General features: G+C 33.8%; 2 protein-coding genes across 2 annotated transcripts; one reads left to right on the top strand and one right to left on the bottom strand.

Moving 5' to 3' along the window:
* Nucleotides 1-4,681: 4,681 nt before the first annotated feature.
* LOC129216731 (cilia- and flagella-associated protein 43-like) lies at nt 4,682-6,460 on the bottom strand. The gene has a single exon (XM_054850948.1). It carries the CDS (start codon nt 6,458-6,460, stop codon nt 4,682-4,684), a length of 1,779 nt encoding a protein of 592 aa, XP_054706923.1.
* Nucleotides 6,461-26,926: 20,466 nt separating this feature from the next.
* On the top strand, nt 26,927-50,503 carry LOC129216730 (uncharacterized). Its single transcript, XM_054850946.1, has 12 exons — nt 26,927-27,054; nt 28,311-28,562; nt 29,611-32,406; nt 34,347-34,436; nt 34,516-34,693; nt 35,999-36,190; nt 37,782-37,964; nt 39,393-39,548; nt 40,307-40,436; nt 46,251-46,318; nt 47,978-48,551; nt 49,623-50,503. The coding sequence occupies exons 1-12, from the start codon at nt 26,927-26,929 to the stop codon at nt 50,501-50,503; spliced, it is 5,628 nt and encodes a 1,875-aa protein (XP_054706921.1).
* The last annotated feature ends 21,586 nt before the right edge of the window (nt 50,504-72,089 follow it).

Here is a 72,089-nt window from a genome sequence, read left to right as displayed (position 1 = left end):
TTTTTTCTTTTAAGCATTTTATCAAGCACTTTACTATAGAATGAAATAAATTAACTAATTTAGAGACATTTCAAACCAATTTACCTTCACTGTGAGGAAAAAATTCAAATTTCGAATGGTGTTTGTGGTTTTTTACGAATACCAGCCATTTTAAACTAATAAGCACAATATTAAGGAATAAATAAACAAAAAATTAAAGAAAAATGACTCTTAAGGGTCAACACAATTAAAAATACTTAAAAAAAAAACGACACATGATAATTTTAATCATGAATTTATTCGAAAATATTTGAGTGTACGATGACTTTTGTGGCGTATTATTTCTCTGTCTCTTCGTTTTTTGACCCATTTCAAAAAGAAGATCCGTCAATATTTTGAAAAGAACTACAGGGTTTTACTTAGAATGACATAGGAATGATGTGAAAAAATATTGGACTTCATATTCGAATTCAGTTTTGCGTTATTTTGGTTTTACTAAAAAATTTTAAAGTGTACGAACAGTTTTGAGAGCCACTGTAAGTAAAATTTATACCTTCGTCAGACCAAAATTAGTATAACGTAGTGAAAATTAGTTCTTAAAACTTGCGTGTTTTAAAAACGTTTGTTTTGTGTTTAAATAATTAAAATTCATTAGAATAGCTCGTTTATAAGGAAATGTAAATTTGATACTAATAATATTCTAGTAATAAATCAAATACGAAACCGCAAATTGCATTAACTTCTAAATGAATGAAATGAAAATAATTTGAAAAGTCAAATAATTTTCAATTTTAGGTATAATTTAACTATATTTCATTAACAATATAAAGAAAGACAGAAAAAAAAACACCCAAAATTTTGTTATTCACAAAAACCAACAAAGGCCTTGAAAAAGTTTTTAAAGGGTTTTGCAATTGTCTTTTCCAGCCAAAAAAGCTAAATGATACATCTTTCTGAAATTTAACATTTGTCGCAAAAATCATTTGTCGGAAAAAATGTCGCAAACTTGAATAATTCCACTAAAACTAAGAAAATAAAGACAGACAACTTTTATATTACCATTGAATACAGGTATGCCATTGAATAATAGTTCGATTTAATTTGTTTATCGCTTTAAAAAAAAGTACTTTTTTAAAATGTTTAAAAATTTAAAAAAGAAAAAAAAAACTCTAATTTGAATTCCGAAACTCTGAATTCAAATTATGTTTTTCGCAATCACGAGTTGCGACAAGACTCTACTGGTTAGAGTTTGTTGCAACTCGTTTTGGGTTGTTTGGGGAGCCATTTCTAGAAACAATGGTGTTTCTAGAAATGGCTCCCCCGCCCAAGCATGTCCCTCCTCCTGGGTGCTTACGTGTATATAGTTGTGTGCGTGTGTGTAGGCTTACGTGTGTGCACGTAGGGTGTGTATGTGTGGAAAGGCGCGCGCGCGTAGGCGACTTTATATGCGCATGCGTGTGTGGGACATGGACGCCACCGCCCAGCAAAAGTGGATTCCGGGGGACAGTGCTCAGGACCAGCCGCGCCGCCGCCGGTGGACGGTGGTGCTGCAGGCCTGGTCCAAGCTGAAAAAGGAACCGGAACATCAAGGACTGTCAAGTGAGAACAATAAGCAATCGTGATTGCTCAAAAAAACAGAAATATTGGGGCAAAATACATAACAAGGGCAAAAAAGATCTGTGATCCACTTCCCCCAAGCAACTGTTATTTGAATTCTGAAACTTTGAATTCAAATTATGTTTTTCGCAATCACGAGTTGCAAGTTGCAACAAGACCCTACTCATTGGAGCTATTGTTTCTAGAAACGCCTCCCCCCTCCAAGCATATCCCTCCTCCTGTGTGGTTACGTGTGTATAGTTAAGTGTGTGTGTTTGTAGGCTTACGTGTGTGCACGTAGGCGTGTGTATGTGTGTAAAGGCGTATCTTATATCTTTAAACGAGCAATTCTTGTGGGTATGTATATATTTCGTATCTCGAAAACGGCTCTAACGATTTGGATGAAATTTTGGATTTAATTGTAGTTTTGCATTCTAAGTTCATCTGCATCAGTGTTTTTTCTGTAAAAACAAGGGCAATTAAGTTAAGCCTTGAAGTAAACTGTGAATTGACGCATCAGGCAGACGATTTGCAACCATAACACTGAAAGTTTGTCTCTTCTCGTTATAAAATTTTAAACTTGCTTAGGGTTGCCAGGCTTGGCTGATATTGGCCACTTTGGCTAATTTTAAACACACTTGGTTGAAAACAAATTCAAAAGCATTATGTAAGTCGATGTACGGCTTGTTTCTTTTTTAACTATTGCTTGACTGTCCTATTTTATTTTACAGTGAAATTCCGTTACAACGAACTTTAAGGGACCGCAAATTCTGTTCGTTGTAACGAAAATTTCGTTGTAATGGAATTCACATAATGTAATGTCAGTTAAATCAGGACTGAAAATGTATTTCGTTGAAACGGAAATTTCATTGTATTGATATTCGTTGTAATGGAATTTCACTGTATTTATTTATTTATTTTCTTTTTACACTTCAAATAGTTAACATGTTTTTTAAATCACGCATCTAAATTTTATTTCGAAGAAACGTATGTCTTGAGACTGTTTATGTTTTGTTGTTGGAATGATTTGTGGATCATCAGTTTTGATGGATATCATGCTGTATGTAGCATTTTCTGGCGTAAAGTGACCAACTACACTAAAAGTACTTATTCAAAAAGAAAATCTCGATTGGAATGAAATAGTGAAACGCATCACAGTATGAAAGGAAGTATTCGGTTAAAAACCGATTTCACCATAGCAAAACTGGCTCCAAGGTCAAAATATTTTAATTACTGACAAGAAAGTTGTATAGTGGAAACAAATGTAACAGATAGTTTAAAGCAAAATGTTGATTTAATTACATTCAGAATCTTCTTTGTTTGGTACTTTAGTGTTATACGAAGGTCGAGTGCTTAATATTTCGTTAAAGTGAGGCTTTTAAGTATATTTGGAAAAGTATTAAACCTTAAAAAAACACGAATTGACAAAAAATAATTCTTTTAAAGCCGAGCGAGGCTCGGTCGTCCAGGTACTGTGTGTAAAGTGTGATATCGTGATGGAAGATTATTTTAGCGGTGATATCCTGGTGAAGGACGTAGGTCTTCCACCTCTGTGGCCGAACAAAAAACACACCAAAATCACAGACAAAACTACCTTTTACTGCACACTTTATACATTTTTTTTTACACTACAAAGTATGGATTTTTTCTGTGAGCTCGCGAGTAGCACAGCTTGCTACCCTACCGTCCCCCCCCCCCACTCACAGTTCTCCTCTCTCTCTCCCAAAAAAGACAAGAAAACTCTTCCTTCCACCAAAGACAAAGATCTCATGAATCTCTGTCTTGGCGCCTCAATATATGACTTGAGACGAACCTCAGATCATCATTAATTTACAAAGTACTGACAGTTAATCTGCCATAAACTAAATCAGTTTCTGTTTTCTATACTGAAGAGTCAAGGTCAAGTGGAGGAAAATAGGATACATTACAAGTGTGTGAGTGTGTATGTGTATGAGCATGCGTGTGTAGAACATGGACGCCACCGCCCAGCAGAAATGGATTCAGGGGGACAGTGCTCAGGACCAGAGGAGCTGTGCCGGGGGGGGGGGGCTTTGGTGCTGCAGAGGTCCCTGGTACAAGTTGAAAAAGGAACCACAACATCAAGGACGGTCAAGTGAGAACAATAAGCAATCGTGATTGCTCAAAAAAAAAAGAAAAAAGAAAAGAAACGTTAATTTTAGTTGCAGAAATGAATTAAATTCATCTTTTAAGTTTTGATTTTATTCTCGATTTCAATCATTTAGAATCTCTTGGCTTGCTTAAGGTGAGCATCGGTTTCGGATTTTCTGAAAGCAATTCTTCTCAACATTCGTAAAAACTTCGAACAAATTACTTTGAGGACAGAAATTTCCAAGCTTTCTAATGACTTAAAATTTACATTTGTGCATGAAATATTTTCCCTCATCATCAAATTTATGGGGAAATGAGGTTAAACTTAGAATAGAAATGGAACAAAATCGAATTTTTGAAAAAACGCTTCAAGGTGCTAACCCTCATGCTACAAACGAATTTTGTGAAAAATTTCCCGGAAATCGACCGAACAGTCTTGGTCCTACGCGCTTGACAAACAGACAAACTTTCGGCTTAGTAAGTAAAGTTTTAACGGTATAATTTAATTAATAGGCTTCTCAATTCATCATAAGCTTGTTGTTAGTCATAAACTTTCAAAGATAATTACATTTAAATTAACTAATACCAAGTGAGATTTAATAATTCAATGTTTTGAATCAAATATAACCGAAAGTCTTTAGCGAGAAGCTAAGGATCTTGGGATACATCGGTGCAACTTCCGGGTTCGATTTCTTGGAATAGAATGTCCTCATCTTATGGTTTTTATTAATTTTCCTATTTAATTGGAAAGTGCCCAAATATTTCACGTTATGATAGTCCCTCAGCTCTGCTACCAAAGACGAATCAATGGCTACATAAGGTATGGTATAATTGCACATTATTTGTTTACCGGCAGAGTTGTTTCGTGCATACTAGCATACGATCGCGGGTAAATTTTTCGTTTTGTTTTTTAAGTCGCACAACAACTTATGAATCGAACGTTTCGAAATTCTTTATTTAATATCAACTGGTAATCAAACATGATTTACACTCAAGTTTAATTGGTCAGATTTTTCAAGCCTCGCAGCTCAGCGATGTTCCCTCTCAGTACCTCAATTTCTTTCTTCTTCTCATTCAAAGCTTTGCTCAATATTTCCATCTTATTGCTAACACTTGCTGTTCTTTCTTTAGACAACTGTATCTGCTTCTGCAGATCATTCCGTTCCAAATCAGTGACTTTTTCCAAAGCTCGTATCTTCTGTTTCATGTCGAAGCTTCTGGGATCTTCGACGAATTTCTGAACATCTTTCGTGATGGGGACATTCCTGATGACTTGAATATCTTTGGTCACAGCTTTCAATTCGGAATCCATTACGAAAAGTCTGAACTGGCTCTTTTCAATCTGATTGGTCATCTTTTCTGATTTTTGTAGCGCTTCTAATTTTTCTTTACCAGCACTGGTTATCATGTTATTTAGCGATTCCAGGTGAAATTTTTTGATTAGAAAAGCATCCTGAAAATTAAGCTCATCTGGATAGGGTATCTCCAACTGTGGGTCTGCAATGGATGCCACCATGGGTGTTTCATAAATGCTCCGGATTCGTTTCGAATGTAGTTTCTTCAAGTAATCAGTTCTTTTCGAAATGTTTGCTGTTAACTGTTCTTGAGCGTTCTTCAGTCTTAGACGCTCAGTCCATAGTTCTTCAAGTTTATCCGTATTCGATTTTATTCTGTTTTCTAACCCAATCTTTTTGCGACGTAATTCGCACATTTCATGCCAAACTTCATTTGATACATTGGCAGGTTTGTACTTTCCAGAATCCAATTCTGAAAGGTCAATAGAACAAGAACCGAGTTCTACGGAACTATACGGGTCTAATGAATCTTTGGCTTTCTTTTCGGCTCGAGGTCTCATGTCGAAGGCTTCAAGAAAGCCACTTTTATGTTTTCCAAGACGATGAACTTCGCCGTTTAGGAGAAAGAGTTCTCTTTCTAATTCTTCGGTACCATATTTTAAATTTGAAATCCCCGAATCTATCTTTGAAATCTGTTCTTCGTAGCGTTTTTCGATATGTTCTATAAAATTAATTTCGTCCTTACAAAATGCTTCCCACATTTTAATACCTAATGTGTTTGATGCTGAAAAAAGTAGTAATACCAACTGCAGTTCTTCCTTATTCAATTCTATATCCAGTGCTAGTTTTTGTTCTACCAATTTCTTATATGATGTGTCATACTCTTGTGCAATTTCGTTTATAAGGGTGTACGTTTTATTTGCTTCCTTTTTCAATGCCACTAGTTGGTCTTCATCCACCTTAGGCGTTTTTACTTCGGTTGCCACATTATGTTTTTCAGTTAGCCAATCGTTGTCGAAGAAGTATTCTGCTACTCCTTTCAGAGGACTTGATTTGTTCTCTTGCGGTAACTTGCAGTCCAGTTTAATTTCAGGCGGCTCCGACAGGGCCAACTTGCTGAGTTCCTCTGTGTCAGTTTCCCGAATACAGAAATTTATTTTTTCATGAAGCGCTAGTAATGTCTCCAAATTTTTGGCAATATGATTCATAATTTTTTCATGTTCCTTTTCTCTTAATTTTGCAGCTTCGTCAAATAAAACATTAAAACATAGTCTTTTGCGATAAATTATGTATTTTAAAATCCACGTGTAATCAATGCGCTCTTCGGAGCTTTGCAAAAACAACGGTTCTTGCCGTAATTCTTGACCAATGACATTGATGTCTTCAGTTTCTTGTGGAACATCGAAGTTTAAATGTTTCTCTTCATAAGACTTCTCACGTGGTTTGTGATTTACTTTTTTCAAATACTCATTTAATTGCATTTTTTTATAAACGTATTTCATTCTGTTTCTTTCATAATCGGAAAGTTTGGCGACCGAGTAATTATGCAAAGCACCAGGTTCCTTTAAGGGTATCAAAGACTTACCTTGAATGAGCATATTGTCTATGCATTGTCTTTTTATTTCTAGCATAGAAGTTACATCTTCACTTCTTTTTTCTTTCAGCATAGTGACGTACGTTTTAAGAATTTCTTTATTTGATTCCAACATTTTTTCTTTCATTCCTTCATCGAGAAAAAAATCTTGAAAGCCTATTTGAAATTTTCGTGGTTGTAATGAATTTCTTTCCATCAAGGTAAGTAGCCGCTGCTGCAAATTTTCATATTCAGTTTCAAGTGCTCGTTTCTGTGCTCTGAGGGTGGCAATGACCCCTTTATTCAGCTCGTTATTTTTCTCTGTTATCCAAGGAGTTAGCTCAAGATTTGGTTCCTTCATTGCAGAAAGTATTGCATTTTGTTCTGATATTTTCTCTTGGCAGTAGACTGTCCAATGTTTCGGTTTCGCCTCTGACTTTCGTTTCAAACTGAAACAAATGATGGTGCCACCATATCCAATTACCACTGAATCTTCTTGTTTAGTGAACGAAAGGTGAGGCAATGTATCAATATCTGAAGCATGAAGCGATTCCACACCATAAAACTTGTTGTAATCGTTTGTTTCCCAAATGCAAATTATTCCTTTCTCATCAACGAATGATAATAAGTTGTGAGATTGCGATAATTGCAGACGACATTCATGGCTGTTGTACCTTATGGAAAAACTAGTGTTGAAATTCTCAGGATTTATATTACCGCCAGCTTCAAATGGTATTGTATGAATTTCTTTTTTGTTGGGTTCGAAAGCTATTATACCCGACTCGCAGTGAGCTGTAATGTTGGAATATGTTTCTGAAGTTTGAACGGTCTTCAGTTTCAGCAGCTCTTTTTCCACACGTCCTGAACCGTCTATCCAAAAACTTTTGTTCTTCGCATAAAAATCACTTGACGATTCCCGTAATACAATAAAGTTCTTATCATCTTCATCAGACGAATCTTTCGCTAGAAGAATTATGAAAGCTGCTTTCCCTTCATTTGTGTTAAGAATAGCAACATCAATTATTTCGCAAAATGCTCTAACATATCCCATAATGGTAAAGCCATTTGATGGTAATATATCAATCAGAAAAATGTCGTCACAACTGCTCAAGGCAACCGCAAAATTACCATAGTTGTCAATATGTAGCGTGCTAAGAGCTTCTTCACATGGGCGCAAAACATGTACGATTTTCAATTTTGTTTCGTCGCAAACATCTACCATAAACATGTATCCATCATTAGTGATTGCTAAAGCAAGAAAGCATGCCGGACTTCCTTTCATAGAATTTAAGGTATGATCAATAATTATACCATCCAAAGGAGCCCCCGTTTTCAAGTTCCAAGATTCAATCACACCACTGGTTCTGGCCGTAATGCAACAATTGCTATCGGGCGGCATGTAAACTCCTATGACTTTCGAATCATCAATGCTTGACACTACGTAACATCTTGAGTCTTGTATTATTGCTTTTGGGTCTTGAAAAAATATGGACCCGTTTTCATCCAGTATGAACAACTGATCGTAAAGTGGTGAAAATTGCATTTGAATCGGAGATGCTGTAATTGAGAATTGCTTTATCAAGCACCAGTCATAAACATTTTCTGTAAAAAAAATATCACCATTGCCTTTCGCCAAGTATAAACCACTTTTGGTAAAAGCCATGCATTTAACAAAATGCTCAGAATTGCTTCCATGTTCGGGATTTTCAGAAAAATATGTGATTCTCATATGTAAATTCTCATTTCGTATCAATATAACTGCTCCATTAGTGCAGGCAACTAAAACGTCTCTACCTGGCAACCAACAGTAACAAGATGCAATAAGTCTTTTTTGTTTCTGCAGAACGTCATAAAACTCTACCACTTCCGAATCTGACATTTGTGAACAGAACATCCTTAGAGGCATCATATTTAGCAGTTCTGAATGAACACCCCAAGATTCCGACTGCAGTTTTTCTAACCAAGGTAATTTTTTGACATCTTCATCAGTTAATGCACTAGTTCCGGATTTGTCGCCAAGTACTGGAAGATACACGGATCGACGATGCAAGGAAACTTCTTCAGCAGCTTCCAGGACTTCGTACAAATGGATTCTGTCGTGTTGCTGTAGACATATGCAATTCTTGTACGCTGGATGAACTGATAGGTAGCTTCTTGCATTGACTGATATGCTATGGTCCAGACTCGTATGTTTTAACTTCCTCCTCCAATCCCAAATCGATAAAGTAAATCTTGGAGATCCCTCCAAAGTTAAAAGATAATGAACTCCAGCGAAGCATAGCAATGTGTGACTTGAAGAAGAGTCGCTTTCGAACGCTGATACAACGTTGAATTCAGGAAGTTGAATGATGTAAATCTTTGGAATTGCAGTTGCCTCGGATACAGCAATAAGCCTCAGTGTACAGTCTGCAGCTATACAGTTTATGCCATTTTTTGGGCCAGCAATGCAAGTTTCCTGGTATCTGCTTGTTCTACAAATTTTAAGAAAAGATCCACATACAAAACATATTTCTTCTTCTGACGCAAAATGGAAATTTCCGTGGCATTTTCCTTGAGTCCACAAAACATCCATATCAATAATTTTTAACTAAATCATATGAGAATTGTTCATTTCCTTTTACTCTATATACGAGAAAAAGGACATGGATATTTCTTTTTGAATTAATGTTGCCAATCAAATGTTTATCAATTTGTCGAATAATGGTTTTATTTCAGATAAAGGCTTCCTTATAGTCAGCGTTTCTTAATTTCTTCGATAAATGGAACCCCTTTTATTCCCCCTTTTTTTCATGGAACCCCTGTTTTATCTTAAATACCATAGTTGGATTTTACATTTACAAATGGCTTACTTGCAATAAAAACGAAAATTATTCCAAATATTATTCATGCAAAGATAACACATTTTTTTTCTCTAAAATAGATAAATGTCATTTCAATAAAAATTTCGTATTCTTGTACTAACATAGCCGCAGGTCATATATTGACAATAAATAACTTTTAAATCCACAGTTCATTTTGACGTTTTCTCTTGTATTGATGGAAATACCTGATGAATGCTGCACTCGTAAATCAATTTATCGATTTTTAAGTGACTATTTTGAAAAAAAAAAAAAAAAAAAAGTGCGTGGAACCCTTGGTTGAGCCCCATGAAACCGTGGGGTTCCGCCAAACACAATTTAAGAAATGCTACCTTAGATGATAATACCATGTCATATCGTATTACTTTATTGGCGATACCATGCATTACTTTTTTTAATGAACTTATAACAAAACAAACCATTAAAAAGACTAAAAGTTGTATTGAAGAGTAAAATAATTAAACTGAGCTATATATATTTAAAAAGGAAATAGTCTGTTTAAAAAAAAAAATCCAGTAAAATAACATGCCAATTGAATTAAACAACTATTAAAGCTGCTTTTTCAATGTCGACAACTTTCGTTCATAGACTTATTAGACGCAGCCACAGCACCATTAAAAAAAATAATAAAATAAATAAATAAATAAAAATAACGCTTGAAACTTTTAATGTAGATAAGCACAATGTCCAGGTAAGTATCATATAAATAATAGCCAATGATCGAGTAACCCGCTAGTTTCAACAATGAAACTCGCGCCACGGCATGATAATTTGATAATATGTTTTGGTAATGTTTAACATGCAGGGAAAGGCTTTATTATAAAAAGGCTGAACTCGATCCGGTCACTTAACTGTTTTATTGGTAAGACTGTGTCGTTTCAGGGGAATGAAGAAACGAAAAAGTGGTGAACAATGAACGCTACCTACTAGAGTTTAGGGTTCATCCACTGGAGTTAGGGTTACAATATCAGCTATCAAAATATCACCAAACAGGCAATGGCTTAGATCAAATGTAAATGCAATTTTCATCCGTCATACCTTGACGGGGGACTTTCTATTAATTGTATATAACACGTAACACAGAAGTACATTCTTTTTTCTATCATCATCATATTCGTATATTTGCGGTAAAACATCAATAAGATGAGACAGATTACTTTTTACTTATGTACATCTCACTCTGTAATTCAACATCGGATTCACAAAATTGTCTAATTATATAAGTTCCAGCTAATTAGCAATATTTTGCAAATTTAGCTTCCAATGGGTCCCTTTATGCAGATCCAGGGAAGAAATTCCCGTTTTTTTACCTTTGCAAAGTGGGGCGACACATTTTCGGGCAATAATTTATATCTTTTTCTTTATTTTCCTTTTTTTTTTGTTTGTGTGTACGTTTAAAAATTAATGAGGTGCGGACTATACGCTGCTGCGGATTATCTGGGTGTGTGTGTTTATTTTTTCCCCTCAACACCATCGCATTGAACCTCGATTGAAGCACGATTCACCGAGACCGTTACCCGACCTGTATGTTGTTTATTTTACAAAGCTTGAATGTTCTTACGCGATTCAAGCTATGTAAAATTTAACAACATACAGTAAAAAAGCCTTAATTTGCACAAGATTAGACCATTTGCTGCTTTCTTTTCTCTTTATCTTCAAGTAATTAGCGTACTCTAATCACAATTTAGAGAGGAAATAATTATTTTTGACATTTTTTGCATTAGTGTTGAATATACGTACTTTAAAAGTTATTACTTTGAGTTTTTATTTTATTTGCTAAACTTGTATGTTAAATCAAAACTTCATTTTTTTGCATCGTATTATCCGCGGATTATACGAAGATTTTTTTTTCTTCTGACCGCTTTAGGACTTCAATTTTGAAAAAAATTCCAGGGGAGAGCTCCAGAACGCCCCCCCCCCCCATAAAAATCTTCAAACTTCGTCTACAATTGCGTTTTTAGAACTGCAATTTGGAAAAATTGGAGGGGGGAGGACGAATTCATTTCTATTTATTTTTCAATAACTGAAAAAAAAAAGAAAAGAAAAAGATATTTGAGAGTCTCGGAGCTCCATCCCTTACCCGAACGTCAATAAATATGGCCTATAGCCGCGTTTTAAGGCTTCAATTTCCACACATTTCCGCGGAGTCTCTTGTACCGTTCGTTCCCCCAACATCACCAAACACCGTCTAAAATTGCTTTATAAAAACTGCAAGTGGTCGCTTGCCTTGTCTAGTGGTCAGAGAAGTTTGTCTGACTGCGACAGGAAGGTCCCGGGTTCGAATCCCGGTTCGGGCATGGACGTACTTCCTCTCTCCTGTCCTTGTCCTTTCTTTGAGTAAATGTGTTGCTGTGCTGTGAATGGTTGTCTACACTATAAATGGCTCCTTATGGCATGTGTGTACTGTAGAAGTTGGAATTCACACCAAATTATGGTACAGTTGCAAAAGTGAAGCAGCGCACCGCAAGTTGCCAGTCTAGATGGCACACGCAAAAACTACAAGTTTCAAAACTGAGAGATTTTATGAGCAAATCAAATTGATGAGATTTTTTCCCCAATATGGCCGCTCCCTTAAAAAATATTTTCTTGTTGCGCCACTGTTGTGTGTTGTGTTGTATGTACGTGTTTGAATATATCGTTACAAGATTATTTTTCTTTATTCAAAAGGTGTCTTCCCATTGCTACACAGAAATTATGTTTTAAATTACTGCTCATGTAGTTTTAAAGAAAATGTGCCAAGTTATCAATATTTTGAAGAAAATAAAATGATTTCGATGATTTTTTTCTTTGCGTAAAAATTATGAATCCGACCCATGGGCTCCGGCAAATTCATATGCAGGATGGTACACCAGCATGTAAATCGCAAATATATATATATATATTTTTTAAACTAGTTTTTTTTATATACTTGTTTATTTATTTATTTCATTTAGTTTCTCTAGTTTTACTTGATTTATTTTAAAGCGAATACTAAAATGTATTTTCATCTTTGTTAAAGTTAATTAACCTGTAATTTTTACATATTTCTTTGATCACATTAATTTGGAATTTTGTTATTTGGCCTTGCTTGAAAAAAAAAAAAAAAAACCCATTCAAAATAATTAGTTTTAAAAAATAATATTATTATCAAAAATATTAGATTAATATATTACTTTTTAAAATTTATTGATTTGTTTTGAAAAGCCAGGGGGTGAAAGTGCCTCCCTTGCAGCCCCTTACCGGTGCTGCAATGGAGGCGTGCTGCAGCGCCGGAAAGCGTACCGGACATAAACGTGAGATTAATAATTTTCGTGATGTATTTTATAGCTTTTCCCTATCTGCTTATTTAAATATTATTTTTGAAAGTCAGAGAGTGAAAGTGCACCACCCTGCCGGTAAAAATGGACATAACATGATATTAATATCTTTCATGATTTACTTAGTAATTTAAGTATTTTGTAGCTTGTCCTGTGTTTAAAATGAATTAAATGTCTTTTTTCACACAAATAAAAATTTTAAAAAAATTTAAATGATAAAGAAGTATTCAATTTTTTTTTCAAAAACCGAGGGGGGGGGGGGGTGCGAATGCACCCATGATCTGGCCCCTTACTTTTTCAAGGCACGAGACGCCACCTGCCTGAAGTTTATTTTCGGTGCAGAGCACATAAGGGTGAGGGAAAACTGAGCGTCAAAATTCTCTGTACCATGGACGGTATCTTAACGGCGGGGCCGGATTTAGATTTAACGGGCCCTAAGCTATTTCAGGTATGGGGCCCCTTTGGTAGTTTCTCTCGGTAGTGTAAAAAAAAAGAGGCTTTTGTTAATTTTTTCCCCCTTTACTACGTTTCTTTCTTTCCTCTGATATATACAGCAATACTTTTATTTTTTTGATTGTGTTTTAATGTGTTTTCCCTAATGTTGTTTTGGGTTGACCTTAAGAGGGAGAATAGTATCAAGAGACCCAGGACTCCCTTTCAGTAGAAGTTAGAATATCTCCAATTATAGGGGGTCCGGGGGTGTATATAAAATGAAATTTATTTTTTCGAGTACTTTTCTTTTTTTTTTTGGAACGAATCATGCTAATTTCTGGGAGTTGTGGGCACCTAACAAAGCGGGGGCCCTATAACTTGCTTAACTTGTACGTAAATCCAGGCCTGCTGAACGATCGCCCATGAAAGTCTGGATGCCATATCGAGGGATCGCATTAGGTCTGCACTGGCCTGTTGTGTCCGAAGGAAAATGACCGACTCCGTTTCCTGGATTTTGAAACGTCTGACCCCGACTCTGGTTTTGTTTATTTATTTATTTAATTTCAGTTTTCCCACCTCCTTATGAGAAAGGGGGAAAAAACCCTAAACAGATATTGAAATATTAACTACTTTTCATGAAATTTTCGCACTGTATTTTATTGTAAACCTAAGATGTATACAACGTTAGAAATTCAATTTGAAAATCAAATTTTCCAATAGTTGCGATAATAAAACTGAGATTTAAAACAGAGATTAAAAATACCATTTAAAAAAATGATTTGGACAAATTTGCTCCCCTTTAATGTTAACAAATAGGTGTTGATCAAATCGTGTGCTTTCAATTTTTGAAAGCTGTAACTTGAAAGAACAAAAGCTTCTTTGCTAAGTCAAAAAAGGTTTTTTGAGAGGGCGCAGTCCACCCCAACTGACACCCATCTGGTGGGTGACACCCCAAGTTAATTTCAGAGTTAAAAAATATATAAATTATTTTAATTTTGAAAAATTTTCTCAATAAATCTTAAATTATAGATATTTCATCAATAACATTTCAATAAAAACCTAATTTTATACAAAATGCGGCGCTATACAGCTTTGTACGAATAACTTTTACTGTACCTACTATATGTCCTTCTTCGTTCAATTTTTTATTTTAATTTTACTTGCTGATTTAGAATGGGGTCGTTTCCCAAATTTTAAAAGTATTTTTTTCTGAAAGAGCATGCTTAAAAACATAGGACTCGACCATTTTTTTAAATAATTTGGCTAAATTTAATATTTTTAAAAAAATATTTTAATCGTTGCACTTTCATTTATTACTACTTCTGCCGATGATATCACAAATGATGAAATGCCATTCACTGATGTCATTCACGGATCATCATACTATTTAATTCGCATCTTTACTCATATGTAGTGGCAACGATATGGTTGATAGCAAGCGTAGAGCGCAATATTTAATTCGCTTCTTGATTATCATAACGTGGAACTGCCAGTGGAGATGCGCAAAAGTACATCATTTGTGACGTCATAAGACCACGCCTTGTTTTCAAAGTCGGACACTTAAAAAAATTAATTAAAAATTAAGCGTTGGGAAAATGAAATTTTTTTTTTTTCTTTCTCCATGTTTTTTTTTTTTTTTTTTGCTTATTCTGTCAATTTCAGTGACTAAAAGTAGTACTTTTGACTGAAGGAAACAACCCCATTAATTAATATGAAGATTTTAAGAGTCTCTGCAATTATTGAGTGTTGTAACCAAGAAGTCATATTCTTATTTTATTTCTTACTTTTTAGTAACAACCATCGTCTTTTGATTAAAAAAAGATATATTTTATCGGATCTTTTGGATTTGCGCTTTCGCGCTAACACCCATTTGAATTTGCCGAACACCCTCAGAAGTTTCCTCCAGAGCTACGGACCCCGACTTGCTCCATTCCTTTCATGTGCGCCCATGTGTGTGTGGGGGGAGGGGGAGCAAGTGGGGGGCTTAAGGCACACCCTCTAGAAATTAGAACTTCCTTGCTTTTTGTACTTTTTACTTTGCAAAATGTAAAAACATTTCTTTTCCAGCCTTTAATGAATACTTTATCAAAAATGTCGAATTTTAATTCTCCAATCTGCACTGAAATCGGTTTCCATGGGGATAATATTTGAGCCCCCCCCCCCTTAAAATTTTGCATACGGGCGCCCATGATTCCTTTTACTACCACTGGTTATCATAAATTAAGGAAAAATCACAAAAGTAACGATTACTCAAAAAGTTACATGTAGAATTTTATGAAACTTACCCACAATATGCAACACATAGCAAGATATAAAATAACATAAAAAGAAATTATCAGACAATTATGGCAGTATAGAAATTAACACATCCCTAAAATGAGCAAATCGACAGTGTCAGTTTGCTTTAGGAAAAGTACCTTAAATATGGAATATGTTCCCCTCTAGAAGCAATTATGCAATCTATCAGTTCCACGGGAAGCGGGATCCATTGTTCTTGCAAAGCAGTATCAAGCGCGGCAAGGGTCTGAGGGGGCGGGTTGAGAGCAGCTAGACGCCTCCCTAAAGCATCCCAAACGTGCTCGATAGGATTCAAGTCCGGGGATCGAGGTGGTTACTCATTGCGGAGAATTGTAGCCTGTTGAAGATAATCATCTACGATGCGAGCTCTGTGTTGTCTTGCGATATCATTTTTAACAGGAAAGCATCACCTATTGCCCCGGCATATGAGCGCACATAAGCATCAAGGATGTCATCGCTATAAACCTGAGCATTCAGGGTTCCCTTTGGAAAGAAATGGAGGTCTGTGCGTCCACTTAAAGAGACACCACTCCAAATTCAGACACAGCCTCTTTCGTAACCATCTCTTTCGCGGATGTTTGACAGATGATAACGAGTTCCAGGTTATCTCCATATTAAATAACGCCTACTATGGCTTAGTAGACTAAATCTAGACTCGGAGTCGGCCTGTTTTCTAACGACTCCGACTCCTTCGCACTAAAATCAGTCCGACTTCGACTCTACCCTCTATAGTCCTGGGTTTGCAACTGCATACGAGTTCGAGAACTCCCGGTTTTTTCGAATGTTGCCGCACCCCGCTTTATGAAATTTTATGATTTAAAAAATCTTGAGTTATGTCAAAATAAATATTTTGTCATAAAACGAGTTTGACTAAAAAAAGTAAAATAAAATGACAGTTTAAAATCTAAAAGAACACGCTTTTGTCGCAAAATGAACTAAAAAGGAAAAAAAAAACACATCCAGCATTCATTTGCTTGAATTCAAATTATGTTTTTCGCAATCAGGGACTGATTTATAGCGGGGGCATTCGGGGCCTGGGCCACCAAAGGAAAGGGGGGCGCCAAATTTCTGTCATCATTTTTTTTTTTTGAGCAAAAAGAGAGTGCAAAAAGACAGAAAAAAAACTCCAAAACAGTTTTATGATGGACAATATGAGGAAGTCATATTAGACTGTAAGCAAAGTTTCAAGGTTTCCTGTTTTTATTCAATCTGTGATAATGTGATTACAAAACTAAAATTCAGGATGTCAATCTATGATGGCATATTAAAGAAATTTTCACGCTTGTTTGACTGCGACAAGCAAAATATTCGAGGAAGTGCAAAAGATCTTTAAAAATCTTACTCCTGTAACTTGGAGGAATCTTTTCCTGATGAATTTATTCATATTAGTTCAATCATTGGAAAAAAAAGTTTAATGACCGAAAAGTTTAAAAAAAATCCATAAACTTTGTAAATGGATACTTTTGCCAATGTAGATACAGCCCTGAAATTGTTTTTGACTTTGCCAATCTCCAATTGTAGTGGAGAACGATCATTTTCGCTACTGAAAAGAACTAGTGTCCTTTGCGTACTCTCATTTATGATAATAAATTATCTTCATTAACTCTATTATCAAAAGAAGGAAGATTGACCGCAAAACTTGGTTATAAGGACATTATAGAAGAATTTATTACAAGAAAACAAAGGAGAAAACGAACGCAGAAAGCACATTATGATTTACCTTAACAATCATAGTTTCTCCATCTAAGACTGTAAAAAAAATTCTTACATGAAAATCAGGAATTCATTTTAGAGTTTTCTTTCTATCAAAATAATATACATAAATTATCTTCATTTTTTTTGGGGGGGGGCACCATATTTTGTCAGTGCCCCGGGGCACCAGTGTGTAAATCGGTCCCTGTTCGCAATCATTGCGATAGAACCTTATTCATTGGGTTTCTTGTTTCTGCAATTGGGGAACTGCATTGGGAATCTTGTTCTGCGAAAGGATGTAAGTGGCAAAATTAAAAATTTGGAGATAACAAGTACGAATGGTAGGTGAACCTCTCCTAAATCTTGGGGCAAGAGATAGTACTAGTAGTCCTGGTAGGTGCTGCTGTACAGATTGATTTGAGGGGGGGAAATCACTGAAAGCCTACCTAGGACCTTAACTTTAAATGCGTTTGACTCGAAAATTTGAAAATGTCTGCTTACATCTCTTTGTTTCTCACTGCTTCAGTTGGAATAGGATGGAAATGACCAAGATAAAAATAATCTTTTAATGCACAGCTTTTTTTCACGAGAAAGCACTTCGCCCCGCCTTCTCAAACGCAGAGCTCCATTTTACGCAGGGGTGAACGGTAAACATATCCACGCTCTTCTAAATGAGACAACCAGACAACCTTAACTTGGGTGTGCATTTTAATGTGCAAAAAAGTCTTTGTGTCATTTACATCACTTGCTTCAATTGTCTGTTGCCACTTTCGTTATTCTTGCATTTTAAAAACTGCTGCATTTACGACAAAATGCTATGATCTGAATATACCTTCTGCCGAAAACAGCGAAATAGAATCATCGGATACCACGTGACGAAGGCGGAGTCAAGTGCCTTCTCGTGGAAAACGGACAATATAACTTTTCAAAAATGTGGCCGTCGGTTTCTTTTTAGCGATGCAATAAGAAAAAGAAGAAAAATGTAGCAATCTCATAAAGTTGAAATACTTTCCCTTGTCACCTTTTAATTCAAATACTCAGGAGTGCCCCCTAAGAGCAAGGGCGCATCCCCTATTTATCACGGAGACCACCCCCTCAAAGGCGCCTATATGGAAAACTGTAAGGGGGGCTCAGATATTTTCCCCATGGTTTAGCAGGATATTTCCCCCATAGAAACCGATTTCAGTACAGATTAGAGTTATTCAAATTTGACAATTTTAGTAACTTGTTCATTAATTGCTGGAGAAGAAATGATTTTACATTTTTACAAAGAAAAAAGTACTAAAAGCAAGGAAATTCTAATTCCAAAGAAGGCAGTGGCGGATCCAGCCGATTGTTTTGGGAGGGGGCTCTCCGAAATTTTTGAACAAACTCCCCAGTGCCGAATTTAGCTCCATGCCGCCCCTAGGCAAATTTGAAATCTGTCGCCGCCTCCCCCCCCCCTAAAAGAAGCAAAATATCCTTGACTCAAAAAAACGTAAAAAAGTGTTCCCCAGATTCAAACTGTCAAACTTATGAAGAAATGATGGCGTTTCACATTCTCAGGCGCCCTGTTGAAATGATCACAGTGATTTCCCACAAAATTTTTTATTTGGCGAATTTTGCTGACGATTCGGCAAATGCCATGATTGAAAAACATTTCACTTTCATAAGATGTGGAAAAGTAATCATTATTAAATTACAAGAAAAAATTGTCTCTGTGGAAAGTGAAAGAATGCTAATATTTTACTTTCAAGAATAGCAAATTAATTAAAAAAATGTGTATTATAATAGCAAATTTGCCGCCCCCTGAAATGTTTGCCACCCTAGGCAGTTGCCTACTCTGCCTATTGGGAAATTGAGCCCTGATAACTCCCCAGAAATTTTATTAAAATGAAGTCTTAAAAACTCAATTTTCGGGGTATCGAGACATTAGATGAGAGGGTGGATTTAGGAATCTCCCTCGAAAATGTTTAAAAATTTAAATTTCCGTGTAATTTTTGAAAATTAGGAAACTAAAAACGCATTTTGTCTATTTTTGATTATGTACGGAGAAAGATCGGAGTTCGGGCGTTGGCCCCAAAATACTTTTTGAAAATAAAGCTTAGAAACCAAAATATTTTGTCATTATACATTGAGAAATTAGAAGAGGAGGGGTGCTCTTCTAGCTCTTCAGCTGTCCAGCCTAAAAATGCACCTTTAGGTAATGTTTGCTTACATTAAAGGAAGTGTGAAGGTGCTTAGAATCCTTCCTCCCTGGAAATATTTTGCCTTTGAGGCTCTAAAAATTCGATTTTTAACTATATTTATACATATTTTAGAAAGGGGTGGAAGATTCGTAAGCTCCTCCAAAAAACCTCCTTTTAAAGCTATCATCACGATAGGGGAGTCCTGTAAAAACTCGTTTGTAATTGAAGTCCTAAAAAAATTCATTTAAGTTACTTTTAAGCAAGTTAAGTGATAAGGGCTGGATAAGCTAGTTTCCGTTGACATTTTTTCCAAATAAAAGACTTTGGCAATTTTTTGCTACATATCAAGGCATTTGTGAAAGGGCATGGGAAAAGGGGGTTCTCCTCCTAGGTTCGAAATTAAAGCCATAAAAACGAAAATTTAGACTCTCTTTGGTCTTGTGAACAATAGGTATACTCTGAGAACCGCAGCATTTAGAGAACGTCCAAGTGTCTTTAGTTGGAATCAAGTAATGACGAAAAAGATGGAGAAAATTTTTGGAAAAAAAAGTTTTGTTTTGAGGATAGGGATATAATTTATCTCCCAATTAAGGCCTATACTTCTTTTTCTGTAAAATACATGTGTTAAATTTTGTTATCTTCTCATAATTTTTTTTTCTATTTTTTCCTTAAAAAAATTCCTACAATCACAAGGCTTTGGGAGGGGCCATGGCCCCCATGGCCCCTCTCTAGATCCGCTCCTGAAAGAAGGGGGGCTTTAGCTCCAATGCCCCCCATATGGGCGCCTTTGGACCCCCCACAAGCAAGAGCGTCCCCCCCCCCCCAAAGAAGAGACAAATACCCCTCAAAACACCCCTATAAAAATGTCGATTGTGTAGTCTGCGCCCTGACCCACCCCAAGGTGGGCACCCCTGAAATAGCGAAATAGAATAATCAGAAACCACGTGACGAAGGCGGAGTCAATTTTTTAAAAATCATTTTTATTTTTTATTTTTAGTGTTTTGTAATTTTTCTTCTGTTTGAAATTAATTTTATAATTATTATTATTTTTTTAATAGTGAAAAGTTTGAAATATACATTCTTTTTATAGTTACTATGTATTTTTTTCAAAAGCCAGGGGGTCAACTCAAATACTGTTGTGGGTTTTTGATGAGTTATATGAAACCTCAGATAAACAGAATATTGTGCCCCCCCCCACCCCCCAAGGACGATGGTGCAGTTTTGGCAATGGACTTTCCCTTGTGCCTTCCTCCTCCCCGACTGTTAAAAATGTACCGCAAAATACACGAAATTATTATATTATTGGGAAAATTATTCCTCTTTGTAGTTACGAAACAAAAAGATCCAAGTCTTTGAAACTATTTTCGCTTTATTTGAAAGAAATTTAAATACCTATATGTATATTTTTTGTACAAATGTCTTTGAAAAAAAATAATTAAAAATGAAACAAAATTTTAGAACACATGTCTGTTTCCTAAAAATTCAGAATTGTTTCTAAATTGGATATGATTAATAAAACTAAGAAAAAAAATTTACATTTTTAAAAAGCAAAAAGGGAAAGCAAAAGCGGAACACGCAGAAAAATTGGTTATTTTTTTTAATCGATGTCCTGAAAGAAAGAGGCGCCACGTTGGCTCCCAGTTTCAGTTTCGTCTGCCATGGCAACCCTTCCCGCCTTTGCTCTCTCCCTGTCAGCTTTGTTATTGATTTTACAGAGGCGAAGCGATGATGCGGTGTTTTTGGGAATGGGTCGTAACCTTTTCATGCGTAATTTGGAGTGTGTTTACGTGAGAAAATGAATATTTTTTCGACTTTTCTGTTGAATTATGTCACCTTTAACAGCTATTGGTAAGTCTGAATTTCATATATTCTTTAAATATTCTCACTCGAACAAGCGTGGTCAACGTTTGTTTACTGATCCTATCAGCTCTTGCTAGTCAATGTGCTTCACTCTCTGAATGTTGTAATTATTCAGATTTAAGTTGAATACTTATAACCACAAGAATAGTTTTTCAAAAGCATTTATTTCTCTTTCTTTTCAAAGTTTACAACAGAAATGTAGCCCATTTAATCTTTTAATTTGAAAATAGATCTACGAAATATCCGGATAGAATGCAGACTAATTTGCTAACTACTGTTTCTTACAAGCCAAAAATTAAAACTGAATGAATCTCAGTTTTGTGTCCTAAACTGCCCAGGAAATAATTACAATTTAGTGACCTAATAGTTGAGACAGAATTTCTTAACTGATATTTTCTATGTCATAAGTAGACCGAAAATTTTCTGGGACGAAAATTTCCATTGATGTTGCAAGTGAAACGTTCTATGATTAATATCATTTGCTAATAAGAATTTGCTTCACATTTAAACATTTTTCTTACTGCCTATTTCACAGGGTTAAATTTTAAATTTGTTTACAGTGCTTTTTCCTTTGTTTCTGCTCCTATTTATAGAAATAAGGAAATCAATAATCATGAGTTTTTTTGGGCATGAAATTGTTAATGCTCCTAAAGTAAACAAAACAGTGATAGGTACCTACACATTCAGTCTCATTTATTTTTCAATATTAGCTTGCAATTTAAGATAATGTGTTTTTAAGTGATTACTCATAAAACATATATACTGTGACAAAAATAAATGACATTAACTAGTTTAAAATGTTAAAAGTTAGTTTTAATCTTTTAAGGTGGTCTTTCTTAATTCTTTTTCCTTTTCTTGAGTTTTGGAAAGCTAAGTGTTTGGATTTAAAGGATATCTTTGGATAACTTATTTGGAAGAAAACATTTTTTCTCTCTTTCATTTCTGCTAGTTTAGTAGTTTTTAGAAGAAATCAAGTGCTTGTAGTTTATTTAATTAGTAGGAATATATATTTCTGAATGAGTTGCTGATAATATATATGGTAACAATAAAATAAATGAAACTTACTTGATCTTGAAAATGTAAATTGGGGAAGATGGGGTACGTTGGACTGAGAGGTCTCAATTATTTTAATACTATGTTAATATTTTTTATTTTATTTAATGAACAACAAACAGCACTTATGATCCTACAAATTCTATAGTGAAATTATATGGTACAGTTATATTGAAAAATTTTTATTCCAGAATGTAGTGTTTCAGTAGTGCTGAGTAAGTTTCAGAAAACTGCAACTTTTTTTTTTAATGGTTTCAATCAAGGTTACAGGAAAAAAATTGAACTTTTTTCTTAAAGTAAGTTCCTTTAGCTCATAATAAATGGCAATTTTTTCATTTTTGTCAAAAAGAAAAAAGTATGACACCACTTTTTTCAGATCAAGAACGTCGGGTAGGTTGATCCACTCTTTGTGGGATGGACGTGTTGGACGGGACCAACCTGCCCCACATAATTTAAAAACTTATTTTTTCTCTTAAATCGCAATAATTATAACAATATTCTAATTGTTTCTATTATACATTCATTTCATATTACACATGTTTCAAAATAATTATAATAAAAACTTAGGGTAAAAACAGCAAAGATATATTTTATAATTATTTAACTAAAATGATGCTAAATTAATTTTACTAAAAAGATTTATTTCATATCTGCACTTTTTTACTATTTATATTTCACTTCTAAATTATTGCAGACAAATATTTTATAAGAGTAAAATATTCAATACATGTTATAATAAAGTTACAGCATTAAACATTTTTTTTTGCTAAACAAACATTCTATATAGAAATAAAATAAAACAAATAATTGATTAAAGGAATATAAAAATATATACTTTTACTTAAGATTATCTAATTTTGATATTAGAACATATAGATATGTTAACTTAATGCTGTCGATTTTATTGTACTTTTTCTTTGAAATATATGGTATTAGTATAACAGGATTCTTTTCTTTTTGGAGTTGTTTCATACAATGCAATGAAGAAAAAAGGAGCTTCTTCTCCCTAGCAAATATTGATGTAATTTTGCATAAAAGTAACACATGACTTATCTTTCTAAAACCCAATCCAATAAAAGTGATACTTCTAAAGCTCAAGAAGTAGCACTTTTATATTCCCAGATATCATTTAACGCATTTTTAGTTAACTTTAATCTGCATTAAGTGTCTCATGAATATTCAATAATTGATTTTTCTTTTGATTTTTTAAAAATAATTGTGTAATAACGGTGAATGCGTAAAATTTGCTGTTTTTAAATAAAGATGCTTTATCAATTAAAATCAATTTAACATGTTATATTGATCTTTTAACTCACTTTTTCATTCTACAGACAAAAGATAACAAGTTAGTTATAAAGTTAGATAGTATTTATCACTAAAATTATAACTGTTTGAATTATGTGGTTCAACGTGCCCCACCAGGCGGATCAATGTAACCCACCCGTGGTCCACTTTACGAGGTTCTGTTAAAAAAATAATGTGAAAAAAGTTTATCAATTCAACACTTCCAAAAAAAATCTGTGGTGTTGAGAAGTGTTTAGTGAAACTTATTGTAGAAAATCAAACTGTTCATTAAATTTTTTGAGGCAATAAAAAATGATAGGTAAGTAAAAAAGCAGACCAATGTGCCCCACCTCCCCCTAATTTTACTGGAGAACCAAATATACAAAATTATTTTATTCATTACCTAATACAATGCAACAATACAATACCTATTCGTACAAATTTGCCACTTGTGTAGACGACCATGAGAACTCTTACAGGGCTTTGGCTGGGACGTTTTTGAACATCCTCTGGGTCCCCCACCTCGCTCGCAGCAACTTTCATTTGTTTCGGCATCTAAAGTCTTTCCTATGTGGTCTGTGGCACAACAGCAATAATGAGCTCAGAGAACATGTTACCCCATAGTTGACTACACAGGCGGCAATTTTCTACCAATAATTATAAAGAAACCTGTACGACGCTATGGCAAATGCTTGGAAAATCACAGGAGCAGTGTCAAAATGTAGCATAAGGGTGGTAGATTTTTTTTGCAATAAATGTCTTTGCTTTATCTGTTCTCGTTCTTTTTTTATTTCAAAACGGACCTTACTTTAAAAACGTCACTTGTATTAAACTTAACAGCCACACATTCATATTCAGAGAGATGGTTGGATACAAGCATAGGTTTAAGAAAGGATAGTTTTGGCAGTCTCCACCTCCATTGAGTTGGATAAGTAAATAGGTAAATTATAGGTAAGTTTCATATATAAAATATATGAAACTTACTTGATCATGATAATATAAATATTTGAAAAAAGTAATTAGTTCTTTGAAACTTGTGTTCTATCTCATGACTAATACTTAAGTAGAATATTAAAAACCGCACCAATAGTTTTTCAAAAGTATTTAATTGGCATTCTTTTCAAAGTTTTCAACAGAAATGTAGCCCTTTTAATCCTTTAATTTGAAAATGGAAAAGACTAATACTGAAGAAGTTATCCTGTTTCTGTTTAAAACAAGTTTGCAAAAGATCTGACAGAAAATGAAAGTTTATTCCAGACTATCATTTAAAATTTTTCTTGAGAGGATGGTGGACAAGGTTCAGACTTACAAATTTTATCGGAAACCCACAAAAACCACCCCCACTCATGTTAAAGGTTAAAACACTGATTTTTCAAAGCCAAGAGGTTTGACACCCCCGACACCCTAAATGACAGGCCTTTAAAAAGTTTAAATTGAAAGAGTACAGATGTTAATCTTTTTTTATCTTCATTCTCAATTTTGATAATCCATTCAAAGATTTTTAACCTAAAATATATGAACACGTTCTGTGTAAATTATAAAATACTTTAAAAAAAGACTGGGTTTGTGGTTAAATTTGCTGCTGGGCCTGGCCAGAAGACAATGTTTGTTGCTCTAAACAATGATACATTTCAAAAAGAAATGTCAAATGCGTCGCTACAATGTATCGTTCTTCTTATGGGGGGGGGGGGGAGTAATAAATCGACTTTTTTATGTTTCATTATACTACCTTACAATGAGTCTTCCAAACCACTCAGACCTCTGGGTTCGCTACCTCCAATCAAAATCCTTGATCAGTTCTTGGTCAGATCCTCTGCTCTCTTTAACCGGAAGACATGCTTACCTATGGTTTTCCTTTCAATTTTTTTTTAAATGTAATTTAGAAACCTTTGTTTCTGTTTATGATAATTAAAAATGGTCAATCATTATTTTTAGCACTAGGCCCATTTCACAGTATTTTCTCAGTGTAGAGTCCACAACATGGCATTTTTGTACCATAACTATTTGATTTACAGTTTGATTAGCACAAAATTGTATTTTGAGTTAATACTACCAACACACAAACACAAAATAAAACATTGCACTAATCAAACAGTGCAAAAAAAAATCATGTTGCATACTCCACATTTTGGACAAAATACTATGAATTGGCTCATTAATGAATATTTTTAAATTGAAATTTTAAATTGTTTTAAAAAATAATTCATTACAATACATATTTAGAGATTATTTATGAAACCCTTGCCCTGAGCATTATGCATGGCTGAGGGCTAATACTACCAACAATGCGGATTAAATATTTACACCCATTTAGCTGTGCATGGCTTTCATTGTAATTTACTAAGAGCTTCCTTTCTCTTTGCAAATGCTTTTTGTTTTGATTCCAGCCACATGATCATTTAGTGCTGTAGGCGCAGCTCAATTTGGAATGAAGCCAATATTTAATGCAACTTAGGTATGAGTAATGAAGTTAACAACCTGTTCTCACTGAAGAGGACTTCAGGAAAAGAAAGTTGTACTGCTATTTTTGCTATATGTTATTTAAATATGTTCTGACTATGTATCTACAATTTTTCCTTTTTAAATTTTTTATGGTTTTTAAAAATCTTAATAATTTTTTTCTTTTTCTGCATAAGATGGGCATAAAATAAAAATTTAGAAAAATATTTGGTTTGCGTAAGAAGAGAGTGATTGCACTCCTGGCCTCTCTTCCGCCCAACTTGAGAAATCTGCTTTTGCAGATATGTGGGCATGTTTTTTATTGTTTTTTAATATACATAAAACTTTGAGAATATGCCATTTGCTCCCCCCCCCATTCAAAAATTTTGAAATGACAAGCCTGAATGGCTCCCCCCCCCCATTTCATTTAGAAAAGAATTACCAGGTGAATAATACTTTTGGAAGATAAAAAGACAGTTTATCTGCAGAAATGAACTTTCGAGATATTCGAAGATACATGTTTTGGATTTCATGTTAATAACAGGAAAATGTTAAAATTTGATGGTTTTTTTTGTGCTCTATTTTCAGCGGAAATTCATTAAAGAAGCTTAAACAATAAAGCTAAAGTATACAATAATGACAAAAATGCAAAGAAATGAAAAGTCTGCAGTTACTGCCCTTTGTTTTCTGACGGATGAATATAGAAGTTCATTATTAATCTGCATTATTTATTAAATTATAAAACATATGCCTGAATATTGTCGAGTTTCCCATAAAGTATAAATTTTTTATACAGCACCCTCCCCCCCCCCCAAAAAAAAACCCCTTAGCTTTTTTTCAAAACTTTGAGTGTTGTATTCTTAGATTTTTTGTACTTATTGCATTCTCATGCCTACAGAATAAAAAATGGTTGTTTTTGATAATAATGTGTAAAACTCTACCACCAGGCAATCTCAGCGGGTGATCTGCAAAGGGTCAAAAGAAATATGCTCCAATGGCCAGCACAAGAAGTAGAGCATGGGGACCCACGCATCCAAGTGCTGCATTCCTCATTAAGTGTGCCAAGGAGAGAGAGAAGCTTAGATCTACCCTGCAAAGCCAACTTCAAGAGCATATGCTGCAGTATGTATTTATTTTCCTTTGTCAAAAGAACTTATCTCTCGATTCTTCGGGAAACTTCTGAATTTTGATTCTTCTTCCAAACTTCCTAATGAAGTAAATATCTAACGAATTTCAATCAAATTACCAAATTTCCTCTCAAAAGGGATTTTTCAATGATGAGAAGTGCAGGAACAATCCCTGCATCACAAAACATTCGCTATAAAAAAAAAAGAAACATTTTTATCAGGGCTGGATTTGGAAGTGTGGAGGCGCCAGGGTATCGAAGGGAGTAGAGGCACATAATAAGGGTTCGAAAAGATCATCATATTTTCAAAAATATCCAATACTTTGATTTATATCCAAATATTTTGATATATATGTATATATCGATATTTTTGACCTGTGAAAGTTAGGATATTTTGTAAAACATTTTTGTTGTTGAGGCCCCGGGGCAGTAGCCTCGCCTGCCCTCCCCTAAATCCGGCCTTGGTTTTTATACGTGAGTAGGAAAATTGTTTATGTCTGTTAATTTTTAGAATATGTTTATTTCATTTTTCATCTTTTTAAAACTTTTATTTTCAGAAAAATGCAGTAAAATGTTCCAGATTTTTCTGTTAACTTTTAACTTTTTACCTGCTGTAAGAAATGTTCATACCTTACGATAGAAAATGAAACTTATGCTTCTTTTAGAACTTTTTTTTTCAAACCTAAAAGTTATAGGTTTATTTTTAAAAAACTTCAAATTAATAAAAATAGGGAATTCCATTTTGAAATTTGAGTTCTGTCCATTTTCCGAGTGCCTAATTCCTGATCCTGTACAGGGTCAATTCAAAAAATCCCATTATTTAAAAAATCCATTTTACACATAATTTTTTCTTGCTAAATTCATTTATGTAAAATCTTCCTCATTTTCATCTTTCAATGTTAGCACCTGAAATGATGAATTGTTTAGTTATAAGTGTGCAGGGTGTTAACAAAAGGAGAATAAAAAATCCAAACCAAAACTAAAGATTTAAAAAACAAAAGAAAAAAAAATAAGCCATAAGATGTAGTAAGGGGATCTTTGTACCTAACTTAATAATTAAGGAGACTTTTGTACTAAGAGTTGCCTTTTATCATTGCACGAAACAGAGCCAGTGACTTATTTATGAAACTATTATGCATGCATTGTTATACTAATCATCACCCCATTAAGATTGATATTCATACCAAAAATGAATTCTATCAAATAAAAAGTATATTAGCAGTAATTTTCAAATGTACTTTTTCTCTTTCAGTATGCTCAAGAACAAGCTTTTTGCTGACACTTTAATTGGTGTTGACTCTGGCAAACACTCTGTGAATGAAAACAAGTTTTCAACCCAGTGCCTGCATCCTAATCTTCCACAACTTCATCATGCCCATAAATCCATTTTGAAAGTTCGTACTCCTGCTTTTTATGACCATCTCATCGAACACAAAGAGACTCATCTTGGTGTTGAATCCTACAATTCATTTCTTGGCGAATCAGAGCTGCAGCAGTTTTTAGGGTGTGTATCACTTACTATTTCCATATTTTGCTTAAATTGAGTCTGTGTTTCGTTGTAGCAGTTATTATTTTACTTTGCAGCCAATGTCCTTAACAGTAAATGGTAATGAATAATCAAAATATGTATATAAATGAATATATGTGAGTGTGTGTATGTTCTTTTTACAAGATCACAGTTAATGTCAGATCTTTGTCAAATTTGGCACCTTGATGCTCAGGAATTCACATGTATAATTTGTTTGTTATTTTAATTTTAAAAGAATCCGAAGAGGTATAAATTTAAATTTGAATTCATAAAATTGCCCTTTTCCACACATTGATGGATGGTACCGTGTTCTTTCTTTTTATTTAAGCTTGATTGTTGAGCATTCATCACTTGACACAACCTTTATTTTGGAGGTACATCTTGAAATGCCAGGCAGAGCAGCTAGTTATATATAATATTCAAGAATTATTTTGGAAATATTATCTTTTTGAATTTATGAACTGTGATTTTGGGTGCTTCTGATATTGAAAATCTTAGACAGTTAAAGCAGTTCTAATATTTTCGTAAATAACATCATTTAAATTTCCATTTTATTCTCTGATGCATTTTTAAGAAGTTGAAGTAAGTGTCTTATTGAACTAAAAACTCAGCTTTAGCTCAAGCAATTTGTAACTTTACTTAGTTCATCATGTTGTTTATAAAGTTTTTTAGTTACTATTGTGTCCTTACCTTTTTAAGGTAATCTATAAATTGAGTAAGTAGAGGTGAATTATATTCAGGAACAGGATATCACACTTTAATGACATTTAAGAGACTTGTACAAGAGCTGCTATTTTCCTTTTGGAGGAAGAACAGCTTTGTTATAGAAGGTTACTTTCATTGTACTCCGTTTACTATCTAGATTTTACTGCATGGATAGTTATATTCTGTCCCCCCCCCTCCTTTTTACATGAGGTACTTCATTCTTATTTCCTATTGCATATTGTTTTGAATCTCTTATTTATCATCTGTTAGAAAGTGCTTCATTGGGAATAAAACTGTACTGTTCTCTGTTTCTTTACAGGAATGTATACTCTGATGATGATATTAGAAAACATGAGTGTGAAGCCCTTCGCCTTAGCAAGAAGTATATTGAGTTGTCATGTCAGAATAAGGGACCAGTGAATAAACATATTGTTGATGTGGATGAGTTTGAAAAGGAATCTGTGAACTCAACTTGCACTGACACTTTCGTTACTCCTAAAACAAGTCCGGTATCGCCCGAAAATAAGGTAGATGTTTCCGACATGTTTAGATCTGCTCAAAACCGCTCGAAAAGAAGCAACAAGGTGGAAAAGGCAACCATTTCTCAAAATGATGCCTACAACGGCTCGACTTTTACTGTCAAAAGTGTTGTTAAAAAAGAGAGACAAACTGATAACAGGCAACTTGATACTTCAACAGAAGAAGATTGCAATGAGAGGTATGACAGAAGCATTGAGGGGTATAAAATTGCATTTCAAGGAAATGAAAGCCTGTCAGGATATTCTTCTAGGAATGATGGCGCAATCTCTGATCAGGAATCTGAACCTGATAATTTTTCAAATGTTGGGAGCATGGTAAGGAGTAATACTTTCGATTTAGAAACTCAGGGGCCATTAGAGGATGCTATTGATGACACTACCAAATGGTGCTTCAGGAGTGAAGCTCAGCTCAATGGCAAATCCAAAGAGACCAGCGTGGAGAAAGAACATGATGGATTATCTATTAGAAAACTGGATAGTACAGGATTCTTCTTGCATGATCATACCCCATCTCCCAAATCCAGCCTCTTTAAGCATGGGTTTCCTAAGGAAATGCAATATAGCAGTGGTCATGAATCTGATTCCTCGTCCGGTTTGCACATCCGGCGTTTCGATGGTAGTATGACCGACTCTGGCTTTCTGTCCCACAGCACTTTCAGTGTCATTTCCGACACTGGAATATCCAATTCGATATCTTCTTCTCTGATTCTGTCATCTGAAGACAGCCCACCAGTGACAAGTGCTCACATGAGTGAACTAAATTCTTCGAACTTGGAGAAAACGAAACATTTATCTGGCTCCATGTTTCCTTTTTACATCGACATGAATAGCCTACCTCCTCCTTCACCTAATTCTAGAGCAGAAAAGAAGTTAAGCCCTTCACATACGTATATGTATATTGATGCTAGAAATCCTAGGAGCAATATGAGTGTCAGGAAAAAATTGTCATACATGAATACTTCTTATGATGAATTTTTAACTGAGCTTGAAGCCACAAACAACTATTCTTCTAAGGAGCCTTTAACTAAGGCGCAATCAACATCTCATTTAGATGCGTATCGAGAGGAATTTGTGGTGAATGGTAAAGATAGACATCAAGCCAAGTCCCGACCACAGTCTTGTTATATGTATGTCGACTTAGATGCACTTAAGGATGAATCGCATGGGAACCAAAACAGAAGTAATTTTGAAGAGATTTCGAAAAAGCAGGAACAGAGTGCAGTTGCAATGTTTGTCAATTTACACGAGGCAAGTAATCAAGGTAGTGATACGCATGATGTAGATAGTGATAATACTGAATTGGATTTAAGTGGAGAGGTAGATTCAAAAACAGTGCAAGAAATAATGAAGATTACTAGAGAATATCAAGCGAGCAATCAGAGAAGGAAACTTTCAGATTCCTCATTGGCAGAAATAGTTCAAGAGAGGACTGACCCTAACCTGAAATTTTTCGCATTAACAAAGAACAATGAAAGTAGGTCTGTGTCATCTTTGGATTATCAATCTGTTATTGGCCATGATGAACCCCCACAAAGCAGAACCCCCACTTTTGTTCGAAAGGCACGTAGTGCACATAGATATTCAGATGGCATGTATTACGATAACCTGTATGTGAAGAAGATTTCTCCAAACTTTTGCAATTCCGTTGATGGTAAAATATGGAATGATTCAAAAAATTGTCAGGTGAATGACATGAAAATTTTAAATCATACTGTGAAACTGCTACATAACTTTAGGAATGAAGAATCATCAGGGAGCTGCTCAAATTTGGGGAAAATCGATAATGATGAAAAGTTAGATAGTTTTGATAGATTGAAATGGAAGTCCACTGGAGACATGGGAAAGTCTAAATATGGCTCAGCTAGTGATGAACATGGCTTACTTCCTATGAGTCCAATCTTAAGAAGAAAACCACAGTCAAATGATGTTCCAAAGTCTGCTCCCCCTCCAATAATTGTTAAAGCTTCTACAAAACCAGAGGATATTGATGCTTTGAAATTCCCCAAATCTCTTATAGAAGAAACTTCTAAACTTACTAAATCTCCACCTGTTGAAATCAAACCTGAATCAATGCCAAATGCAAAAGCAATAGAAAAAGTCGATGATGTGAAAAGTTCTAGTGAAAGCTTAAAACTTGGCTCTGAAGAACCATCAGAATTAAGTGATTTTAAAGACAAAAAAACTGATTCTGTTAGCAGGTCTGGATCTTCAGGGATGACCGCGAGTGGAGGGGATTCATCATCTGACAGACACATTGCCCATGATGTGATAAAAGACAAAATGGCACATTCATCATTGTCTTTCTCTGTTTCTTGTGATTTTGAGGATGATTCAGAAACTATTTATTCTGAAGTGTCAGATGTTAGTTCTTCATTGGGAGGTATCGCAAGTCTGGAAAGACATTGGCGAGAGACTCATAAGAAACAAGGAGAATTCACTAGTCAAAACTCTACTATTAATTATCAATTGTTGGAAGCATGTTCTAAACTTGGAGAAGATTTGTTACGTATGTTTCTTGAAGAAATTGATACTGATATAGTAGTTGAAGTGGACGGGAAAGAAATCAAGGCTCATAGGTATTTTTGGATTTTTAATTCAATTCTCATGCATCAGTATGATTTGATATATATTGAATTTTTTTCCACACATGCTAAATTTTGAAATTTTATATTATTGCTAATTATTTTTCTTAACCTTTATTTTTAATTATTATTTAGAAGTAATATGCTAATTGTTGATTCTCTCGGGATAACAAAAAATGCTTTTATAGAATCAAGTTTGAAATATCTGTTAATGTGATCACTGCTGTTAAAAATGCACATCAGCTGCTTTCATAACCTCTTCTGAGGATCAAGCTGTTGTATGCTGTGCAAGGTTTCCTATGTACCCACATAAATTTTAAAATGTATAAAAATTGCTGTGTACAGTAAAACCTGTGTATAACGATACTGTCTAAACGACCTGCCTACAAAGATACTTCCATTTGGTCCCCACGAATTTCCTATTTACTCGATGCATTTTAAACCTGTATATAATGATAATCATTTTCTAACAAAACTTGTCTACAACGATATTTTTTTTCTCTCTAATAAGCTCACTGATGAGCCTGATTGTTTTTCTTCTGTCTCAAAAAACAACTCCATAATGTCTGGAATGTGAGACAAAAAAAGAACGGATTCTTCCAATGTTAGTCTACCATTTTGTAGCTGAAGGGTCAAATTCAAATGTGTACAAATGTTTTATTTCTTTTGGAAATGTGTGTGAGCGTACAACTAGGAACGTGGGAATTTTTTTTGTTTTTTTTCCGTCAGTGTCATTTTATTTGCAGAGAATAGATTCCACGTGATTTGGAAAAACCATGTTTTAAGCAAAATGCGTTTTTGACGTGATTTGCATAGAAAAAGTATTATAAAAATTAACACTTAAAAAAAAGTGTTAATTTTTTAACGCTTTAAATAAAAAAGAAAAAAATGTAAATTTCATACGAAATAAACTAGATTTTTGATACATAGTACTACCTTTTACTTCAAAAAACTTTCATTTTAAATTCTATTTAAGGCTGTAAAACTATATTTTTTGATTTCGGAATTTTTTCTTTCAAACTGTCTACAACGATAATCTCTCTATAACGATATCTTTTCTCGGTCCCCATAGCATCATTTTAGACAGGTTTGACTGTATCACAGACTTCCTATTGTGTCCAAAATTTTTGTCAACTGCATGCAGTGCATTTGCTGCATACCTGCCAGAAATGGGTTTCATCTACTCACATCCACAAAATATTTTAATTAATTCCACTTAAAGAAATTAAAATTAAATTTAAAAAAAGTATTTTTTAAATATTGCATACTGTTCAGCCTTTAGAAGTTGAATATTGTTCAAGTTAAATTCAACAATGAAATTTCTGTGAATGTTCTGGTTTTAAACTTTACTTCACTTAAAAGTTAGGTACAAGAAATTCGTTTCCATTTCTTGTTGCAAGCTATATTCAATATAACTTTAAACAAATTTGCCTAATTTCCTCTACACTTAATGCTTTCATTAAACTCCTCAATCACTTTTTTAAAAGAATGTTTCCATTTTAATTTTCTAAAACATATAAAAGAAAAGAGCAAATCTTTTTTGAGAAATAAGTGAAAAATGTTTGTAAAGGATAATGAAACCATCTTGTCTTATTTGAAGATCAAAGAGTTTTTTAAATACAAATGTTGCCCCCACCAGAAACATTTTTTTTTTTGCATGAAAACTAAATTTAAATCTTTTAATTTCAAAGTATTTTTGCTGCTAGTTAATATTATTTGTTTCTTTAGTATCTTATTTGTGCCATTGAGATATATTGTGCCTTAATATTTTTTCCATTTGTTGCTAATTATATTTTGTTGTGTCTTCATATCTGTTAGTGAAATCAAAGCATTTTAAAGCTATATATCCACCCTTTTATGTAAATTTAGCTTTATGCAAAAATCAAAAGTTTTTATTCTGTGAATGTTTTCAAATTTTTTTCTTCTCATTATAGATGTATTTTGGCCTCAAGATGTAAATACTTTGCAAATCTTCTGAGAAGAAGTAACCCTGACAAAAACTCTAGCACCATTAGCTTGGAAGGGTAATTGTATAGTTTGTTCTTGTGCTATGTTGCAGTTGTAATTCATTCATTCTTTAAATGTGTTTTTACTTCATTGTAGATTTAGCCACTGTGCTGTACACTTTGCACTTTGCCATATCTATAGTGGAGCTATGAATATTCCCAAGGATTGCAATATTTCTGAATTAGCACTACTGGCTGACATGCTAAATTTAGAAACCTTGACTGATGTCATAGTCTTCCATTTAAAAATGCATTTTTGCCACTTTTTTCACAGGGTATGTATGATACATTATCTTTTATTTCTGAAATGATATTGAAGTTGTTGACATTATTTTACTCTTGACTTTTTCAATCTCTAAATTAATAAGAACTCTGATATCAGGCCTGTAATTTCAAAATTTTCCGGGGGGATGGACTCAATGCTTATTATATCAAAAAACAACTGAAACCATGGCCACACAATTGAAATGCTTTGATTTTTCAAAGCCAGGTGTGTTAATTGCCCCCCCCTCTCCCCACCCCAATGACAGGCATGACTTACAACTACTTACAGTTCAAAGAGGGGTGGGGGATTCTTTTCTATTTTGAATATTTACTTCACTGTTGTTACATCATCATTTATCGTAAGTTAGATCACATACACTATTATAATTTTTTTTTCAAAAGTTATTGATTTTTGCATCATTTAGAAAAAAAGCCACAAAAATGTAAATCATATTGATACTTCATATTAATTCGAATAACATTGAGCAATTCAGTGATATGTGAAGAAAGCTGTAAATTACAACATTTAGTGCTTGAAAGGTTGAGCTTGGATAAGTCCCGTCTCAATTAAAAAAAAAAAAAATAGATAAGTTAGTTTATTACTACAGATGTTGATGAAATGTATTGATTTTATAAATATTTTGTTGCTCTTAGAGTGCATTTACAATCTTGGAAAGCTGGAACTTTTGTTTGTTATACTGTAGCAAATTGATTTATTATTTTGTGCACTTAAAATGTGATAATTTTTGCAAGTTTCATATGTATTTCTATTCATGACAATTATTTATGAAACAATTTTTTTTTTTATAATAAGTCTTGATTTTGTACATATATGGTTAGCTTACTGTATCTTATATGACACTTAACAACATTCTTCAAGTATTCAATGTTGTTATTCATTTACCTCATAGGAAAAATAATTAAAATTTCTGCAATAAAATATTTATTAGGAATGTAAATGTATAATAATTATTTATTTAAACTATTGAATATAGTTAACATTCACAAAGAAATGAGGTGAACTCCAACGTAGATTTGTAGTTGAGCAGAGAACTTTATATTATCAATGTTATGTCATTCACAAGTTGTATGAACTAAGAGTAAATCTATTACTAAAAAGCTTCTATTTTCGAAATTCCACATTAATTTTTTAAATATAATGCCCCAACAGTTATTAAAATTTTTGCTTTGACAGATTAAAAATGATATCTCTGAATCAATTACCTACAAAAAGAAAAAAAGTTTCATACATACAAAGTGTGTAAATTTAATAAATTTTGTTTAAATGTAATTTCATTGCTTCATTCTTTTTTCAGCCTTGTTTGCAATGTGTTCAAGGAGTTGTGGAATGTTTACCGCTTGCTGCAGTCTGTGGGTTAAATGAACTGCGAGATAAATGCATTTACTGGCTTGGAAAATATTTCACTCGAACGTGGCCAAACAAATCATTTGCTGCTCTGTCGGAAGAACTTAGGGACTTGTGTTACAATGTTACTACTCATAATTTGGTATGCTTTCTTCTTTATTACAACATCATTTTATTGCTTTTTTACTTTTTATAAAGTTGAATATTTGCTCTTTTTGCTTGTAAAGATTGAGCAATCGAGCTTATGTGCATTTTCTGTGTTTCATCAAACATTGAAAAAAAGAAAAAAGCATGACACTTTAGCCTGCAAATAGAACCTTTTTCGGAAACTATTTGTCCTGCAGTCTGAATTGCTATTTTATTTCAATTACAATTACTGTTGTTGTTGCATGCCACCATTGGACCAGGTCCATGACATTGTACACCCTAAAGGGTCGCCAGCTAAATCCAGTTTGGTGAGCCCCAGACATGCGAGAATGTGTTCAGGTGAAGCCTGCTCAGAAGAACAGTTGGTACAAATATCAATTACTGTTATTCAGATGCAGTGACATATTTACAAGTTTGGGGACCATTTGCAAAGCATTTCTCAAGGCCCCTTAGGAATGAACAGAACTACACAAAATATTTTTCATGTGTCTTTTTGGAAAGGGGGGGGGGAGATCTTAATTGGTTTGATTGAGTACCAATTATCACATTGTGAAAGTATTGAGATTTGTTATATTTTTATGTTTGTTAAAAAAAAAAGCCATAAAAAGTAAAATTAAAAAATGACCGAGATAGAATAATAATAATTTATTTGTTGTGTTTTTAACTCAAAAACCAATATAATATGGCTATATTGGTCAAAATAATTGTTAGGATTATAACATTATATCTGAAGTATCTATGCCGCTCTTTAAATAAATACAATAATGTGTCTTAGTATACTTGACTTATGGTTATTTGTAAGCTTACAAATGGGACAAAACTTATCCAGATAGAAATGAAACAAAAGAAAGTATACAGAAATATATTGATTAGCTTTCTAGATCTGCTGATGAATACAGGGGCGTGTACAGGGGTGGAGGAGAACATCATTTGGCCTGGGCCCAAGCTGAAGGGGACCTGCGATTTTAAAATGTTAGGGGACTTAGTATGGAGGGGGACGCGTAAAAGTCATTTGTGACATATGCATGAAAGGCAGCTTCAAGAATATTGATTAAGGTATTTCTTACATTATTCTTGGTCTAATATTTTACATCTTTGAAGGTAAAATAAAAAAAAGTTTTTATCTTAAGAAATTTTGATTTTTGATCTGTCTTTATTTTAGAAGCAGAATGTATAAAATTTTCATCAATGAAAACTTGAGCAAAATTCTGTTTCGGAAGCCTGCAATGTTGTAGAACAAGATGTAAATAGTAAAACTTATAGTGGTGGCGAAATCGACTGCACACTGACAGGAGTGAAATTCAGTTATTATTCCAAATTTGAGTCACATTTTCTAAAACTTGATTCAACTCATCTGCATCTGATGTTGTACTTGTTTGCACTTTATTTCGCCCTTGGTTGTGTCACACATTTAATGTATGAATTTTATCAAGATTGATAAATAAAATATTTTTATCTATTTCTTGAATAAATTAACACACATATAAGAAAGAAAATGGCTATGACTGTTAAATAATAGGGAATTCTTTGTGTGATTATTATTATTTTGGAGAATGTAAAATGTAAAAACAATTTCTCCCTTACAGGCGATTGATACTGTGATAGATATGACTTTAAATTGTGATAGACTTATGAATACCTTGCCACAATTGAAATGGACAGAACCCATTTTTGGTATGGTGACAAAACTCCTGCAGGACTGTATTCATTTTATGGCGAAGAACTTCAATAAGATTTTGAATTCTGAAACATTTATTGCCTTGGGAAAAGTAAGTCTAAGTAGTTTAATTTTTAGTAATAAAACTATTTTGAATGAATATTTATGCATCAAGAGCATGATTCAATCAAAAATAGCATCATGATTTGAATTTTTATTTTTGAAATTTTTTTTTATTCATTTGTTATACATCATGTCATATCATGCCATATTTAGTACACTTAAAAAAAAATCATAATTTTACTGTGAAGCCATTTGAAGTTTCTAAAATGCTCAAAGGGAGTGTGTTATTCAAGAATTCTTCAAATATTATTGCTCATAAAAATGTGCAGGGTTTGTGCGGGTCATGGAAATTCTGGAAAGTCATGGGAAAAAAAATAGGCAAATTTTTCAGACCTGGAAAAGTCATGGAAAATTGAAATTTTCATTCAATGTCATGGAAATGTATTTAAAGTCATTCAAAACTGTCTTAGTCAATGAGGAAGCAACAGTAGCTAAAAGAGCATTAGAAATCTAGAATGATATAACAGTATTGCTTATATAAAAGCCATTAAAACTGGAATTTTGAACAATCCCAAAGACAAATCTGAATTTTGAAATCTCATTGTATCCACTTCTGTAGCAGCTGCTCGTCTTTTTCTTCAATGTGATTTTACTGCTTGGACATCACTCATTTTGAATTTACCATTATTTTCAACACTTCTTATATTTTGTATTCTGTAGTAGCGAACTTGTACATTCTAGATTTTCCCACGCCACTCAAAAAACCCAATTCAATTGTATCCTAGTTTGTTTCCATCACTCGTAAAAACTTTATAATGTTGATCAGAGTTTGTCTTAGTTTGTTAAAGGTTTTATAAAATAAAGATCTTTAGTCAGGCGATAGAATACAGAAATAGAGGAATTCTAATACTCTAAAACAGAAGTGCTCAACATGTGGCCCGCAAAACTAATCCATGCGACCCACTGCTACCTTCAATGTCGGGCATCAAACAATATGCTCTGGAATTTCTGAATTTCTTAAGCATTGAAAATGTAAACAAGTATATTTGAATTCGAAGATTTGTTCACTACTAAATGCATTTTAAAAATAAATATCTGGTTTAGAAACATGAATTAACAAAAGAATGGTGCTTTGTACTTTAAAGAACCAAAATGAGGTCATGAAAAAGTCATGGAATTTTTTCATCTGAATGAAGTATAAACCCTGCATGTGACTTTCAGGAATATTATAATTTATTTTATTAGTAATTATAAAACCTGCAACTAACATAACAGTTAAGAGATGTTTGTTAAAGAGGTTAAATTCAATTAAAAATAAGTAGGATGTTAGCAGATAATGTGTACTAGAATAAAAATCAATGCAGATATAAAATTCAATTTAATTCATCAGTTAATAGATTCGTAAATACTGCTTTTTGTTCTTTTTTATGATAAGAATACTAATCAGAGGTTGTTTGAATGACATTTAAATTTTTAGGGTCAGAGTTGGAACATCACTGCTTTAGAGGATGACATCATTTCTTCAGTTGAATTAACTACACCAGATGTAGCATGCAGATCTTACGTAACTGTTAACAATCTGCTATTATTAACAGAAAGTGATGAAACCACAGAATATGGAGAGTTTACTCAGGTATATTTGTATTTTAAAAATTCAATTGGGCCTTATTTTATTTTCTTTTTGAACAGTTTTACTTTGAAATTAATCTTAAAAGAATATCAATTGTATATTGTCTATATAATACTTTATATGGGGCAGTGAGAAGCAGAGATGTAAGGACCAAAATTCTAAAAAAAAAGTAGTACAAATAGTAGAAGAACCTGTCCTTTGCATTATGTCGTGGTAGGTGCTGCTATACAGCAGGATTAAAAAAAAAATTTCTATGAAAGCCCATGTAGGATCTTAACTTTAAAATTGTTTTATTCAATACTTTTTAAAGCCCAATTACAACCCTTTGCTTCTCACTACTTCATTTGTATTTGCAGTTTTTTAAAATTTTTTTTCAAATTAGACAAGTTTTTTTGAAAGCTTATTTTATTTATTTTCTTCTAATTAATTTACAGAAAGTTAGTTATCGCAGTAATAATGCAGTTAATCATTTTTACTTTATTTTTTATTTTGTGTCTGTTTTCACAGGGTCAGTAGCATAAGTATCTTTCTCTTGAGTTTTTGTCCTGAATAATTTATGTGTGGCACACATTCTATTTCAGTCAAACTATCAGTTAAAGCTAGAAAAATATCAGTTCCATTTAACTAGACATAAGCATAGCAAGTTTATTTTGGCAGTTTAATGAGTGAAAGCATTTTCTTTGATTAAATTTTTTATATGATAGAAAGTGTTAGTGTGAAAATCTTTCAATGTATTTATTTTTGTATCACTTCTCCTCTAGAATTTTGTGGACTTACTGCACAAAATTAGTCGGCACTGTGAACGATACTTGATTCAGAATGCAAACAAAGTGGTTCACTGTGAAAGCTGGGCATGTCTTTCTCCTCAAGTACAAAAGAGGATTAAGGATGGTAATTAGTTCTGTTTCTTAATTTCTTTAGCTAATATAGCATGCACCCAAACCTCTTTTTGTGCGGTCTTTTTGCGAGGTTTTTTTTTTTTTGTGCGGTATATGAAAATTTCAATCAGATCAGGATTCAATTGACCATACACTGGTGTGCAAAAATTAAGGACGAAGTCGAAAAATTAGCATATCAGCTGAATGAAGAGGCAGAGTGGACAGAAAGACCAATCAGAAGATTAAGTAAGGTGATGTACGGTAGCACATGCGCAGATATGCAGGCAGACGTAATGGGGGAGTGTCTGAGTAGTATAAAGCATGTTGTTGGTGTAAGATCAGTATTTCTGGCAAAGAGATTGCACGCCGTATAGCAGTTAAAATCACACCGAGTTGCTGCCTCAGCGAGAAATGGCGAATAATCAACCTGTTAGACGACATCTGGATGCTTTTACCTGAGGTCGAATCATTGGGAAGTTGGAGGAAGGTCGCAGTGTGACAAGTGTGGCTGCAGAGTTCGGAATTGCTCACAGCATCGTTTCACGACTTTGGAGACAATTTCAAACTACAGGAACAGCTTTCAAGGGGTTCAGTAGTGGTCGTCCACGAGGAACCACACCCGCAGATGTCCTATATATTGTCTTATAGGCCAGAAGAAACAGGCAGCAGACAGCGGGAGAAATCGCTAGACACACGACACAGGCGAATGGACGACCGATATCGCGTTTTACAGTGGCCAGAAGACTGCACGGTGGTGGTCTGTTTTGCACGGCGCCCTATACGGTGTGTACCTCTAATGCCTGCCCATAGGAAAAGGCGTTCTCTGTGGTTCCGGGAACACCGGAATTGGAGAGACAATGAATGGGGACGAGTACTCTTTACAGATGAGAGCAGATTCGGTCTGAGCAGTGATTCTCATTGCATACTCATCTGGAGAGAGCGGGGAAGCCGCAATCATGACTCGAACATCATTGAAAGGGACAGGTATGGAGGTCGCGGTGTTCTCGTTTGGGGAGGCATCATGCTTGGTAGTCATACAGACCTTCACATCTTCGACGCAGGTTCAGTCAACGGGACCCGTTATTGTAACGAGATTCTTCTTCCATATGTGCGTCTTTTTAGAGGCGCTATGGGTCCGCAGTTCCTTTTCATGGACGACAATGCACCATGTCATCGCACAGTAGCTGCCGAACAGCTCTTAGAGAGTGAGGATATTGAGCGTATGGATTGGCCGGCAAGATCTCCGGATCTCAATCCCATCGAGCATGTATGGGATTTTCTAGGCAGACGCTTGGCAGCTCGTACCTTACCACCAGTAACGATTCGAGAGCTTCAATTGGCGCTGCAAGACGAATGGGCAGCAATGCCTCAACAACTCATTGACACCTTCATTCTCAGCATGGGCAGACGCTGTGAAACCTGCCTAGCAGTCGGGGGAGATCATATCCCCTACTAAAGACCGGATGTTTCTTGCTGGACACCCATCACAGGATGTTTCGGCCTTCAGTCACATTGCGCTCCATGCTACTTTTTCAAAAAATCTTCTTTTTATCCCTCTGATTTCTCTTTTAGTAAGTGTTGCTTACATTACACGTGTCCTTACGTATTGGGGATCTTACGGTATTAAATGTGTTGATTTGGAAAGCTTTTGTACAAAATTATATTGAAAAAACTGTCTCGTCCTTAATTTTTGAACTCCAGTGTAGTATTTATGAAATGGACTAAGTTGTTGATTAAACGAACTTTTTTTATGCAATCTTTCTTATGCTGTCCCTATCCACCTCACAAAAGAGGTTTGGGAGTACTTATAATTCAAAATATTTGTTTACGAAATGCATACTAAAAATAATAATACAAATACAAAAGTGACGACCAGCAACAAGCTCTGAGCGCAGCTAGACTGGTCCTAGTCAATTTACAATCCCCAGTGAAGACCAATGGCCTTCTTAAAACTATCTACTCCCTTGCTCATTACCACCTCTTCTGGTAAACTGTTCCAAGGTTACACTACCCTGCTAAAATAATAATTTTTCCTAACATCCATGTTAGCCTGAGATTTAAATAGCTTAAAAAAATGACCCCTTGTCCTGTTTTCAGTGCTAAACTTCAGCCCCGTAACATCTTTCATTTTAATAAATTTAAACAACTGAATCCTGTCTCCTCGGTCTCTTCTTTGCTCAAGACTGTACATTTTTAACCTTCTAAACCTGGAATCATAGTCTAAGTGAGAAAGTCCATTTATTAGCCTTGTAGCCCGCCTTTGAACCCTTTCCAATACGTTATTGTCTTTCTATAAGGAGACCAAAACTGAACAGCATACTCCAAATGAGGTCTTACCAAACTTCTATACAAGGGCAGAAGAACTTCTTTAGATTTGTTTGAAATAGATCTATTGATAAACCCAAGCATTTTATTGGCCTTGTTACTAGCAATGCTGCACTGTTGGCTAAACTTTAAATCCTGACTTATTAAGACCCCCAGATCAGTAACTTTGTCTGCCTGACTAATGACTGAACCTTGCAAATAATAACTTGTACACTTATTTCCATGCCCTAAATGTAGCACATTTCCCAACATTAACAGCCATACCCCATTTATCAGCCCACTCCGTAATATGATCTAGATCCTCTTGCAGCTGTTTTGCTTGTTCTTCATTTTCTACAGTCCCCATAACTTTGACATCATCAGCAAAACAATTCATGTTCCCTGAATTATTTTTGTGAATATCGTTCATAAAAACAATGAACGAAACAGGACCTAACACTGATCCTTGAGGAACCCCCCTTAAAACCTCACTCCAATTAGAATAATTTCCCCTTACAACTACCCTTTGTTTCCTTCCTTCCGGTCAGCCAGTTTTTTACCCAAATGAAAGTTTTCCCTCCTATTCCTATATCTGCTAATTTGCTAAGTAGAGCAACATGCGGTACCTTATCGAAAGCTTTTTGAAAATCAATGTAAACAACTTCTACAGGCTTCTTATTGTCCAAAGCCATGGTAACTTTATCATAGAAATGTAATAAATTAATTGCACAAGATTTACCTTTCCTGAAACCGTACTGAAAACTAGTCAATAGATTATTAGTCTCTAGAAAATTTACTATCTTAATTTTTATCAATGTTTCAAAAATTTTGCTAACCACCGAAGTTAGACTCTCAGGTCTATAATTTCCCGCACTCCCTTTAGACCCTTTCATGGAGAGTGGTGTAATGTTAGCCAGCTTCCAGTCCTCTGGCACTGTCCCTGAGTTATAAGAAGCATTGAAAATATTTACGATTACATCTGCTAATTCCTCCGCACATTCAACTAAAATTTTTGGATAAATATTGTCAGGTCCCGGAGCCTTAGTCTCTTTAATTTTTTTCAAATGAAGTAAATTGTCATCCCTGGAAAATACAAAGTCTTCAAGCTGTACTATAGCTTGTGTCTTGTTGGTGTCAACTGTTGAGATACAGTTATCGTTAAAAACACTGGAAAAAAAGTTATTAAGAACATTAGCAATATCACTATCGTCCTGAATTAAAATTCCGTGCTCATCAACCAGTGGCCCAATATGACTATTTCGAACTTTCCCCGAATTAGCGTATGCAAAAAACCTCTTGGGATTCCTGTTTATGCTATCTGCCAGTCTTTGCTCCAACTCTCTTTTCTGAATCCGTACCAAATACTTAAATTTACGCCTTGCCTTACAATATTGGAGCCTATCTGCACTGTGACCAGTTTCTCTAAACCTATGAAAAGCAGCTTGCTTGTAATTTAGAGCGTCTTTAGTTTCCCTGGAGAACCACATTGGCTAGATTTTAGTGTTGACACCCTTTCTCCTAAAGGAAACATAATCCCTAACCGTTTTCGCTAGCTTTTCCTTAAACTCTGCCCACTGAAGATTCACATCGCTACTGTCCAACCCAGAAGAAAAAACTGCTTTCAAACTCTGCAAGTGCCACAAAATCAGTATTTCTGAAATTGGGCACAAACCTAAAATTCTCTACTTTGTGCATATCAAATTTAATCCCAAACCTAATACTGTTGTGGTCACTATCTCCAATGTGTTCCCCTATACATAACCCCTGAACAGAACATTCCATATCACAGAAAACTAGATCCAAAATCAAGTCCTGTCGAGTACCCTGAGTTACAATTTGATCTAAAAAACAGTCACCAATTACTTTCAAAAATTCCTCTTCTCTGCTATTACTATGGTAAAAATTATTCCAATCAATTCCTGGAAAATTAAAATCTCCCATTATGACTGACCCCTTGCTTGAAATGTCCATCTTGACCCTAGCTTAAGTTGGGTGGCCTATAAATGTTCCCTAAACGTAGTTTATTGCCCTTATTGCTCATCAACTCCAGCCAAATCGTATCAATCTCATTAGGTGTATCATTAATTACCAATTCGTTGCAAGTTAAAGTGTCTCTGACATAAAATAAAACCCCACCACCTCTTTTACCTACTCTATCTTGTCTAAACAAATTATACCCAGCAATAGATAATTAATCATCATCCCTTTCGGTAGCCCATGTCTCGGTAACTCCAATAATATCCAACTTCTCGTCTATTATTATGCTTTTCAATTCTTCCATCTTGTTTCTAATACTACGAGCATTTGTATAAAAAACCTTATGTAAGCCCATCTTACCTTTATTTAATGCTGCACGATTATTTGAATCCCAACTGTTAAAATCTTTTCTCTTTCTAATAATCAGACTTTTCTTTTAATTTATATAGTAACGCATGCATATAATCAAGGATGATATTTTATAGAGATAATTAAAGTTTCCTTTCTTCTCCCTTTTTCTAGTACCAAAATGCTTTTTTTAAACCCAGCATTTTATCAAAAGTGTGTAATTGAACCCAAGCAGAATATAATGATCAATGCATTTATTTCCAGTTTGTCCAGTTGTTAACAGAATTTGTAGTATTCTTCAATAAGAATAATTTCAATTTCAAATGAAGTTAAAAAATAAGTAAATAAAAAATAGTGATCTTTTCTGAGAAAAATTTAATGAAGAGCCTTTTTTAGAAAACTTTTAAACATTTTTAGATTGGGTTTGAACTTAAAAACCGACTCTTTAAATAAGACCCTGGTAGTATTGTATTTTGTTAAATAGAATCATTGAAATTGATTTCACACAGACTAGTTCCGACATAATAAATATACAACCTGTTTTCGTGCAGTCTTTTTTTTTGTAAATGAAAATTTTAATCAAAGTTGACTAACTTATCTTTAAAATGAGTGTTTAATAGGATAATTTTGAGCGAATTTTTTATGTGTTTTTTTTTTCTATGCGGTTCCTATCTACTGCACAAAAACAAGTTTGAGTGTATTGCCAAAATCTTTTAAAATGTATGTTTTTAAATCTTTTTTTTAAAATTCTTGAAAGTTTAAAGTGTTTAGTGGTCCCTTTCTTGCACTGAAGTTTTTAATTGCAAAAAATGTACATGTTTTGTAGTTATAAGAAACCCTTTTTTAGTGTTTAAGAGTCATGAGCTTCCATATACCTAGCAGCATTCTCGAATAAAGTATGACCGTTGTTTAGCACCCAGAAGCTGAAATCACTTTTTCATTTGGGGGACAAAAGAAGTTTTTTTTTTTTGAACCCCAATGCTATAGTTTTTGCATGATGTTGCTCAACATTGGCTTTAGCATCAATTCTTTCTGCAGGAGGGTAATAGTTTTACTTCTTAAAATAATTGCTATTTTTCACAAGTTGTTATTTGTGCAAACTGCTACACACATCTGTGTTTAATTTTAGGAACTTCATAAATTTTCTATGAAATTATCATTACCAACCTTTGTAAAATGTTATATTTCCCTCATTTAGCTGCCGTTATTGTGTTTGAATTTGAGAAGCCAACTGCACCTCCTCCTCGTCTGTCCAGTTTGCAAAGGGTAAGATGAAATAAATTGTTCTTCATAAATGTGACATTAGGAATTTTATTGCTATTTTCTGTAAGATTCTGTAATAGACTAATGGGAGTACATTTAACCCCTTTTCTGAATACCAAATTATTTTTTAAAAGTATATTTTATTGTAACAGTTTGAAAGAAGGGGACTTTGTTTTAATTAACATAAAAATATTGAAATAGGACACATATTTTATGGAATGAGTAACATTTGTAGTACAATCGATGCTCGTTATAACGACCCCTGTCCTCCAAACAAAATTGGTGGCTGTAACGAGAGGTTGTTATAACATATTGCATGCCATTTAGTCTTTTTTTTTATTGCAGGAATAGTTTTTCAAACTTATGCTTCATCTGAAAAGATCATCAAGAAACTAACAAAATAATAAAATACGTAGTTATATTTAAAAAATATTTGCTAGTTTCTTTCTCATTTTAAATTTTGTGCTAAAATTCTATCCATAAATTACACATATAACTTAAAAATAATTCGTTTAAAGACAAAATACATTGAAAATTAGTTGTTTTAAAAATTAGATGGATTTTTTTCCCCAAGTATATCTTCTTCTATTACATAGATATTGTAGAAGCTTTCCACTTTCTTGACTTTTTTCAAAAAATGTAATTCCTAATGTCTACTCTTTGTGTGCGATTTTCATCATTTTTTTTTTCTTTCATCTTCATTCCATCAATTACAGGTTAGTGGACAACCTGTAATTGATTTCAATTGAAATCTTCTAAATTTAAAAACAAAAAAGATGTAAATATTAGTTCTAGAATAGTTAGTCCACAGGAGAACAAAAAAGAAAGAAATTTAATTTTGGCAATATATTAGAATGAAGGGTTCAGTTTGGATGCTGTAATGGACAATAAAATAACATTGCATCTATGAAATAGAGGACGGGACTTCCTGTATTGGTCGCTATAACGGAAGGGTCGCAGTAATAGGGGGACGTTCTAAAGAGCGTTGGCTGTATGCTTAAAGTTCTTGTATTTATAGCATCATCTTTTTTGGAACTGTGGTCTCCTTATTCGTGTGAAAATATTACTTGATGCAAACAAACAAAAAAAAAAGTGTTGAAAGGAAAATTTCTTACTATGCCAATACAGTTTTGATTTGAGAACTTGTTTTTTCTTAGTTGCTTTGATGTCTGTGTTGTTGTTGCCTCGTCTGTGGAAGTGCAATAAGGTCGAAATATTTCCAAAAATATTGGGGGTTGGATTTTGTGAGTTCTGGTGTCTGAAGGCTGATTGGAATGGTTTCTGGTGATGAGCCTAACCTAAAAGCGTAACTAGGATTGCTTGACAACTGAAAACGTGTACAGGCGTTAATTAGATAAGGGGGCAGTGTTCGCATATGGGGTAGGATCTGGTCTTGTCTTGAGAGATATCTTCATATTCATGAAATGACCAGTACGGAGTCATTCTATTAGGGATAAGAGATCCCCAGAGCAGTTGAAATCTGATGTAAAAGGTTTCTTAAAGTTTGCACTTAACACTATTCCTAGAAAATGTTTGCCATTGCCATCGAGAGGTTGGACTTCTACCTGTTGGTCCACGAGAGGTATTTTAAATGTCCATATCTCATATCAATATTCAAAATTAACAGCATGCAACAACTAAACCAACTCTTTTAATTTGTAGAAACTGAAGAAGCAGAGTGAAGCTGAGGATAGTGGTTGCTTGGAAAGGTCAACTTATCCTAAAAAAGGCAAAAGTATGTACTTGAAGAAGCATCCACAAGAAACTACATTTTCACCCAAGCATTCTTCAAACACACAATATGCTTCCGATCAGAAAGATCGGTTGCCCATCCGTAAAGAAACAGAAAATATGATTAAAAAAATTGTTTCGCCAATCAAAGAAGAGGCACAAAACAATTCTATTGACCGTTCTGTACACGACACTTCTTACGATGTCCTGTCAAGTGCATTAAATCTCCACAACTCACCATGTTACTTGTCAAACAAAGGATATATTGATGCTCACGAGGAAGACAGTTTGAGAGATCTGCAAGATTTGCCTCAAGATCAGAGTCAGTCACCGGTACCGTACCAGATTGGGAGAGACTCTCAACTGGTGAGTGGTCTTGCCTTGTGCGATAATGAAGGGAGCAGGAGTCCAGCCCACTGCAGCGACAATCCAGATAGTCTCGAGGTGAATGAAGAAATTTCTTCCGATAGCAAGGATGAAGTAGATGGGTTACTTTCCGCTGAGGGTGAGTATTTTTTACAAATGAGACAGTGAGAAGCAAAGGGATGTAAGTGCAAAAATTTAAAATTTGGAGGTAATCAGTACAAAGTGTATCTCTCCTCTATAATCCTTCTCCTCTGTTTTAGTGCAAGAGATTGTACTAGTAGCTCTGATTGGTGCTGCTATACAGCATGATTTAGAAAAAAAAATTCAATGAAAGCCTACTTTTTAAAGCGTTTTTTGTCGAAACTTTCAAAAGTACATTTACATCTCTTTGCTTCTCACTGCCTCAAATGATGTTTTGACTTCCACCATTTAATAACCATTAGTAAGATAAGGTTTTTATTTATTTTGTGTGACAACTTTAACGTATATTTTTTAATCATTGAAATGCAAGTCATTTGAACAGTTTTTATTTTCTTAGAAAACAGTTCCAATGAAAGCAGTTTTTTAATATTTTTTTTTGCCCGGTAAGCCATGGTAAGTTTATGTATTTATGTTTTTTTAAATAGTATACCTGAAAACCAATTAATTGCCTTTGTTTTCAATTCATTTTCCCATCCTAATTAAGTATTTATACTCTAATTAGTAAGAATACATTATTTTTCACCTATAGTAAAGGCAAACCTTATCTGACAGCATTGTGAAAGCTACACAAATCGTAATCACAGCATTATGACGCTGCCAAGTTAAGTTTGCCCCAACTATAGTAATTTGCTAAGAAGATAGTATCTGCTTGGAATTTACACGTCAGGAACTTTATCATTGTTTTCCTGATTTTTGATTTCGAGATTTCACCATTTCTCTGCCAAAGTCAAGATATTGTTAACTGACTACATTTGATGATACATGCATATTGATGGTAGTTGCTTTATCTGTCAGTTAAATTAATATCAGCCATAATATGAAGTAAACATAGCAAATAACCGTGCAAAAGTGTTTCAAGTTTTATGCTGCTAAGTTAATTTTGTGGATAAACTTTTTCTTTGCTATAAATGTTAACAGAGCTTAATGCTTGAGGTAACATTATTTCATCATATAATTGCAGCTATGTTAATAAAACTTGTTTTTTTTCCCCCTCCTTGTCTTTTCTCAGATGGTTCAAATCAAGAAAAGGGCTTAAATGAGACCCCTGAAGTTTTAGAAAAAAGCTTTGCATCACTGGAGCGTAAGAAACTTGATAGCGTAAGCCAAGAACAAGAAACAAATAAACCAGCTGTTCCCGTTCGCAGAATAGAAAAAATGCCCGTTTTGCAGCCTTTAATTTCACACTCTGACGAAAACAACAAATACAATAAAATTCAAACTGAGAGATCTCCTGTGAAAAAAGCACATGGGAAATCTTTTGTGCCTTTGGCAAAAACATACGGTACAGAAGTGAAAAAATCCCCTCCCTCCCCCGACACAAAAAGTAAAGACCTCGTGGCAGAAATAGATGCCGACTCTCGAATGGTCAGCCACTGCCTACAAGAAGCAGAAATGCTGGAGCAACAGCTATCGAGGAAGCTACAGAGACAGCATCAAGTTGGCTCTTCAAATGTTGCTCCCTATAGCCCAAATAAAACTCATGCCTATGTTGATCATCACAAATCATCTAAATCCCACAGCAATCGTTTACAAAAGGCATCTTCTACTAGTCAAATAAAGAACCTTGCTGGGGCTTCCGTCAGAGGCAAAAGTCCTGGTAGGATCGTCAAAAGCAATGCGTCTAGTCCGTCGATCGGACACGCACCTCGTATATCAAAGGTCAGCGATTCTACGAAGGACAAAGCTTCGGCGAGGAAGTCTTCGCAATCCCCAAAAAGTATTGTCACCTCGACGCAGAGGTCTTTTCGATCAATGGAAAGCATTGCCAGTGTTCAGAAGCAGCTCTCTGTTAGTGTTTCTCAGGTGTCTAGAAGGGTTTCTTCCAGATCTAGTCGACCAAAGGCTATCAATGTCACCAGGACTCCTATTGCTGGCCCAAAAGGATTGTAAAAATGTTAATAAGTACATTTGTGTGATGTGACACTGTGTTTCTGTAACTAAGCACAATTTTGCATTTTTTGTGTTTGTTTTTATATAAAGATCTATTGAGTACACTATGTACTCTGAAGAAAATGGTTTTATGTATATAGAACATCAAGTTTCACTAATGATTGCTAAATTTTAATTATCATTTCCACTTAGCAATTTTCATTATTTATATCAAATATCCAAGTGCAAATCAGAAACCAGGGGAAAGAATGTATGGGTTTATTATTCAGAACAGAATTTCAGTAAGTTCATTAGCAGTTTATAGTGATGTTCATGTAGAAAATAATTCTTCAAAAATATGCCACTGATGTTTACTAGATAAAAATTATAGAGGGCTTTAATTGTATGCTAAAACTTAATTTATGAATAATTAGTACATTATAAATGTTACATATGGATGTATGATAGAATAATTTTTTAAGCTGTTATCAATGATAAAAAAGACCAATTGTTAGAGAAAAACAGTAATGAAATTTGAATCTCATGAATGGTGTTAAAATACAATTTCATGATATTTAAAAAACAATCGTCAAATATTACAATGTATGAAGTTTGTTCTTTGTATGTTTATGGCTGTTGTTGAAACTCCTCTCAAAGAGCCCTTATAATCCTTGTTTCTTAGGATTTCTCTATTCACACTCTGTCTTGTGCATCACTTACATGTTTTGGTAATGAAATATTTTATTTGAAAGTTTTAGTTTGTAATTTTTTTCTTTTTTTGCCTCCGTCGTATGTTTTATTTTTTAAAGCTTTATGTTCATAGTGAGTATGGGAATTCTTTTTCCGTCATTATTTTTTTGAACCTCCATTCGACAATTGCCGTTTCAAAAAAAAAAAAAAAAATCATATAGCATTGAAATTTTAACCAAAAAGCTTTATATTTAAAAATAGGGAAATTGAACTTAAAATTTTTGCTTTAATTTTTGATTACTAAATAGTTTTTCAATATTACAATAGTTACTCTACAGATAAAATTTGCTACTATTTTATTCATTGTTGCAAAGAAATTTATATCACATCAGTAACTACTTTATATAAATGTTACATAATATATATAATTAGTATTTTTCAAGAACAAAATTAGCTGTAATAACTGAGCTATTTAACCTATGCCTCTGATTGAATTTGGCATTGGTGTTTGTAGTTGAAAATTAGCTTTTCCCGTAATGAACCATTAATTATAGTAAAAGTAGAATCAGTATTCCATCATTATTTTTTCATCAGGTCATCGAATTTTTTTTCTTTCTATGGTGCTATTGCATTCTCATTGTATATTTTTAAGTGCTGAAAAATTACATATGGATGCTTCACTTGCCAAATCGATTAACTCCATAAAACAAAAAGTCGAGAAAAGTGATGAAGAAGATAGTGTTATCCATAGGAGTGAATGGACCCTCGTGTTGCATTTTCTGCCATCACATTGTCAGAAATGCACTGAACCAAATGTTTAATATAAAGTCACATGCTAAGCATTGATTAAGCACTATTAAAGCAGAAATGATGATTTTTTTAAAAAGTGGAGTTAATCGATTTGGCAACTGAGGCATCCATATATGATTTTAAGTTTTCTATTTAATTTTTATTATGTCAAGAACCGATAAAAAACGGATTCTATGTATGGAGAGGAGGGAGATCACTTTCATAGCAAGTCAAAATTGTAAGTTGTTTGGGTTATGGTAGGTTGTTTTGGTAATGGTTAATCTGAAAAGTTAAATAACTGTTTTTCTTTTTTGAAGCATTCATGCATATTTCAGTGGAGAAAGTAGGTGTAATATATCAGATCGCTTTTATACAGAGTTAAAGTTGCTAGTGAAGAAGGTTTTGATCGTCAAAAGAAATTTTTTAATCAGTCAAAAAAATGCCAATCTTTGAATAAATAAACTGTACAATTTGAAATTTTTGAAAACTTGTTCAGAATTGTACTTTTGAAAAGTATGAGTAGGGCCAAAGCACAGTCAACTTTCACATTGTCAAAAATGAATCCTTTATGGTCCTCTCCACAACATATTTTCAATACCTTTTGTGAGCTCCCATTTAAATACTTGATTCAGATTTTCATGTAGGAATGTTTTTAGCATTCATTTTACTCTCATTAAAAAAACTAAAACTTGAAAAAATATTTATAATTGATGTGTATAAGTGGTCTAAACAATGTAGTGTTCCTTTTGCAACCGTAATATGGCCCAGGGTTCTGTATTGTTTTAATTGAATTCATAAAAATAATTCATATTGTATGACATTTATTCCTGCTTTATTTAAATTTTTCTAGTCATCTTGATTTCTCTTGAATACGTTTCTGTACTGTGTTTTGACTGTTTATGTGACTGAGATTTTAAAGCCTTTCATGTGTGTCACTTTCAGCTTTCAATTTTATTCTTTGATCATTCTAAAAGATGGACTTATTGATGACTTTTGACGACTTATTGGTTTAGTTCCTGTTTGCTACCTCTAAAAAATATTTTTACATTTTCTTTGAAACTGCTATAATATCTAAAAGGAAGAAAATTATTTAAATATATTTTACTTTAATATAACTTTTATTTATTATGCAAAATTCAAAGAAATTATGTTAGCAAACATAGCTATTAATTGTTTTTATTATTCTTTTTTGTGTTAAATATTTGTCAGAAGTTTAATGAAAATGGTGCTATTTTTTTTTTACAAATTAAGACTTCTATATTTATCAGTTCCTTCTTTTTTGTACCAATTATTTATTTTATCAGTTTTTTGATGGTTATTATTTTGTTATTACTTTGCAAATTTTATGAAGATTTTATTTTGTTTATGATTTTAAGAGTTCTAATTGTTGAATAATGATTGAAGGAGTTAAATGAGAAGCAATAAAAAAAATATGAATGGGGAGGAACTTCTCTCAATTTGGATTTTGATGTTTATATGAAACTTAATTGTGAGAAGTGTTTTTAAAAAGTAATAAAAATGGAATTATGCATTACAATTTACTAAAATTTGGAGGTATTGTTGAAAGGATTGATGAAACCTTTTGATAGAGCATATCAAAATTCTTAAAAGTAATAATATAAATTATAATATTTTTTGAAATTATTGCAAAGTAATTATTGAATTTAAAACAATGTAAGATTAAAAGTTTGTATTTGGCATTAATCATTCAGCTTTCTATACTTTTTTTGTGTGAAGTTTTTTTACTACTCTGTATAAAAAGTAGGCATCTATGTGTTACATTATTTCACTTAACTTAAAATAGATCTATTTACAAACATACATTTAAATTCCATATTTTTAAAATTTATTGCATACATATTTCATCTCATTTATTTAAGACATTTGTTTTGTTTGCATTTCTTTTTGAATAGGGTCTGGTGGGGGAAAGTGGTCAATGGGGTAAAGCGGTCATACGTCAAATAAATGGCTATAGCTTGGAAATAAACATTCGAATGAATGTGAAACTTTTATTTTACAGTAAAGCAGTTAGAAACTACATTTTTAATACAAAATTTTACAACTGGAAAAATTTTATTTGGTAAAAAAAAATATTTTGCGGGAACATGAAAAATTTAAAAATCTAAACACCTATATTAACATCCTTGGGAAATTTTGTTTGTTAGAATTAGGAACAGATTGACTGTACAGGAAGCTTCCTACATTTCTCAAGAACTCTTACTCATTAGCAGTTAGCTGAATCTATTTTAGATAATTTTTTAGAACAATTTAAGTAAGATGGGGTAAAGTGGTCATAATATTAGGCTTAACGAATATTGTTCTTCTAATGTCACTTAATCTTTAGGTATAAGGCAGATACAAATTAAATATTAATTTTACTCAATATGTATTGTTTTTACAGTAAACGGGGTTAAATATACGAGTATATGCGTATATATATGCGCATATATACTCGTGTAGACATGTACATAGACGTATTCACATAAATGCGCCAATAAATACATATATGGGTATCTGCAAATATTTTTTATCCACACAGCTATACATCCTACTATACACGTATATGCTCGCTTATACTCGTATATATAAGAACACTTATATACTCAGGTAGACACGTATATACGTGTACGTACTCGAGTAGACACTTACATACAAGCATATGATATAAAAGTGTACAGGTTGAGTTTGCATTCTTGAGTAAATTAATAAAAGGTGTTAGAGGAGAGGAGAAGAAGCAAGAGTTAATAAGGAACATATGGTCAAAAACACAATGCTGACACGCTACATGCACGCAAAGTGAGAAATTAATGGATGCAAAAAAAGGCACAAATTTATATATATATATATATATATATATATATATATATATATATATATATATATATATATATATATATATATATATATATATATATATATATATATATATATATATATATATATATTACACAAATGCAATTTTACACAACATTTTAGGACTTAAGAAAGTTTTAAACCGATTGATGAAATTTACGGCCTTTAGCTGAAAAACATCATGCGTCGCATTTACAGATCCCTCTCTGTTGCAAAAACGAGACTTTTGAAAATTTTTCATCAGCCGCTGCGCCTTTGTTGCGATGCGTGTATTAGAGCTACTACGGACCGTAACTTTCAACAACTGCTCTAAATATTTCTTAAAAACTAAAATGTTAGGTAAAATCATCTGTGTGCAACAAATTTGTGCCCTGCTTTGCCTCCTGGCTTTGTGTGCATGTAGCCCGTCAGTGATTATAACTTCCTTATGATTCTTTGCTTCTTATCTTTCTTCCTCTTATCTTTCTATCCTCCCCTCTCACACCCGTTTGATTTTTGCCCAAGAGCTTAGATTCACTCTGTAGGCCGACATGTATATAAACGTATATTCTCGTGTACACATACATATACTGGTGTATACACGATAATGTACGTATCTACGTCTATACAGGTATATAATCGTGTGTACACGTGTACATGTGTATATACTCGTGCTTCCATATTATATATACGTGAGTAGACACGTACACAGACGCACTGGATGTATCCACGAATTAACTCGTGTACACCCGTATATGTATGTATGTACACTTATATATGCGTATATACGCCTAATATACACATATATACTCAAGTATGCACGTATTTTCTCGAGATACAAGTGCATACGCGCATATGATGTTCGTTTATACGCGTATATACTCGTATATACACGTGACACGTACATATACGTGACACGTATATACATGTGATACGTATGTACTCATGTAGACACGTATAGACTCCTGTAGGTAATCAAGTATACATGCTTATATACTCGTATTTACACGTATATACTTGAGTAGGCACGTGCATGCATGTATCTGATGTATACATGTATCTACTCATATAGGAACGTGTTTACTCGTGTATAACACAACACGTATATATTCGTGTACACATGTACTCGTGAATATACTTGTAATTATAAAAACAGCTGAAATATACAAGTATTAGGGTTTTTTATAATGGTTTTGCTACTATTTTTAACTATGACCACTTTACCCCATGCTATGACCACTTTCCCCCACCCCATGGGGTAAAGTGGTCATAAAAACATATTGAAAAGAAAGTTCTATAAAACTACTAAAATCAATATGTTTCTTCCTAAAATGTAATGTACCGTGTTCTTTAATAATTCAATGTAAAATAACAACAAAAAAAGTTGAAGTGTTTAAAGAATTTGTTGCATTTATTATCCACCTAAGTTGAAAACATACGATTTTATGACCACTTTACCCCACCAGACCCTACTATTTGTTCTTTTCATTATGTTACACTTGATTCTCATATTTTAAATTTAGCTTATTTACAGTTTTTTTTTTCATGTCTTTCAATTCTAAAAAGCGGCTTATAAACTGTCTTGTTTCTGCAGTACATTTGATAATGTAACATAAAACCTGTTTTACACATCACATAATGTTATCCTTTTTTTTCCTCCAGAAAAAAATCTGTAACTTTGTAAGTCAGTATTTGTATCGACTAAAATTTTACTATTGCTTATTTTTTAATTGAGAAAGTTAATAGTGCCAATATTTTTTGTACATTGAAAAATTGGATTTCATCAACAAACATTCTAAATCTCACTTAATGTTTCGAAAAACCAATATTTAATCGGATATGTAATAATTGTGTGAAGTGTCAAAAATTATTAAAAAAAAATCATGGTTCATGAAATTTATCTAAATATGCCTTATATAAATTGAACTTACATTTGCTTTTATTTTTAAACTTTATTAGCATAGTTGTAGCATGTTTACCATGTTATGCATAATTACTTTGAAGGTTAGTATTGTTCTGTCTAATTAAAAGTAATCAAGGTTTCTTTTCATATATGGCAATGATTTTGCAAGAACACTCCATTGAAAAACCTGTATAATAGAAGTATTGTAATTGACTGTTTTCCCTTTAATTTAGAGAGGAAGAAACTTTTTCTAAAAAATATAATTACCTTTTATATGAATTTCAAAACAAGCACTATTTTGTATCATTATAGTAGGGCGTTATGTATCTGGACGCCAATTAAAAGTAAATATTTGGTAATAATTATTTTTTCTGAAAAAAAGTTCCCTATTTAACCACAGAAAAACCCATTTTTTCTGGAATGAGTGCAGTCAGTTCATTGGAACAGCATTTTGTGTGTAACATTGAAATAAATATGAGGTAAATTGGACAAATGTTTTTTTTTTTTTTTTTTGATGCCCCATCAATAAAGTGAGTTGTAATAGATTAAATGTTTAAAAGTGGGTTGCAGTGTAGGACAGTTTGGGAACTCCTGTTTTAGATAGTTAAGACTTTCTAAGCATTGATGGGTAATATTTAATTTTTAGTTTACTTAGGTTTACAAAAGCTCTTTTTATAACTGATTAACTTAATTAATTTGAAATGGTGCTTATTCTTCTGAGTACAAATATTATACGTATGCAATGTAACTTTCTCTGATGTTAAAATGAGTTGATGTCACTATATTGTGTAGTTTAAACTGCAACTATATTTCTTAGTATTACTTTCAGATCGTTTTAAGTGTTCAGAAGTCTTTTGCCAGTTGTATTGAAAAAAATATTAGAATTTATTTAGAGTAGTGTTTTTTTGTTTTGCATCGTAACATTGTATCTACACTGAAATGGTTTCTGTAGCAAATGTTTGCTGTTTAGAATTAAGTTCATCATATTTTTAAAAACTATTCTTTGGTGCATAAATCTTTTCCTAAGCTGCAATGTAGTTAATTCAGGCGCATATTCTGCTGCAGGAAGGAACAGTATGTGCAAATTTTTCATTTCTCTTTTTTTTTTTTTCTATTTTTATTATCTACTAGTGATACACGCACGGCTTTGCCCGTAATAGAAAAATCAATAGGTCTTTTGGTTCGCCTGTATATTTACAAACAAATAATGTATGGTTGATTTTTCTCGCCAGTTGTCTTGTATCCATATTACGGTTCCACGTTATGATAATTTCATATCTCGCCAATCGGCTTGTGCCCATGTTACGGTTCCACGTTATGATAATTTCTTAATTTCTCGCCCATCTTATGATGATTTTTTTTTTCTTAAAATTGGAATAGAAAATGAACCACATCGAATTTTCAAAAAATCGCTTCGAGGTGCACACCCCCATGCTAAATACTAACTTTGTGCCAAATTTCATGAAAATTGGCCAAACGGTCTAGACCCTATGCGCGTCACAGACATCCAGACATCTAGACATCCTCCGGACAGAGAGACTTTCAGCTTTATTATTAGTAAAGAAGATTGTGCTTTTGCTTTATTGTGCAAGCTTGTTTACTTGGTTTCCTCTCAAAATAAAGCCCCCCAAAAAAAGTCTAATTCTAACGATCGTTAGTATGGAATCAAAAAAAAGTTTCTTCAAATATCTCTAAAACTCATATTTCTACGGATACTACACTTTACCTTCCCACAGCAGTATTAATCTCTAACACAGTCTATCAAATCCAGTTTGATCGGTTGTGTTAGAGATGAATATGCGCCTAAATTTGGTGTAGGTTAATTTGCAATTCTAGAGTTTTGTCTTACATTTTAATTTAAAAAAAGAAAAGAGCTTATAATTGTTTGAACTGTACAGAATTTTTTATTGTATGCAATGAAAATATTTTGAAGAAGGTATGAAGAGCATGGCAGCTATATTTGAAAAGAAAACTGCGTGTATTCATTCATGTATGCGCGTTAGAAGCTATACTTCTTAAATTCAAAAATGTTTAAGGAATTTAAAATTTCAATGAATTTTTTAAGACTAGAGAATTTCAACTTGCAAGGAAGTTGTGCACGATACCATGAAGCTACTTTTTAGCTACTTTGTAAGTAATGGAAAAAAACAAGAAATATCCATTTTTTGGGGATTCCTGCAATTTTATCTTATTTTTGCTCATAAAAGATGCAGCTGAAGTGAAAACTATTATTAGGGGCACCCCGATAAGAGGTCATAGGAAGTCACTGACCTCCCAAAGAAATTCCTCATTTGGGGCACTTTGTCTGATGATTCGGCAAATTTGGAGACTGTACTGTATTTTTTAAAATTATGCCTAATATCTATTCTCTTTAGATGCGGGTATGCTTGTTTGTGTTTTATCATTCGGTAGTCTCATTCGGTAAATTGAGAATTTCCAGAATGAGGTAAAATGAGAATTTCCCCTTCCCAAAAATTTAAGTTTGGGGTTGCCTATTAGTGTTAAAGAACCCCCCTCCCCCTTGGCTGGCGCTGGAATGTAGAATAGGGGTTAGTTGGCGATAAATAGATTTATCGCTATTGGAAACTAAAGGTTTCTTCGTTGGCTACATTCTACAATATGATAACCATTGATTGGACAATATTCGCCACCTTGTTTGGTCAAAGTTTCGTGAAAACTTATGTGGCAATATTACACATTATTTTCTCTGTTTTTTTTGCTCTTAAATAATAAGAAATAATATTCAAGAATGTTAACAGAAATAAATGTTAAAATGTAAAATAATCCCCAACTAAATTAAACAACATTAAAAGCTTCATTAAATGTAAACTAGTCAGCCAAATAACTGTAATGTAAATGAAAAACTAAAAGCTCTATTAATGTGTAAAATGCAGAGCAAACATGGTGGCAACAAAAATGATGTTTTTCTGTTTTGGTTAAAACTGAAAGTAAACAAACCGTTAAGCGACAATGTACCCTACAGATAATTCAGGTTCGAATCCGAAAGGGAGTTTTTTTTTTTTTGCTCAAGTGCAAATTTATGTATTTATTTTAAATAATTACCGTTGGTTCTCTGTTTAACAACATTCAATTTAATAACTTTCTATATTTAAAGACTACTTTTCACGGTCCTGGATGCTCCACTGCAGTTTTAGAAGCATTCTATTTGAGGTTGCATTCTACTTGACGATTTTCTGTGATCCCTTCAAAGTCCTTAAATAGAGAGTCAACTGTATTTAGTAAGAGCATGTTTGGAATCTTATAAGTTGCAGAGAGGTGTAGATTCTTGTATAGTTTTTGATTGATGGATTATTAAGTTATTTCGAGAGCAGATGATGATGCCATTGCACAGATAAATAAATGTGCATACAATTCATGCATTTCAAGTGTCACTTTCGTTGCATGTTGAAATTAGTCTCATTGCTCTGAACGAAGTACTATTTCTAAACGTAATTCCTCCTTTTCTCTTAATCCTCATCTTAACTGATATGAAAGGACATGATCTTTTTTTTTATGTACTTCAAAATTTATTATATATACAAGGTGTTCCATTTTAACCTATAAGACCTTTATTTTCGCAACCGTTAATCCTAGGTGTACACTTCCGATTGGCGAAATGTTCAAAATCAGATGCAGAGCCAAGATATTGGAAATTGGAAGCAAAAATAAAAATGAATAAAAAAAATACAAAATTTAACTATTTTTACGGACCACAGGTCCCCTAACTTATATTTAGGGACATAATCTCCATTGAAAGATATTACCAACACAAAAAACTTTACATTTGGGCGACCAAAACTCAGGGAGATATTCCACTTCAAAGTTTTAAGGGACGATACAAAAGATGAGATTGGAACTTACAGAGGAATAACAGGTCGTCTAAGTAAGAAAAACAAAGTATTTATATTTTTCATTGCTATAAAACCTCGAACAATTTGAAAAACCGCACTCTATGCACACATATAATTTCAAACCCTTGTTAACCGTTATATTTTCCCCCAAAAGGCGTTATTGACGGCGAGTGAAAAATGGTGTAAATCACAAAACGCTGCGTTTCATATGTCGGTGAATATTAGTCGTTCTAATTTCAAACTTTTTGTGTTGGAATTGTTTTTCTATGGAGATTATTCCCCTAAATATGTTAGGGGACCTGGGGCCCATATAAAAAGTTGAATTTTGTATTTTTTGACTTATTTTTATTTTAGCTTCAAACTTTCAATATCTTAACTTTGCATCTGATTTTGAACATTTTTGCAATTGGAAGTATACATCTAGGACTAACGGTTGCAAAAATAAAGGTCTTGCAGGTTAAAACGGAACACCCTGTATATATATATATATATATATATATATATATATATATATATATATATATATATATATATATATATATATATATATATAGTAACTGCAGTGTGCATTATTCATTTCATCTGTTATTCTTATGTTGTTTGCTATTTGTTGCATTATTAAGTTCGATTTGATGCATATCAGTTTATTTCCAATCATATTCAAATCTATTCTTTGGTGTAAAATATGTGTTTTTAAAATCAAGAACATGCATTTGTTAAAACTAAAGATAAAATTACAATGTTTAAAAATATATTGTCGTTTCAGTTATTTTTTAAAAATTAAATATAACTTTTTTAGTATTCTAATATGTGCCAAAGAATTGGTTTGAGTGTGATTTATTGCTTCCTTTGGAGACTCATAATGACTTAATAATAAGATAAAATTTTAAACTAGAAACATTCACGTGTTCCTTATTCAATTTTATCTTGTGATTATTATTATTTTTTAAGTTCATTTCTTTAATTAGTTTTTGTTATTCAAGTAGATGTTAACGCAGGCAAATGATGCAATTTTCAATCTTACTTTGAAAACATGTTAACATTTTTGAAATTTTATTTTATGTTGATTTGTTATCCAGTTTTTATTATTATTTTACTGTTATTTTTTGTTTGTTTTGAAGTACTAATTTAAGTGAAAATATCAAACTTATTAATGAAACTTTTAGCTATGCTTGTGCTTTATATTCTGTAAAACAACACTCAGTGCCATGTGCTTCAAATGTCTGGACGTTTTGTCAATGTTGTATAATTTTTGGCCTTACGTGTAAACGATGCATTTATTTTATATTTAACGCGTTTTTTTATTACAACCACCATTCATTCCAAGAAAAATAAAGAGCATTATGCACAAGAGTAGTTTTAGTTTATTTGTAGTTTTAATCCCATTCTTATTGACACAATCAATTTTTCCAAGTAAATATTGATCAAAGCTATGGATTTCTTTTCCTTAGATCAGTGGTGCCCTTTTTTCTTTTTTAACCCGAGGGCCACACTTCATATTAAAAAGAATCTAGCAGGTAAGAATAAAATAAAATTTAAATATATTTGATTTTTTTTTGGCTAAAATAACATGGGATAATATGGAAAAGAAAAGGAAATTACAAACGAAAAATTGTTCATTTCTACTAGCTTATTTCACCAATATAGTTTACATCTGTCTTTTTGAAACATATTGCTGATCATTTGGCTCCAAATTTTCAACAAGCGATCTGAATATCGATTGAAGACAATCTTAACAACAGGCCATATGGAAGAGCTTCATATGGGCACACGAGGCATAGGTTGAGCACCACTGCCTTACGACTATAAATATTATAAAACATTGATATGTTTTACACTGCTGTAGTTAGAGAAAACAGGTCCGGATCTATAAATTCCCCCCCCCCCCCAGGCAAACAATGAAAATATGCAACTTTAATAAGTCTTAGTGCTAGTTCTTTTCAATATCTTGAACCGTTGGATCTCCCCGCATACCCAGGCCTAGAGGAAAATGAAAAATGTTTGAGAACTCAACCTTTAATAAAGTAGGCTAAGATGACTAAATTAGCTGCTATAGACGGCCACCTACGACAGCTCGTGTACCTGAATGGAATCTCTGCTCTCAATATAATCTGAAGGAAATTCGGTTTCAGACAGGCAAAAAGACGTCAGTAGTATAGACTTGACGCACAAATTTCAATAGGCTAGTACTGTAATGGGCCTGACCGAAGTAATTCTTTACCTAATGATCTCCTAAACACCGTGGATCCAGTAATTCAAAGAAATGCCTATTTTACACTGAAAACTTTTGATAAGCATGGCAGCGGAGTACAGTCAATAAAGGATTTCGCTTACAGAAAAATATGCAAGGCAAGAAGTTAACCAACAGAAAACACTTCTACAGAAAAAGAGAATTTCTTCCACCCACTAATAATTATGTTTTGGAGCTTCGAACTAGTTTCGAGTTGACTGACTGGTAAACGTGTTTAATCCCCCCCCCTCCATCCCTTCCTTCTGTGATGTGATATATAAGGATATTTTAGAACTCTTAGAAGGCCAATTTAACCAACTGCTAAAGTTTGCATTCTTAAAATTCTCGTATCACCCTTTTAGACTGTTGGCAGGATTGTGGACCGTCAGTGCGTCTGAAAGAAAGGTAATTCGGACAAGAAATGGATGAATAAGAACAATTTTATTACTGTGATTATCAATATCAAAACTGAGTCACAGAATAGATCCAACTTGTCAAATCTTGATCCAAACCTAGAAACTTGTTAAAAACTTGGTAATTTTAAATATAAATATATAAATTTTATTTATTCATTTATCATTTTTATTCGCAACTCCAACAAACTATAGGGGGCGCTGCAGCCACTGTCTAATGGCGGATGAAAAAGGTAAAACAAACAAATGCCGTAACTCATAAATTGCATCTACGCTTCGTGAACGGCGATTGGTGAAATTTTTCATTTGTTTGTGGGAAGCTTTCTTCTCTATTCTTCTGAAATTACATAACACCATAAACTGTCTGAAGCCTATAATTTACCCCCAAAGAAAACACGTGTAATGGAATGTTTTACTATTACCTTTTTCTTTAGTATTGTTAACCACCACAAGGTAACGTATTCGAGCTCTGGAGTTGCGAATTATTTGCCGACGAAAGTTCTCATTTTTTTTTTTTTTTTTTTTAACTTTTTACGACTTGTTATATCCTAATTCTACATGCATCGACCACTTTTCAGGATTTTGGGACCTATGTTGGGTTTTCCTTGATTTAATATTGTGTGATCTATTTATTTATTAGTTTTCTTATTTTGTATACTGCTGGCTGAAACTTAACCCATGCGGAAACATAAATTGGGTTCTTGAAATTCTTTTTGAAGCTGTTTTATTTCAAAAATAAATCGGATATACTTCCAAAGAAGTTGTTGAGTTGTTCTGTTTTCCCTTGAGGAAATTAGATAATCTAAACAAGGAGTCAGTACTCGTCAAACGATGCTTAATCCCCAAATAACGAAGTAAAGTTTAAGATTATTGTAGTGTTCTTTCAAAAACTTTGATGTTTAGAGTTCTTATTATTGATATTATCAAGTCACATCTGTCGGTGCCGTTTTTCTTAAGTACATGAGTTACTAACCTTTCATGATGTGCTTTAAGTTCTTTTGGAACGTTTATTAAACATAAATGTCAGGTAAAAAACGTTTTAACGGAACTTGAAAAATATCCGAAACTTAAAAAGTCATAAAACAGATCACATCCTCAAAGCGAAAAACAAATCAGTGAAATCTGATTGGTATTCAGTGCTGCGTTCTAGAACCTTCGCGAAAGTGGTGTTCTATAAGCTACTGCACAGACCGATTTATTTGTTTATTTTTATTTTTTCGAAGATCTTCCTTCCTCGAAGAAGATGTATGAATTGAATTTCCTGCGACAAAAGGACCCCGAGGCTCGCTTCTCAAGTCCAAGGTCGATGTTCTCGTTTTGATAACGGAATCGTTTTCAGAGCCATCCGGATGCTGCAATACATGTTTCTGGTAGGATCTTTCCAGTCTCTACATCTTTAAAAGACATAAAATGATTATTGTTCTTTGTTCTGCGGTGGAGTTATGAAGTGATAACTAAGCTGTATTCGGATTTCTGTTAAGTTATCTTTATTTGGAAACAGAAATAAATGATCGTATTATTGTGCTCCAACTGCGGAGAAAAACTTTTTAATAAGTTGTGAGAATCATTAACTCATGTCATTATAACAATTCTGTACCTCAGAGCCAGAAGGACGTAAGTCACATAATAGTCTGAGATCCCACTAGGCCTGACCTGGAGTCTCTATGTGAAATTTTTATATAGGAACTCTATCTTGACCTACCATCCTCATCGAGTTTCCTAAAATTGTTACCATATATGAAGGGTAAAAGTTGTAAATAAAACGTGAAAGTGGGAATTTCTACCTCTTTCACGTGAACTAATCAGGGTTGCCAGGGGTTGAAAGGTGCCTAAAAATGAGTAATTTACCCTCATCGAGTTTCCGAAAATCGTTATCATAAATGAGTAAAGATGGAAATAAAACGCTAAATTGAGGTTGCCTACCTTTGTCGGCTCCCTAATCAGAGTTGTCAGGGGATAAAAGTTTTTCAATGAGGGAGATAGTTTACCCCTCATCGAGATTCCGGAAATTGTTGTCATAAATGAAAAGTAAAAGCTGTAAATAAAACGCTAAAGTAAGGTTGTAGGTTGCCTACCTTTTTCCGGTCCCTAAGCAGGGTTGCCAGCGCTAAAAAGTATCCAAAAAATGAATAATTTACCCTCATCGAGTTTCCACATAAGTTATATAAAAAAATGTAGATAAAAGTATTAAAAAACCGATGGTACAGGATTGCCTAAGCAAAAGTGCTTCAATCATAGGGTTACCGCTATTCAAAGTTTCAATATTGAAACTTCTAGTATTCAAGATTCTTATCGAAATTTTCCCTTTATCAGACCAAAACTAGTGTCCAATACCTAAATACATACGGACTTTCCTTACAGAAGGTATGATAAAAAAAAATTCAGCCAAATGAAAACATTAAAATGTCTGCTCAGCGATAGGAAGATTTGAGTTTGTATTAATTTAATGTTTATTTATGTTTCTCAATTCAAACACATTTTTATAGTGATGAATTTTAATCTTGATTGAGTTTACTTGCTTGACAAATGAAGATTTCGTTTGATAGTTACTTCGTATTCTTTTTCGCTCCCTCTCCCATCATTATTACTTGTTTTTTTTAACTCTATTAAATTTTGAATCGTTACAAATAAAGATATTAACATATGTTCCGATTTACTTTCTGCGCGTTGAATCAGAATATCGTTAAAAAATTATGTATATAGCTATACAAACTGTTCAAAATCTTCTGTTTTTGCTTAAAACTGCAAGAAAAAACAAAACAAAAGTTTCGAGCCGAAAAAACCAAGATTTAAAAAAAATAAATCTTCAATTAGTTTTTTTTTTTAATGTTCAAAGTTGAAAAGTGCTCCGTTCCACCCCATTTAACGTAAAATTAGCCAAATAAGTCTTGTTTATCCATCACAACGTTTACATGGCGGATTTTAATTTAGAAAAATTGAAGAAAGGTGATAACTCTTCAAATCATGAAGTATTTTAACATCTTGGAATGTTAATTACCCTCCTGCATCGATCGAAACTGATGATTTGTGATCATCAGTTCCTTCTTTACCTTCGAATTTGGGAAAAAGGTCACTGCCCATAAAGGTGCCTCACAAAATATAAGGTCATGTGCTTTCCTCCTTTAGAGGTTGGAGGGAAAACACAGTCCCAATGCTCACTAACGTATGATTGATAAGTGTTTACGTTAGCTTGGAGAGGATTTCAAGTTCCTGTTTCAAGTATTTGTGACACATATTTTTGGACTTGTGTGTTTGACCTTCATAAACCCTCGTCAATGCATAATCAGGGGCATGTACAGAAAAGTTGGGGCCTGTTACAAATGACTTTTCCGGGCCCCCCTCCATATGGTTTACCCCTATATTTCACGCCTAGTTTTAAAAATATTGGGCCACCTTCAGGCTCGGGCCCGGGCCAACAGGTGTCCCTTCTACCTCCTTATGCATGCCCCTGTGCATAATACGCAATGAATTAAAAACAAAACGGAAGCAACTAAAGGGAAACTTTGGCTTAGAACCTCCCATGCCCGAATCTGCTTGTCCGCAGTGCGGGGGAACCCACGTCCTTATGCGGCCCAACGGTTCAAGATATTGAAACAAATATTGAAAAAACTAGCTCTAAGCCTTAAAGTTGCAAACATACGCAAAGACACCTTTCTTGAGTAATATAGAAAATTTGTTACGTTTTTAAAACAAATATTAGTGGCACTAATTTGAAGCTGTTTAAATTACACTGCTCAGCAGAAAAAACCCCTTCAAAATGCTTCTGACACTATTATTGTTGTTTCTTTTGCTAAATAATCCTCTGAATCCAAATTGGATCAGCGTTCACCTCCATAACCCCGCACAATTTTAACCCCCCCCCCCCCTCTCATTTTCCAAATTTTCAACAGTTTTATCAGGCTTGTCATTTCAAAGTTTTTCAGTGGAGGGGGGGGGGGCAGGGAGGCAAAGGGTTTGTGTTCGATATATGGTCGTTAAAAAGACGAATGGGCGTATCTCAAAAAAATCGAAAACTAAGTTATGACCACCACAGAAATGCCCAAAGTTGATTTTATAATGTGATCAAAATGGGCGTATCTCTACAATAAATAGTAAAAAAAGTTACAGTCCCTCACACCGGTGGCGGTTCTCAAGCGATGCAGTAAACTGGAAATCTTTAAATCGGTTTTCTGCAAAATGGTTAACATAAAGATACGCCTATTCATCTTTTTAGCGACGATATTTTATAGGGAAAAAACAACAAAATACTTACAAAGATGTTTAATTTCACTAGGTATTTAAAACCCAAGGGGGGGGGGGTGTCTTCTCCCTTGTTATTTTTATATGGAGAAGAAGAGAGCTTTATATTAAATATTGACATTAATCTGAGGGGCGAGAGCATGTTGGGAGGTTCCCATGGAGTTATTCCCCCCTCTCCCCAGGCCTATCATTTCGAATAAATATAAAACAACTTTTTCATAAAACATCGTTACTTATTATATGGTTTGAAAATACTTTTAAAAATGTTCAATGTTCATTTTAGGAAGATTTCATACTTGAACAGAGTAAAATTAATCAGTTTTGGGGAGAAATTAGGATTTTCGAATAAAATGAAAATTAATGTTACTCGTAGTAATATAGCGTAACGGCGTTCTGCCCAGTAGATAGGCCCGACGTGAGACCTTGTCAGCCTAGTCGGAAACTAGGGGCCCGGGCCTTGAGGGGGCCCGGCGACAATGACCCAAAAAAAAAAAAACAAAGAAAGAAGAAACGAAATAAAGAAAAAAGGAAGAAAGAAAAGGGGGGGGGAGGGAACTTCGCATAAGAGAAAACGTAAAGATTGAGTAAAATTTACTCTTTTGGTATTTACTGTTGTGGCACTTAAAATAGAGTTAATTGTTTTCTAGTAAGCAGTTTTGATATTTTTTCCTTTTTTTTTCTTCTTTTTTCCCTTTTATTTTCTCCTCCGCCCCCCTTTTTTTCCTTCTCTCTCCTTTTCTTTTTTTTTTGTGTGGGGGGGGGACCCGATGACATAATTGACAAGGGGCCCGCCTTGGCTCTCTGCAGCCTTGCCTGTATTAAAATACGAGACTGGCAGGCCTGGATCTGCGCACCCGCAGACCCCGCAGTGCGTGGGGGCCCACGTCCTTAAAAGGCCCAACGGCCCAAGAAATGGAAACAAAAATTGAAAAAAAAAAAAAAAAATAGTATTAAGGCTTATTAACAATGTATATATACGCTGCTGGCCTCTGGGGTGGCGATCTACAGATTTTGTTGCAGTGGGGGGGGGGGTGCAAAATGTATAGATTTGGTGGTGTTCCGGCCCCACCAGGGCCTGATTAACGCACGGTCCGGCGGGTCCGCGGACCTGGGCACCACAAATTTAGGGGCACTAAAATAGCCTAAATTAACTTACTTTTTTCTGTTCAAGTGAACATTTCTTTTCAGCTTTGAAAAGAATCAAAAATCGTTTGAGAAGCTGCGTTTCTCAGGATAATTTACAGGCGTTTTTCTTATTGACCATTGAAAATTGTGACATCAAAATTAGATTTCGATGATGTGATCGACACATTTGCATCTGTTAAAGTCAGAAAGAAGCCTTTTTAAAGCTTAATGTCAGAATTAGTTTTTTTTTTTTTGCTATTTTTGCAGTTTTAAATTGTTTTTTAATTCATTTTCACCTTAAGGTAAGGCAATTTTAACTATGATTAGCATGGTGACTATCAAGTGTTTGGTATTCAAATCCCAGGTTTCTGTAGTAATGTGTAGATTTCTAGTGTATTAGGTTTCTAGTATAAAATGTTGACTTTGAAATTGTGCTGATTTTTTCATGGGGGGGGGGCACCAATTTTTACTCAGGACCTGGGCACCAGTTTGTCTTGATCGGGCTCTGGGCCCCACTACACCACAGTTTATAAATATGATTATGGCAGTGAAAGTATACTCGCGAAGAGTTCGATTTCAGATCATTGAGATGTGACTGATGTGCACAGATGAAAATGTTTATACTTATCATAAATTAGAAAGTTTGAGTGTCTGTCTGTCTATTTGTCTGTTCAGTCGATTTTCATGAAATTTAGCTCAAAATTAGTTTGCAGCATGGAAAAAGAGCACTTTGAAACGTTTTTTCCAAAATTCGATTTTGTTCTCCCTTTTTTTCTAATTTTAAAGTCATTTTTCTCATGAATTTGATAATGTAGGAGAGAAATATTTCTTGAACATTTTTTAATTTTAGGTCATTCGAAAGCTTGGATGATTGAGCTTAAGAAAAAACTTGAAATCAAAGATGAATGGAATTCATTTTCGCAACTGAAATTAAAATTTTGCTCTGTTTCCATAATTGCGGTTTTTTTTTTTTTTTTTTTTTTTTTTTGCTGCTTCGTTTCTTTTATTTTGTTCAACGTATATATTCGCAACTCCAGAGCTCGAATACGCTACCTTACGGTGATTAACAATACGAACGAAAAAGGTAAAGCATTCCATTCCACGTGTTTTATTAAATTTCGGAAAAATGTATCATTTTGTTTTTTGAGCAAGAAAAGAATAACAACGTTTGCAAGACTTCTGCTAGGCTCTGTAAGCAACATTTTTTCTTCCTTTTGTCTTACTTTTTATACATCAAATGAAAAAAAGTCGACTTATGCCTTCACTTGGAAATTCTTTAAGTGTGTGGTATCGGTTTATTACTGCTTATTCTAATTTATTATATTACTATTTCTTTTCAAATAATGAAGTTATTTTTAAATTAAATTAATTCTAGGAAGAAATGTCCACTTTGCCTTCCGTTTAAACTTTACATATTTTACGATCTGGTGCTGGATTTATTATTAACTGAATGTATAAATATTAAACGTTATATTTTATTATAACTGAGCTGTTTTAATGAATTTCAATTCAAAATGCAAAATAAAACATTTTTTGAGCAATCACGATTGCTTATTGTTCTCATTTGACGGTCCTTGGCGTTGTGGTTCCTTTTTCAGCTTGGACAGGGGCCTCTGCAGCCCCACCGACCTCCGGTTCTGAACACTGTCCCCCGGTAGCCGCTTCTCCTGGTCGGTGGCGTCCATGTCCTACACGCATACATACACGCACGTACACACAAACACATATACACACACATACATACGCCTACACACACATACACATACACACACAAACACACACACAAACACAAATACAAACACACACACAAACACATACACGCACAAACACATACACACACACAAACACATACACACACTCAAACACATACACACACACGCATACATACATACACCTGCACATATACATAACTACCCACATACTCATGCCTACACACACATACACATTACCCCCCCCCCCACTCACAATTACCCACACACTCATACCTGCACACAGACATAAACGCACATGCCTACACACAAACACACATACCCCCCACTCACACATAAATACACACGCCTACATACACACACTCGTGATTGCGAAAAACATAATTTGAATTTAAGAGGTCAAAAGTCAAATTAATTTTCTTTTTTTTTTCAATCACTACAAGGCTGCTCGCTGATGCTCACTAACCCCCAAAGATTGCTTCGCCATCGTTTGATTCGCAAAGATTTAAATCCTCAAAGAATCCGTTTTAAAATGTGTTACGAGTTCAGTTTGGAAATAAAAGCAGCCTTTCCTGGGTTTTAACGTAAATTGCAGAGCTATTGGTCCTAAGGGGCCCCTGAGCATTTTGTACGTTTGAAAAGTCGCTTTCAAATTCGTGGTTAAGTGCATTTTTTCTATTTCAGACTCCCTTTTAAATTAAAAAAAAAAGAAATTAATTTGAATTCTGAAATTTTGAATTCATATTATGTGTTTCGCAATCACGAGTTGCGATACGACCCTACTCATTGGAGTTATTGTTTATAGAAACGGCTAATGTGCTCCCCAAGCTTGCAATCCTCCTGAGCGGTTACGTGTGTATAGTTGTGTGTGTGTGTGTGTGTGTAGACCTGTGTGTATGCTCGTAGGCGTGTGTGTGTGTACGTATGAAGGCATGTGTGTATGAGTGTGAAGGCGGTGTGTGAGTGTGCGAGCGTATGTGTAGGACATGGACGCCACCGACCAGAAACGGATTGCTCAGGACCAGAGTAGCCGCACCTGCAGAGGACGGTGGGCGGTGGTGCTGCAGAGGCTCCTGGTTCAAGCTGGAAAAGGAACCTGACCTCAAAGATGGTCAAGTGAGAACAATGAGCAATCGTGATTGTTCAAAAAAAAAAAAAAAAAACTGGTTGTTCCTTTCCACTGTGTTTTGTGGAGAAGGGGGGGGGGGAGCACAAGAAATATATAAAAATTTGCTTAAAAAATTAATTAACGTTATTGCATTGCACACCTTTACATATTCGGGAAATGTCACTTAAATTGGTAAAAAAAAAAAAAAAAACCTTCAACATGCTGAAAGTGCCCGTCCGAAACCGTACATGTGGTTTACGTGTACGTCTTCCTTGTTCCAGGAGAAACATGCTGGCTTGGCGTTTCGCGGCTGAGTTTTCTAAGCCCGCGGTTTTTCAAGCATTTTCGGTACGCGGACCGGTAACGTTTGTGAAAAAAAAAAAAATCGTGAGTTGATTTTTTTTTTTACAAAACTATCTACTGGGCCATTACATGTCGGAATGGGACATTTTGAGTAGTTTTGTCAAAAGATTTTGTTTCATAAATACAAATAATACAAGTTAGAAGTTTTATTTTTGATAGCAACAGTAGATTTATCATAAGAACTATGCAGAACATCAAACATTTTAGTCAATTAGAAGAAAATAATGGAATGACATGCAATAAAATGCCTGTGACGGTTCATACGAGTCCCGTTCCGTCACGGGTATTTTATTGCGTATTCATCAATTATTTTATTTAAAAGCGATGAGTTGAATGTTCTACGGAATTCTTATGA

The sequence above is a fragment of the Uloborus diversus genome, chromosome 2 (genome assembly GCF_026930045.1).
Source record: "Uloborus diversus isolate 005 chromosome 2, Udiv.v.3.1, whole genome shotgun sequence".
NCBI classification, from domain to species: Eukaryota; Metazoa; Arthropoda; class Arachnida; order Araneae; family Uloboridae; genus Uloborus; species Uloborus diversus.
Note: the sequence above shows the minus strand (reverse complement) of the source record. Positions and strands in the feature narration are given on the sequence as shown.

Coding starts and splice junctions, on each gene's coding strand:
- LOC129216731 (XM_054850948.1), bottom strand. CDS start 6,460: ATGCAATTAAATGAGTATTTGAAAAAAGTAAATCACAAACCACGTGAG.
- LOC129216730 (XM_054850946.1), top strand. CDS start 26,927: ATGGCCAGCACAAGAAGTAGAGCATGGGGACCCACGCATCCAAGTGCT. Junction 27,055..28,310: donor CTTCAAGAGCATATGCTGCA/GTATGTATTTAT, acceptor TTTCTCTTTCAG/TATGCTCAAGAACAAGCTTT. Junction 34,694..35,998: donor TTTGCCACTTTTTTCACAGG/GTATGTATGATA, acceptor TTCTTTTTTCAG/CCTTGTTTGCAATGTGTTCA.